The sequence below is a fragment of the Euprymna scolopes genome, chromosome 15 (assembly GCF_053919585.1).
Source record: "Euprymna scolopes isolate OS-2025 chromosome 15, ASM5391958v1, whole genome shotgun sequence".
Lineage (NCBI taxonomy): Eukaryota > Metazoa > Mollusca > Cephalopoda > Sepiida > Sepiolidae > Euprymna > Euprymna scolopes.
Genome location: NC_136496.1, coordinates 77,171,763 through 77,243,851, shown reverse-complemented (window position 1 = coordinate 77,243,851; position 72,089 = coordinate 77,171,763). Strand labels below are relative to the sequence as shown.

The 72,089-nt window shown below is 34.4% G+C and overlaps 2 protein-coding genes across 4 annotated transcripts; one reads left to right on the top strand and one right to left on the bottom strand.

The window, feature by feature from the left end:
* Positions 1 to 22,320: 22,320 nt before the first annotated feature.
* Positions 22,321 to 47,573, bottom strand: LOC145293919 (single-strand DNA endonuclease ASTE1-like). 2 transcript variants are annotated; one of them, XM_080140741.1, is made up of 2 exons: positions 47,492 to 47,573; positions 22,321 to 24,516 (listed from the first exon to the last, which is right to left on the bottom strand). In XM_080140741.1, the coding sequence occupies exon 2, from the start codon at positions 24,484 to 24,486 to the stop codon at positions 22,342 to 22,344; it is 2,145 nt and encodes a 714-aa protein (XP_079996867.1). In that variant the 5' UTR covers positions 24,487 to 24,516; positions 47,492 to 47,573; the 3' UTR covers positions 22,321 to 22,341. The 2 variants fall into 2 exon arrangements, with proteins under 2 accessions (XP_079996867.1, XP_079996866.1); XM_080140740.1 differs by lacking the exon at positions 47,492 to 47,573 and adding an exon at positions 33,441 to 33,548.
* LOC145293918 (zygotic DNA replication licensing factor mcm6-like) lies at positions 45,270 to 64,994 on the top strand. 2 transcript variants are annotated; one of them, XM_080140739.1, is made up of 3 exons: positions 45,270 to 45,400; positions 56,183 to 58,135; positions 63,247 to 64,994. In XM_080140739.1, exons 2-3 carry the CDS (start codon positions 56,231 to 56,233, stop codon positions 63,841 to 63,843), a joined length of 2,502 nt encoding a protein of 833 aa, XP_079996865.1. In that variant the 5' UTR covers positions 45,270 to 45,400; positions 56,183 to 56,230; the 3' UTR covers positions 63,844 to 64,994. The 2 variants fall into 2 exon arrangements, with proteins under 2 accessions (XP_079996865.1, XP_079996864.1); XM_080140738.1 differs by having other exon boundaries at positions 45,310 to 45,404.
* Positions 64,995 to 72,089: the final 7,095 nt, after the last annotated feature.

The following is a 72,089-nucleotide window of genomic DNA, read 5'->3' as shown; positions in this document are numbered from 1 at the left end:
GCGTGCTTCTTTTGCAACGAATGAAGTAAATTCCTGGAAACTGGGATAGTCCTTGACTTCGTCTAGCCGTTCTATTACATATCAGTTCCACTTTGAAGCTTCCTTAACATCCTTTGGTTTTCTTTGCAGTCGTTTAGTGTCTGTAAACCTTTGATGTGGAGCATGGCATTGCCACAGCTTTGTAAGAAGTTAATGCATCTAAAACCAAGCTTCTCTCTTTACATCATCAACATTCTAATCCACATTTGTCATCAATTGAAATGAATGGCTCTCGTCTTCAGGAGGCCTCAAGTTTTGACAAGCTTCTGGGCTTGACCATTACTCCTGATCTTAAATGGAACACGTATATCAAATCTGTTGCCAAGGCCACTGGAAAAATGGTGGGATCTTTCTATCGATCCAGTAGATATCTCACTGCTGATGCTATTCTCTACCTATATAAGAGCCAGGTACGTCCAAGGATGGAATACTGTTGCCACATCTGGGCAGGAGCTGCTAGAAAGGACTTGTCCTGCCTTGATAGAGTTCAAAATAGACTTCGTAGCCTCGTAGGAGATGTCCTTTTCTCCTCCTTGCAACCTCTATCTCACAGAAGAGATGTTGCGAGTTTGTCTCTGATGTATCGTTATTTTCATGGAAAGTGTTCAACTGAGCTTCAATCTATGGTCCCCCCTCGCCAAACTTTCACAAGAAACACTCGTCTAGTTGTAAACACTATCAATAATTTCCCCCACTCTTTATCTGTGCCTAAACCTAAACGTAGATTCCATGAACAAAGCTTCTTTCTTAGAACTGCACGCCTGTGGAATTGTCTTCCGTTTTCCTGCTTTCCGGCTGACTACAATATGGTTGTGTTCAAGTCTAAAGTAAATAAGTTCTTGATGAGCCGTTCCATATAAGTTATTAAATTTACCAAATTTTCATTACTAATGATTACTATATTGACCAATTTCTACTGTACACTCTTTAACCCTTATCCTTGAGTGGCCTCTGGGCCTTGATAATGTGGTGATGCCTTTGTAAAAAAAAAAAAAAAAAAAAAAAAAAAAGTCACCGTACTCCCTAAGTTTTATAATGAAAGGATGACCATATCAAGCGTTCAACTTGTCCCATGCTTGTTGATAGGAGAGAGAGAGAGATGTCTCAGATGTGGGGCTTCCGTAAAATTTATATTTAAAAAAACTTCCGTTTGCGAAGAGCAGAATTCCTTGATTTTGAGGGCTAATTAAGCTATTTTTTTGTATAAACAAGGTGTTTTGTTTTCATTTAATTCAATATCTTTGGACTTTACTTTACTTAGGTACGGGCAAGAATAAACGAATTAGTATAGGGGGGCCTAGTTTTGTAGTTAGGTGCGAATAAGGATGGGGGGGGGGCTAGATTTGAAAGCTGATTTATCATAATTTTTTTGTAGGTTTCCAACTACTTTTTGATTGTATTTGAAAGATTAAAGACTAAACTTAATTTCCCAAAGGAAAAAAATATTTGTACAAGTGAATAAAAAAAAAAAAGTTATGAAAAATGTTTTCACGGCGAGCTAACCAATTCAGTTAAATTTTGAAATTAAATAAATTCATTGTAAAAATCCTTTTAGAGATAAATATTAGTTTTCTGGGTCTATTTCAAAGATAATTAGTAAAGTAAAATCCTAAGATATTGAATTAAATAAAACAAAAAAAAAACCCACCTTGTTCGCACAAAAAACAAATAACTGAATTAGCCCAAAAAACGAGTGATTTTGCCGTTCGCAAAAGCACAACAATCTGTAGTTTTGTAAAGACGGATTATACCGAGGCCCAAAATCTGAGACAGTTGAAAAGCTGTCTGAGAATGACGTTATGTAATTAAAAGGAGGGAGAGGAGCTGGGGTTCTCCCCCCTCCCCAAAACGTGCATCCATACATTTCTATCGTAAACATTTGTATAAATTTTAATATTTTTTAATTCAATTATTTTTCAATGTTCCTATTTTTAAATAAAATATTTTTTTGGTCAATGTCAAGTTTCTTTCCAACTCCCCCAAAAACTTTAAAATGACGACTTTTGAAGGTTTTCGGGGGGGGGGGGGCTGAAAACGAATATTACATTTAAATTTGGGGCAGATAAGCAGTTTTCATGATATAAAGAAATTATTTTTTTAAAAAGTAAGGGATCACTTTCCTATATAAATTTAACGTAAAATGAGCACCCACTTTCTGGACACCTAGTAATTTCTTCATATGAAAACAAATTTAACTGTGATATTCGTTTTCAGCACCCCCGAAAACCAAAAAAAAAAAGTCGTCATTTTAAAGTTTGGGGAATTTTTCCTGCACGAGACTGACCCCCCCCCTCCCTCTCCCCTCCCCCAATTACGTTTTTTTTTTTTTTTTATCCCAATTTCTGTTAATATGATAGTTAAATCTGTAATCTATGATAATCATCAGAAAAAAAAGATTTTTAAAAATTGGAGAAAAGATTAAAAATATGTAAAAAATCATTTTTAGAGGGAAATGCAAATGCACTCTCGTACAGGTCTGCGAATGAAATAAAATAAAAAGCAATGCATTAAAACATTCCGATTTTTTATAACCTTTTTGGTATAAAATTTCATATTTTTTGTTAACTTTTGTTTATTTTTATTTATTTTTTCTACTTTCTATTTTTACCCTCTCAAAAATAAAGAAAGACATTTTTACCCTCTCAAAATAAAGAAAGACATTAAAAAACAAAGAGAAAAAATCTCTATGATTTACTTGCCTGTGACAGAAAAAAAATATTTTTGGGGTTTTTAGGGCCGCCAGAAAGTTTTTTGGGGGGTGGGGGCACCGTAAAATGAATACTTTCTGCCCTTTCGGGGGTGGGGTAGAAATATTTTAAAAAAATTCTTTTTTGGCTTTCATCTTTCAATAAAGAATTTGGTGCTTGTGCAGTTTCATGCTGACATATAAAAAAAAAACAAAGGTAAAGGAAAATAAGCAAATCAAATTGTGTGTACGCATGTGTAATTAAACGAAGCAAAACCGCAAACTTTTGATCAAATTGTGTGTGTACGCATGTCACTGGCGTAGCTAGGGGGGGGGCGTGGGGGGCGGTCGGCACACCTGAGGGGGCGGCATTTTGAGAGGGTAAAGATAGAAAGTAGAAAAAATAAATAAAAATAAACAAAAGCTAACAAAAAATATGAAATTTTATACCAAAAAGGTTGTAAAAAATCGGAATTTTGGGGGGTATCGGAATCAGAAAAAATGTGTCCCTATTTTCTGAGCGTCGGCGGAGGCGGAATGGGGGCAGCATTTTGAGATGGTAAAAGGGGAAAATCGAAAAAAATGCTAACAAATTCATACTTAAAGGGGAACTTTCATATAAATTTTTATCGAATAGGTGCGAAAAGAAAGTTGAATATTTGGGTGTATATACACCGACATCAAAGAGGAAATAACATTAGATGCGAAAGTTTGAATTCATTAATTTTATTACTGTCCAGGCTAAGACTTTGAAAGTACCAAACGTTTGTTTTTGTAGCATACTTTTTATAACTCCTTGTAAACTTTACAATTGCTAGCTGGGGGATGGACAAAATCACCCCGGGCAACCCCCACCATCTGCTTAAAACAAAAGGAAAACAGATAAAATCTCAAATGAATAAAAAATATTAAAAATCAGTTTTCATATTTTGATTTTAATTTAATTGAATTTAGGAAAATTAGATACCGTAGAACTAATTTTCGCAAGGTATGAAAATTAAGCAACTACAGAATAAATGTTAACTTAATAATAATGGACGAATTTTCCACTGGAGAATTTCCATGGACGAATTTTCCTGGCATCCAAATGCCGGGGGGAGGGGGCAAATTTTTCTACCGCCCCGGGCAGCAAAAGGTCTAGCTACGCCACTGACGCATGTGTAATCAAGCGAAGCGAAACCGCAAACTTTTGGTCAATAATTAACAATGTCTTCAATATCATATCTATTCGTTTTCATTCATTTTTCAAGTTATTACCTGAATTTACCATTTTCTTAAATATAGTTATTCATTTCCATTCATTCGGCAAGTAATTAATTAAGCAAAGCGAAACTGCGAACAAGAAGAACATGAATACCAGTGCCACGGATTCTTGCGAGAATTGTATGAATTTGTACTTTGAGACAATTGGGGCGTTCATAAAAAATGAAGAAAGAAGCAAAGCTTTTCTTAGATGCCATGGTGTCTTACTGAGTAATGTCAATTGTCCCATGTGTTTAAGACCATGCTCCTATAGAGATGACTTGGCCACTCGGCGTCGCACGTTGCACAAACTATTATATAATGCCAAAAAAAAAAAAAAAAAAAGAAGAAAATACTGCTCCTTCAGTGTCAGTGACGCCAGGGGACATTCCTGCAAAAGTCACATATTTCATGCTGGAAAATAATTTTGTTTGTAAATCATTACCTTAGCCGTTCATGGGACCATAACACTTCATGGAAAATCTGCATATTTCCAAACAGTCCAGTGTAGATTGGCAGTCTTTTCGTTCTGAGGTGTGTGAAAGCTGGCTGAATACCGAAGACTCAATAGGAGGCGATGGCATTGCTGTCAAAATTGACGAAACACTTATTGTTCATCATAAATACAATAGAGGAAGAATCCTCAGTCAGATTTGGATGTTTGGAGGGATTGAACGAATTTCGGAACGTAGTTTCGTTATCACTCTGACAGGCCCTGATGAACAAAGAAACGAGGTCACATTACTGCCACTAATGAAAAAATGTATTTTACCAGGGCCCATCATGTATAGTGACGGTTAGAAAGCTTATAGTAATCTGAAGGAACATTATATGCACTTCATCGTCAACCATACAGAAAATTTTGTGGACCCGGAAAACCCAATGATACATACCAGAACATAGAGCGTTTGTGGCTCAATATCAAACAATGGGTGAAGAGGCCAGCCATTCGTGCAAACTTTATGCGACAATACTTGGCCAGGCACCTTTTCATGAAAAGTGAGGGTGACCGGAGTAAACTGCTGCATAAATTTTTTGTTCGGGTGGCAAAATTATACCAACATAAGTCAAAGAATGAAGAGCCATAAGTAACCCTTTCCGGTATGTTGATAACGAATCTGACATTTAAAATATGCGCAAACAAATAATTTTCCAGCTCTTAAGACGTCATTTGTACATATTTTGAATGGCAGATTCATTGTCAGCACACCCGAAAAATTGCCTCAAAAACAAAAAAAAAAAAAACTTTCAGCAAAAAAAGAAACATCCCAGCATGAAACTGCATAAGCACGAAATTTTTATTGAAAAATGAAAACCAAAAAAAATTTTTTTAAATATTTCTACCCCACCCCCTCCCAAAGGGCAGAAAGGTGTTCATTTTGCAATGACCCCTTTCCTCTCAAAAAAAAAAAAAAAAAAACAACTTTCCGGCGCCCCCGCCCCCCCATTGCCGGACCTGTACGACATTACCCCGCCCCATCAAAAAATGCCTTTTTATACCTTTTTATAAAAATCTTTTTTTCCGACGAAACATATTAGCAGAAAAAATATTGAAAAAAAATGTAATTTTTTTTGGAAAGGGAGGGGGGGGGGTAGCACTCTTGTAAAGAAAAGATTTCCAAAAAAACTTTAAAATGACGACTTTTATAGGTTGTTGGGGGTACTGAAAACGAATATCACAATTAAATTTGTTTTCATATGAAGAAATTACTAGGTGGCCAGAAAGTGGGTGCTCATTTTACGTAAAATTTATATAGGAAAGTGATCCCTTACTTTGTAAAAAAGTAATTTCTTTATGTCATGAAAACTACTTAGCTGCCCCAATTTTAAATGAGATATTCGTTTTCAACACCCCAATTAGAAGAAAAATGTAAAATTATCAAATTATATTAATACATTTTGGCAAATTATGTAAATATATTTTGTAAAAAATCATTATTTAGTAAATTGATCTGAAATTTATTGGATTTTATAAAAGGAAAAAACATAGATTGAAAAATTTTAAATCAATAAATTATCAATACATTTTGTCATTATAAAAAAGGATGATTGAATTCATTTTAATTGGCAAAAGAAAAACAACTATAAAATCCAGAATCAGCCAATCATCAACAAATTTTGTTATTATAGAAACTTTATTTATGTACATTCGACGTAATTTATGTATACTATTTAATTTTAATGAAATAAAACATTTTTTCTCGTTATGATTATTAATATAAAACAATAATCGTTTTTATGACACTGTATTAATCATTCGCTGATATGGATTTTTTTAGCAATGCTGTTTTTTTTCTTTTGCAAACAAAATTAATCTAATAATCATATTTTTATGACAACAAAATTTATTGATAATTTAATAATTTTAGATTTTTCTCAGAATTTAAAATTTTTCTTCTAATGCTTTATATGCAATTAATTTTATTTCTTCTGTGAAAATATTATAAGGCACATTTGAGTGAATGTAAACAAAATATATATATTTTTTTTTTTTTTTAAATTCTAGTATCTTCTTTTTTAAAGTTGAATATTATTAGTTTTTGATAAAATAATCTTCCTGGTAAACATTTTGTTGAATATTTTTCTGTTGAAGCAGAAATCTTTTTTCAAGAAAATGCCTAACTTTTTAAAATTATATTTATCAACAACATTAATAACAACAAAAATTAAAAAAAAAATGATATTTATTAATTAATAAAACATGCTAAGAATAACATGAAAAGTATTTTAGCCTTTGGGTCAAGATCAAAGTGTAGTATCTGTTCTCAGATGCTACACTTCAATTTCTTGTTCTCTGTCAGTGGAGGAGAAATTCTTCACGACTGAGACAATTTTTATTTTTGTTCCTTTTCTCCACATTAAAAAACGACCCTGGTGTCTAACTCTGTCCTGTGGAGAGGCATTGTAAATAGTAACATGAAATGTATCATCACATAATGTAATATTTGTTTTATTATTACATAATACAAGAAGTTTTTTTTATATTTTTTTGTTTGTTTGCTTTTTAATAACACAAGATGTGTTAGAAGATATAGTACTTTTTGTTTTAATAAATTTATTGTTTTGTTTTTCGTGTCTTGCTCAGTGACTCTGTTCCATTCAGTTGTGTTACATAATCAACCGTATCCACTTCCGATAGTTTGATTTTTGCGTGAATACATGGCGGACATTTTAAATGACAAATATTTTTCATAAAATAAAAAGTTTTCACTTCATTTAAAAATAGTAAAAAATATTGCTGTCAGAAAGTTTCCACTAGTGCCCCCCCTGCCCCTCCACCGCCCCCCCTAATGTAAACACAGAATTTCTGTGAAATGTTAAGCAGTATTCTACTCGGTAAATGTTGGCGTGTTACTTATGGAAAAATGGTTAATTAAACTGCAGAAGCACCTGTTAAACTACACAAGTTCTAAACTTGAATACCCCCCCCCCCAAAAAAAAGAACGAAAAACTCAAAAACACAAAATATGCTTTTGTAAATTGTTCATGGAAACTTAATTTTTTTTTTTAGATCAATTAAAAGGGGTTAATTCCATGCAAACCGTAAATTTGCGACGGATTTGATCATCAGATTTGTGGCCAGCAACATCGAATATCCCTAAAAAACAAATTAGTGGTCGGTGTTTTGTTGTAGCGAAAGGTACTATTTACCTTTTAATTTATGTTAATAAATATTACTCTAAATACTGCTTTTAATTTGTGGTTTTTTATTTACGTTCTTTCCTTTCGCTCAAGATTTCTTGGAATTTCCCCCTTCCCCCTTCAATAAACCTTTTTTTTCTTTTTTTTTTTTTTTTTTTTTGCGCCAACGCCGGTGGGATTCCAGTTACATGTGGCATATTTAGCCTTTTTTTGGTGATTTTCGTTATTGGAAAACAAGATAACCGGCTATTAAAAATGATAGGGATTACGTTGGATACTGAATATCTTCAAATATGGATAACTGCGTGTTTGCGCAAAAATCAGATGTGATATTCGTCCTCGGCGTACCCGAAAACCTAAAAAAGTCGACAAATTAAAGGTTAATGCCGAGGGGTTGGTAAACTAAAAATTTACCAAAAAATGAAATACTAAAATAATAAACATATTTTCATTTTTCACGTTAGGTTTTTATTTTTGATTATTTGCATTTGTATTTTTTTTCCGGTTTGTTTTATTTTTATTAGTCTGCGTCTGTTACGACGCTCAGCTGACACGGATGATTGCCGGTCTTGGCCAATCCATGCTTAACAGGAATTCACGAGAATTCGGGTTAAATTATGCAAGAGGAATGCTTTCGTAAAAAATATTTTGGTACTGGTCGCGGTAAGAGTTCCCTGCCGAACACCCTCAAAAAACAATAACTCCTCCCCGCGCAGCCGCAAAGGACATGTTTTAGTTGCCATAGTAACAACACTTTTTATCGACATTGTTTTACTGTTTATGAATATTGAAATAAAAGACATTACTACACATTTATTAATAATATCTCACTTTTAATCACTTTTATCGACTTTTTAAAACTTTTTTTTTACTCTTTTTAAATGACAACGTTAATGTTTATGAATATTGAAATAAAACATTTATTATTCTATCACCATTTTGTGGTACTAGTGCACTTATTGATCCGTGCTGAAATAACGTTATTATTTAAAAAGCCATTCTTAACATGGGGAGGGTGCAAATTCCCCTAAAAAAGTAGAATCTCATTTTACGGAATTAGCTAAGAGTATTAATTTACAATAACACCTATGGCACCATTGGCACTTCTGCATGTCAGTAACATGAAGCGAATGCGTGTAATTTAGTTTCAAGAACCGCCGAGTCGCCGACAGATGTCGTTTGTCAGCCAAAGAACCGGGGTCGATAACTATTGTTGTAATGAAAAATAAGTTTCATTCAACACACAAAACTAAAAACACATAGAAACACATAAAACATGTCCTTTGCGGCTGCGCGGGGAGAAGTTATTGTTTTTTTAGGGTGTTCGGCAGGGAACTCTTACCGCGACCAGTACCAATATTTTTTTCGTATTTGTGCATTTAACGAACCAGACGTAACTCAGCATTTGCTCGGCTTTGTCCAGCGCATGACGTCAACAGCCGGATAAAACCGAGCATTGCCGATAAAATAAAAACAACGCTACAAAATAACTGTAAAATGAAATTGTAAAATGTAGAAACATCCAAAAATAAATTTAAAAAAAAAAAAGCAAAAACCCACCGTTCATTTGTTTTTTTTATTATTATTAGTAGTAGTATTATTGTTTGAAATTGTTTTCTGTTTGCAAAATAAATATATAAAACATTTTTTGTAAATAAATAATAGGGATTTTTTTTAATGAAACTTTTGTTTTTTTTTCAACTATTTACATAAAATAACCAACAAAAATGATATTTGTAGGATTTTTTTTTTTTAACAAATAATAGTAATTGTTTTTTTTTATGAAACGTTTTTTCTTTCAACTATTTACGTAAAAAAAAAGAAATCGTAAGAAAAAGGAAAAGAATAAGAAAACTTTTTTTTTTTAATCCCTATGAGATTTTTTTTTTTTTTTTGCTAGGAACATATTTTCTCAGGAGGATGTATTTTCCTCAGACTTTTGGAGGGCATCAGACGACAAAGTGGACGGAGGTTCACCGTTAAATGGTGATACCCCTCCTCTCCTCCCATGGAAAGTGTTCAACTGAGCTTCAATCTATGGTCCCCCCTCGCCAAACTTTCACAAGAAACACTCGTCTAGCTGTAAACACTATCAATAATTTCCCCCACTCTTTATCTGTGCCTAAACCTAAACGTAGATTCCATGAACAAAGCTTCTTTCTTAGAACTGCACGCCTGTGGAATTGTCTTCCGTTTTCCTGCTTTCCGGCTGACTACAATATGGTTGTGTTCAAGTCTAAAGTAAATAAGTTCTTAATGAGCCGTTCCATATAAGTTATTAAATTTACCAAATTTTCATTACTAATGATTACTATATTGACCAATTTCTACTGTACACTTTTTAACCCTTATCCTTGAGTGGCCTCTGGGCCTTGATAATGTGGTGATGCCTTTGTAAAAAAAAAAAAAAAAAAAAAACTTTGTTGTAAGCCCTCCAACACTAGTCTGATATGACCGTGGTCCCCGGCAGAATCTATTTTCTTATTAGTGGAAGGAGGGTTTCAGCATTCCTATTTGGTACGTTAACCAAAAAAAACGTCCTTTTCAGTGGGGTCGGCATATCCACCAAGGCTCCAGACCGGTGTTAGACATCTGCCAACATTGTGTCTCCGGTGGTTGAAGAAAATAAACTCACCGATTTCGACCGTATGGCCTGGGGTCTGGGCCTTCTATCTGCTGGGGATTCCTGAGAAAGTAATCCCGGCATATATCTTGCAGGAAATTCTTCCAGTCCACAATTGTGTGGTGTGACCGCAACCCACATTTGCGTTGGAGATTCCTAGTCGCCGCCATCTCGAATGCCCATATCGAAATTCTCGTCTGCTGCTCAACACGCACGCATGCGCGTTGTGTTGAAACTAAGCACGCAGCATTTTGATTGGATGATGATCATGTTTTGTCAGACAGCAGCAAAACCCTAGCTGTTGACATCATGCTCCAGACAAAGCCGAGCAAATGGTCTGGTTCATTAAATACACAAGTATCATTTTTTTTAATTGATATTATATCAAATTATATAAAAAATATATCTGAAATGAGACAGAAGAACATGGAGATTATTACTATCACTATTCCAAAGGAATTCATTAAATATTTGGCGAGGAAATTAAAAATTTGTTTTTTCAAGCGGTACCTACAGCTTCATTCATTACTCAATAGTAGTCTGCAAGTAACATTTTGTTTGTCGACCAGTTAATTGCTCGACTAATAAAAATTATATTACGCTGAAAGTTTCACATTTTTTCAAGCAAGGAAAATATTAAAATCTTACATATAAAACCTGTGAAAGACGGTGAAAACCTATGTAAAAACGGTGAAACCTGTAATTTAAAAGAAAAAAGTACTTTTTTTTGCTATTATAATTTTTTGTGTAAAAATATTAATTAAACAATGCTTAATTCAATGATATCGGTAGTTCGAGAAATTCATTTTTCTTCGAGTTATATTGAATTCATTAATACAGACTTTAGGGGCTTTTATCGTAATGTTCCTGTAAAAATTAAATAATTTTTTTAATTGTTATATTTTAGGATGCTTTATTTTCCTAAAAAAAACAATAATAAATTCCTTCAATTTTTTTTTTTTTACTGAAAACCATAACTTTAATAAAGGTATTTTTTGTTTAAACAAAATAATACATTTCCATTAAGATTTAAATAAAAATAATGGGTTCATTATATTCCGTGATCATTATTTGATAAATACTGAAAATTTCATTAAAATTGGTTAATTTCCTGATTTTTTGGTGACTTTTTAAAGGGAGGGGTCAAAATGTTTATTAATTTTGAGCATTGGCATTCATTTTGCCCGTACCAACTAATTATCTTTGAAATAGACCCAGAAAACTAATATTTATCTTTCAAAGAATTTTTACAATGAATTTATTTAACTTCAAAATTTAGCTGAATTGATTAGCTCGATGTGAAAACATTTTTCATAACTTTTTGTTTTTTCACATGTACAAATATTTTTTTTCCTTTGGGAAATTAAGTTTAGTCTTTAATCTTTCAAATGGAAAACTCGTCTCCGGAAAACTCGACCCTGGAAAACTCGTCCCCTTTTGCTAAGTAGGAAAACTGGTCTCTTATTGAATAAATATCGATTGATAACACATTTTATGACCGTTCTTGAAGAAGATATAGTCTTTAAAAGAGAATACACATCCCATGATATTTTAAAAAAAAAATTTTTATTTGTTTACTGCTGTTTTAAAAAAATTAAATTAATTTTTCGTTTTCTTGCTTGAAAGTTTTTGGTGTTTCAGCTTATTTTAAAGAGTTTATTTAGTTAAAAAAAAAAAAAAAAGAAATGTTGAATTTTACTTATGAACAAAAAATGTCCGACATAAGAAAGAGGATCACGTCTTAGGAGTCTCGATAATTGCTCAAAAATAGAAAATTAAAGAAAATACTGAAGTAGATATAGTTTTAAAACGAGCCCCCCCCCCTCCAAAAGAAAATAAATTTGTATATTTGTGGGAACATGATGAGAATTAGCAGCGAACCGGATGTTAACGCATCCACCATGAGAGACAAAATGAAAAATCGTCTTTAGCACATGGCTCCACGCATCGCTTCCGCTTGGGAAGAAAAAAATAAGATAACCACAAAATAATTATCGACCAATGGCAAAGCTCCGCGCCTAAAATAAACACCTCAAATATCACAGTCACTGGGAGCCGGTTTGCCACTATAACATGAGGGGACCAAAGAGGAGGGAACAGGAGAGATTCGCCCTGCTGCGCCAGTGAACGCACGGACGGATTCTCCCACCCGACCTAAAGAGATGAAGAAGAAAAAGAAATAAGGCACCAGTGAACTGAAGCCGACTACGCTCTCATGTTATGGGCCAAAACGCCTTCAATTCTAAACAATGCCTAAACACACAAACGAAAGAAAAAGAGGAGAAAAACATAGGAGGCGAAGACGCCGTGCTGCTAGCTGTTGATGAAAGAAGTCGCCGCTTCCAAGTTAAAAGCCAGGACACATATCACCGACAGTAGCACGACCGGCCACCCACTTACCACACCCATCGTCCGAAAAGATAAGTACGCTTACGAACATTCATTCCTTGTCAATTCATACATACCTACAAACATTTTACGAACATTCATTCCTTGTCAATTCATACATACCTACAAACATTTTACGAACATTCATTCCTTGTCAATTCATACATACCTACAAACATTTTACGAACATTCATTCCTTGTCAATTCCTACATACCTACAAACATTTTACGAACATTCATCTCCTTTGTTAAATCACATTCCATCCTACGAACACTTTGCCTCTTCTAATTAAAACTGTCATTAATAAATAAAACCGGTTCTCAACCTTCAATATTCGTCTGTCTTTAATTGCATGGAGTCAGATTCTACATACTTCCAACGTTGTCAATTAAATGTATTCTTTGTTGTGACCTCTATGGCCTCATTTCCTTCACCCCTTCTCCATCTATAAACCAACCAAAAAAAAAAAACTCTGGGCCATATATTTTTAGGTAATAATGCACATCCCATAATATTTTAAAAAATATTTTACTTGTTTACTGTTTAAAAAAAATTAAATTGATTTTTCTAAGCTTTGTAAGTTTTTGTTGTTTAAACTTATTTTAAAGAGTTTATTTGGTTAAAAAGAAATAGCAAGTAATGTCGCATTCGACATTACTTAGTAAATAATTTTGAACAAAAAATGTCCGAAAATTAAAGAAAGATATAGTTTTAAAACAAGCCCCCCCACCCAACCCCCACCCACCCACCTCCGCCTCCAAAAGAAAATAAATTTGTATATTTTTAAGTAATGTCCAAGATCACTGCTCGGCAAAAAAAAAAAATCAAGCTACCAGAAGTGGATACGGTTTATTATGTAATGAAACTGAGCGGAAAACACGAAAAACGAAACCATATATTTATTAAAAAAATACTTTAGTTTTTAACATTTCTTGTGTTATTATGAAAAAAAACAAAAAGAAAACACTTTTTGTATTATCAAATAATAAAACAAATATGTTATGGTGATCTGAAAGAAAGAGAGAGAGAGAGAGAGAGAGCCTGTTTCCTCCGTTTGACTATAGGTGGCGTTACTGTCTGTTCACCCAGTTATGGAAGCACAAAATGTATATAATGGCACCCTTGAAATAAAAATAAATGTTTTTGTTATATTTTAATTTTAAACATTTTTTTTTCAAACATATTTAAGTTGATTTTGTTTTAAACATAATATTGATTTTATGTCCAACTTCAAGGTAAGTGAAATAAAAACTTGAATTTAACTTGAAGTAAAAATAGCGCGGTACGATAAGTACATAGGTTCCGTTAACTATTCTGCACTTTCATCTAAGAATTCAATAAATAAAAGATAAGATAGAATTTAACTTGAAAATCTGATTTAATGGTGCTTATGCACTTATTGTACCGCGCTATTTTTTAATAGTAGTTTCAAGTAAGATTAAGGTTTTACAATATCCTTTTTCAAATAAATATATATAAATACTTGCGGAAAAGATAAAATAAGTGCAGAAAAATTAAGAAAAAAAGTGGGGGTGGGGGGTCCATAAAAAAAGCTAAAAGAAAAAACGTTGATTTTTTTGTTATTTATAATAGCGTAAAAAATACTCGCGGAAAAACGGTTGTACCCATAAATATGTTTAAAAGAAAAATATAGCAAAAACATTTAGTTTATGCTTGCAAAAAAACAAAAACAAAAAAGAACGTAAAAACAAAAAAAAAAACGTAAATGTCTGAAAATAAACAAGCAACAAAACGTAAATGTTTGGAAAAATAAAACTTAAATATGTTTGCAAAAAAAAAAAAAAAAAAAAACATGTTTAAAATTAAAATATAACAAAAACATTTATTTTTATTTCAAGGGTGCCATTATATACATTTTGTGCTTCCGTAACTGGGTGGACAGTGACAGACAGTAACGCCACCTATAGTGAAACGGAAGAAACTCTCTTTCTTCCAGATTACCTATTTTATTTTAAAAAATTGGTACTTCACGGGAAACGTGGACCCTGCATAAACAGTGTTTTTATTTAATGGTTGCTCCTCCAAAGCGCTAGGTGTGTAAGAAATTTCGTGAAAAATAGTGAATAATTCCACCCCGTCTTTCTAAGCTTATAACTCCTCGAAAAATGTAATTCAAGCCCTAATTTTTTTTTTTCAATTAAAGGAGCAAGGACTAAAGTTTCATTAAAAAAAAAAACAAAAACAAAAAAAAAACAACGTGTTTTTTTTTTTTAAAAGGTTCGGACTTTACAGGTAATTTTCTAAAAAACACGACTTTTTTTTGTTTTAAATTTGAATATATTATTTATTGATCTTTTCTCTTCAATTTGTGATATATAACACTTTGGTGAGTAAATTAGTTATTTACTTTTTAATAGACACTTGAAAATGGGGGGGGGGGCGTGAATTAAAAAAAAAACAACGTTTGTCTAAAATATTATATTCAGTTTATTGGAAAGAACATAAAATTTCACATTGACCCTGAAAATATCGTAAAAGTAGAATCAATAGAAAAATTTTGATAGATTTTTAAAATTGAAAAATTGAAAAATATTGAGTTCGTAAAATTTATTACTATTTAAAAAAAAAAAAAAATATTTCTATTACTTTTAAAACAACTTTAATAGTTTATCTTGGAAGTATAATCCATAAAGAAAATAAGCAACCCACTTTTAAAAGAGAAATTACGAGTTTTTTATATTTTATTCGCAGTTTCGTGTTAGGGGTGTCAAAAATTCCTACAAAAATTCTGATACACCTAAAGCGCATGCACTAAAGATTTTCTTTGGTTAATTTGATCATGAAAACTTTTTGAAGGTACTATTTGAAGCCAAAAAGGGGGGGGGGACACAAAAGCATTATTTGAATAAGTATGTAATGTCATGGAATAACCTAACATCCCTTCATAGATGAAATGAACGAATTTAGGAAAACTCGTCCCCGGAAAACTCGTCCCCGGAAAACTCGACCCCGGAAAACTCGTCCTCTTTTGCTAGGTAGGAAAACTGGTCCCTTATTGAATAAATATCGATTGAAAACACATTTTATGACCGTTCTTGAAGAAGATATTGTCTTTAAAAGAGAATACACACCCGATAATATTTTTTAAAAATATTTTTACTTGTTTACTCTTGTTTAAAAAAAATTAAATTAATTTTTCTAAGTTTTCGTTTTCTACCTAGCTTTGAAAGTTTTTGGTCTTTCAACTTATTTTAAATAGTTTGATTTAGTTTAAAAAAAAAAAAAAGTAATGTCGAGTAATACTTATGAACAAAACATTTTCCTAATGAACCGCCCCCTTAAGTAAACATTTCAGCAAATCTCCTCACTAACGTAATGTACTTGCAATAACCCTTATCCCTGAGTGGCTTCCGGGCCTTGATAAGTGGTGATCACTGTGTAAAAAAGAAAAAAAAAAAAAAAAAAAAAAAAAACATGTCCCACAGAAGAGGATCACGTTTATGAGGATAATTGCTCAAAAATAGAAAATTAAAGAAAATATTAAGGTAGATATAGTTTTAAAACGAGCCCCACCCCGAAAAGAAAATAAATTTGTATATTTTTAGGTAATAATGTACATCCCATAATATTTAAAAAAATATTTTGACATGTATATTGTTTAAAAAAATTAAATTGAGTTTTCGTTTTCTACCTAGCTTTATAAGTTTTTGGTGTTTAAACTTATTTTAAAGAGTTTATTTAGTAAGAAATAACAAGAAATGTCGCTTTTAATACGATCCCATAGGAAAGATATAAAAAACAACAACATTTAAACAAAAAAATATAAATAGCAATACAATTTATTGAAATAATAATAATAATAATAATAATAATAATAATATAAATTTAAAAAATATATATATAATAAATAAAATTAAATATAAATATTATATATATATATATATATATATATATATATATATATATATATATATATATGTGTGTGTGTGTGTGTGTTATAATGGAATAATTCCAGAGGAAATCCGGGTATTATATTATATTTTTATTTTATTTTATATATATATATATATATATATATATATATATATATATATATACTTATTGATGTACAAATTGTCACTTGTTTTCATCTTTCTTCCTCACTTCTTTTCATCTTTCTTCCTCAATGCGAGGAATGGAATGGAAATGGTGTTGAGGAAGAAAGATGAAAACAAGTGACAATTTGCACATCAATAAGTATATATATATATATATATATATATATATAGCTTTAGTTAAGAATTGCACTCCTTGGTTTACAAAGTCACTTTATATTTAAACTCCTTCTAGATAGTTTTGCAATGATTAATATGAAACTGAACTAATATTCCTTGTTATGCAAAATGCTCCATGACTCTTAAATGAAAGCTGAAATTATCTTCCTTCTATTTATTCGCATCTACGGAAAACTTGCCCATATATCTATTTACTTAATTATACATACGGAATATGCTATGACTCAACATTTACCACCAGTTATACCCGTACTGTATTGCACTTGCATCTTAATCCTCCTGTCATCTAAAATATACAGAGATTCGGCACAACAATTCTTAGTATCAGTTCTTAATACCTACTCATACTGTAACGTTATTCTACACCTAAGCTAACATATAAATAAAATAAAAAATTTTTTAAAAAATCTAAAGGAAAACCACATTAATCTCCTTTCTAACAAGCCTGCTTACAAACATAGTTGCTTCCACTGCATGAGCTTTACTTACTCCCTTTTCCCAGTAACAATGAAATAGCAATGTCCCTAAATCACTTTGAGGAGTGTAACTATTCAGTAGATATATAACCTCTACAAACGAACCCAGTAACATTAACTAACCACGCGGGGTCACAGAAATACCTGGATTAGGACCCAGGCGTTGAGCAAACTCTCTCGGTGCTGATAGACCCAGTAGATCTTCCCAGATCATCTGTCTATGAGAAGAAAAACTCTGAAACTAAACCTAAGGGGAGGGAGGCCTCTCCAGTCTTGGATGACAACCTTCCTAGAGCTGGTGAGTCAAACAAATTACCGGTTTGCAAACCTAAACTGCTTAAGGAGTAGATAAGCTCTGTCTATCACCCGGCTTCCATACTCCTTCTTTGTCTATTAGTCAGGCGCAGAGACAGTATCACAGTGATTCGACAGAAACACTCAGTGGTAGATCTTGTTTCTTGTCTAGGGCAATGAACGCTGTTTTCCCCACTCCCAACACATCCCATCCCTCATAACTGGGCACTTGGGAGTGCTTGAGTGCCACATATGCTTGTGCAATTAGATTGGGTTGACCTTCCTCTGATGGGTTGAGGGTACCGGAGTGACAGTTCCTGGCTGCTGTTTCCAACTAGTAGTACAGGAGCCCTAACTCTTTGGTAGCGCTTAGAGCGGCTGCTCCATCAATGGTTGTATAATATCGGGATGTTTGTAGTGCCATGTTGCGCATGGAAAGGGACCTGCACTCATCCCCGGTGGGCTTTCCTGAGGCCACAATCCTAGTTGATGAAAGATCAGCTGATGGTCTACTTGTGTTGCATGTCTGATATTCTACATAACCTCTTGTTCAGCTCCCCCTTACCAAAACTAAAACTCTTTAAAAAAAAAAAAAATGACAGTTCAATCAAAAGTTGAGCTTAAATCAGGCTCAGAGTCAAACAAATCTAACTTGCCTCCTACCTTGAGACTTGCATTCATCCGTGGGCTTAGAACTAATTTAGCTGATGTTGATGTAACAAATACCCGGATATCTTAGCACTAAGTGAGACTAACCTACACTCCTCCATCCCTCTAACTACTTTAATATGCCTGGATATCTCCCACTCTGCCGTAAGGACTCGGGCAGACATATGCACAGACTTGGAGTCTACATTCATAATACCCTTCCCTTGACTAGAGAAACAAACCTAGAATCGGACGATCAAGCCTTTATGTGCTTTAGACTAAACATGCAACACAACATTAGGTACTTTTATTTTCTCTACCCCTCTCCCTTGACCCAGGATTGCACCATAATAAACAAAGTCACTGACAGCATAGACACAGTACTCTCCCTCGACACTAGTCCACAAGTACATGTGTTTAGAGACTTTAATGTTGGATTCTCTACTCACACAGACGCAGCGGTCAGCACAACACATAGCTTCTCTATATCTCACTCCCTATCACAAATGGTTATGTTTCCAACCCGTTTCCCAGACTAGCAAGGACAACATGCATCACTTCTAGATCTGTGTCTGACCACAGTTCCCGATGATTGTATAACGAATGCCAACAGCCCACTTGGGAATGCTGATCATGCAGTAATAACGGTCAAAATCACCCTAAACTCTAGAGCCAAAACTGAAGAGTCATTGCTCAAAACAATGAGATATTATAAAAAGGCTGACTGAGAAGCCATCAGGGATCTTATCAGAGATGCCCCATGGGGAAATATCTTTTCTCTTCCTGCTGAACAGTGCGCAAATGAGACCACTGAATGGTTCAAAATGGCAATTGAAGCACATGTTCCCATGTGGAAATTTTATAGCAAGCTCCACTCTCCCCAATGGTTTACTTCTTCTTGCGCAACTGCCATTGCCCAAAGGCAGCATGCATATCGCAGATTTAACTGACATAAGTCCAGTTCAAACAGACAGAAGTATATAGAAGCTAGCAGTAACTGTTAGAAAGAGATAGCGACAGCTAAGAGTGAATTTACTGAAACCATCAAAAAATCGAAGAACAAAATTTAGGAACCTGTGACTTCTGGAAAATCTACAACAGTGTAGTAAATAATGGGCAATCAACAATTCCACCACTAACCAAAAATCACAAGGTTGTTTGCTCAGCAACCAAGAAAGCTAATATGCTTGCCAATCGGTTTGCCTTAAACTCCACACTGGACCCTTCAAACCACCTCCTCCCTGACTTTCCTTTGCGGACAAACGCCACGCTAGACGATCTGAAAATCACTCCTGCTCATGTGCATGCTATCATAAGAAATCTTGACACTTCAAAAGCATGTGGGCACGATCTCATCCTGGCTGTGCTATTAAAAAAGTGCTCTACCGAAGTAGCTCCAGTTCTCTCCAAACTCTACAACAAATACCTTAATGAATCTTGCTTTCCGGACTACTGGAAAACTGCTTCTGTGGTACCAGTTTTCAAGAATTCTGGCGAAAGAAATGACCCAATAAATTATCACCCCATTAGCCTCCTCCCACTTTTTGCTAAAATATTTGAGTCCATAATTAACCAAGCTCTAATCCATCGCCTTACAGACGCTAAATTTCTGACTGACCAACAATATGGATTTAGGCAAGCCCGTTCCACAGCAACATCCTAACAGTAATCTCTGAACAATTCACTGGACAAAGTGGGGAGAGCAGTAGCTCTAGATATATCTAAGGCTTTTGACAGGGTATGGCATGAGGGTCTCCTCAGGAAAATTAGATCATACGGTATCACTGGAAGAATACTTAACATAATTAAATTCTTCTTAAGAGAAAAATCCAGGTTGTCCTCGATGGTCATACATCTAAACAATATGATATAAATGCGGGAGTGCCTCAGGGGTCTATCCTTGGACCTCTATTATTCCTTATATTCATAAATGACCTCCCTGACAAAATTGCCTCTGAGATGGGTATATATGCTGATGACTCCACACTCTATAACAGGCACAACAGGAAAACAAATGAACACATATCTAAGGAAATGGTAGAAACACTAGAGGATGACCTCCAATCTGTAGTGGAATGGGGACAAAAATGGATGGTCACATTCAATGCTGCCAAGACTAAACTTGTTTCCTTCAATAATTACAAGAAACCTTCTCTACCACCAATAGCAATGGCCAATGACTCTTTATCTGAAAGTACATCTTTCAAACTCCTTGGCCTAACATTCACAGGAAACATGAGTTGGAACAATTACATTGAGAGTATTGCCAAGACCGCTGCAAAGAAGGTGGGCTCTCTCTACCGTGCTAGAAAGCTACTAACACCCAAAAGTATCCTGTAACTCTATAAGGCCACCATTCGCCCATGTATGGAGTATTGTTGTCATATTTGGGCTGGTGCATCTGCTACTAGAGTCGCAAATCTGATAGGTCTTGAACTGTCATCTAAGCTTCAGCACCTATCCCATCGACGAAATGTTGCATCCCTTTGCCTGTTCTACAAGTATTTTAATGGTGAATGCTTTGACGAACTGCAAGCACTTGTACCCCCATAACGTAAACACCTTCGACAGACCCAACAGGCAGCTAAATTCCACCCCCACACAGTAGAGATCCCTAGATGTAAAAGATCTTTCTACTCCAGTAGTTTCTTCCCCAGAACCGCTAGACTTTGGAATTTCATTCCAGGTCCTTGCTTCCCCAACTGTACTGACATGCAGAAGTTCAAGTGTAACGTGAACCGACATCTTGCTGCCCAACTCCCTACATAGTACCCCAGTAGCTGTTGCCCCTGATAGTAGCCCCCTATACCAAAATGGCAAAGTGCCTTGTTTGGGGTGAAAATGTAATAAAAAAAAAAATAAAAAATAAAAAAAAACTCATGAAAGAATGGATGGCTAAAGTGAATATAACTACTTTGGAATGACCTGCAAAAATCCCAGATCTAAATTTAATAGAAAATGTTTGAGAAATACTTGTGCAACTTGTCTATGATGGACCTGAAATAACGAAAGAGGCTCAACTATGTGAACGAATACTAGATGTCAAAAAACAATTAATAGAGACACGTATAGATGTTATGGTGCATATGTTTGATCATTATGAAGAAAGATTGATAAAAGTTATTGAGAAGAAAGGTTATATTACAGACTATTAACAGTTTTTCAATGATGTCCGAAAAATAACGTCATGTATGTTTTGTAAAAAATGATGAAAATTAAATATTTTTCCTTACTTAATCGATTTTCTTCCATTTTTATTACAGGTATTGTCTTTATATGTTTATGCTATTCTATTGAAGGAATTTCGCCACTAAAGTGTTCGAAAAATATTGTTGGGTCCCCGTAATGTGTATGAGGAGGATGTCATTACAACGAGTGTGCCAGAAATGGTTTGCTCAATTCACAAAAAGGAAATTTTTCAGTGATAGATACTCCTCACTCTGACCAGCCAAAAATAATTGACAGTAATTAAGTGAAAGCTGTAGTTGAACAAGATTTACGTTTTATAAGCAGACAAATGGCAAACATTTTAAAGATTTTCAAATTGAGTGTGAAAAATGAATTGTATTAATATCCACTTAAAAAAATTTTTTTTGGCCAACTCAATATTATGAGGATCTAAATAAGAATGAAAGATGATCAATATAAAGGCAGGAGATGCCTATTGGTGTTACTTAACCTAGAAAAGACCAAGGCTATAGGTAGGAGGAAAACGTTCAGCGGGAAGAGTTCCACAAAACTGCAGTGCTGCGAAAGAAGTTGTTGGAATAGGAAGATGTATTATGAGGTACCTGAAGAGCTAATTGATAAAGAACATCATAAGTGAAAGCAAAGAAAGCACAGAAATAAATAAGACAATTCTGAAGAACACATTCCATAATGGTACTTCTAGAAGAGACTGAGACTAGCAAAATCATATTTGTGAAAAAGATGACACAGAGAAGAAAGAGTTACACCAACTAAATTACACCTATGCTTGTGGATTTTGTCAAGAAACCTCAAACAAATCGAATATTAGAAAAAAATAAACAAAAACAAACACAAGATCATGATTTAAGTTTTATTTATCAAGATTCAAGTATTCCAAGACTTTTAAACTTATTTTCAACATCACACATGACTTCAATATCATCTTCATCATTAAAATCCGCTTGTTCAACAATATCACCTGCATTTCCATGTGGCGTTTGACCACGTGTCTTTCGGCCGCGATTTTTTTTCCGTTTCTTACTCTGTTCTTTCACCCGATAACAAGGCTCAAGCAATGAATGGAACGCTTCATCCATTGTAACGAACAATTTCCTGAGGACGGAGTCTGTACCAAAGGCATCAGCGATGTGCCCTTGGGGGTTTGTCCGCTGATGGCTATCATGGAAAATGTTATTTAAAAACGTTCCACAATAGATCAAGTGAGGGCTTGTGGCCACAAACGGTTTTAAAAGTAGAGAGTTCAAATAAATGGCATAGCGAAGGCAACTTTGAAATTGGCTAAAACTATGAACGATCGCAATATCAATTTTTTTCCTGTAATCTGTTGAAGGAAGGCCACACATTTTAATCAAGTTTTTCCCAACCAAATCCAAATCTTTCTTTTCACAATCCAACATCAATTTAACAAGACTCGATGGATCCATCACAGTTTCCTGCATAGAAGCCTTTTGCTGGGGGCTATGCTGGCGAAATACTTTAGCCCATAAATACAGGATGCATGCAACGAGACAAGACACCATCAACTTTAGTATTTCAGGAGTAGAATTTTTCACCCAGTAGACAATAGTCGCAGCTATGAGTTTTAATTCAGTAGGAAATGTTTCCAAAAACTGCGTTGAAACACCCAATGCTGATAGTAAAACTTGTTTGCGGACGTCCAAAGATGCTGTAGAGATATCATTGAGAGCTGGTAGAGGTCCAAAATTGTCTAGTTCAAAAATTGGTTTCACAACACGTTTCTGAAAATTCATTCCATTTCGATCATATTCTTCAACAGACTGTTTTAATGCTGGTAATTTGTCCATGTCGTGTAAGACAATGATGCCATAGATCACCTGTCGGATATGGCGAGAACATGCGTGACTTGATTCCCACTCAAGATTTTCGACCTGGTTAAGAAGAATGTGTCGTCGAAGACGCAAGGTGTTGAGACAAAACACGGGAACATCGCCTTTCTTCAATGACGCCAAGAACCAATGAGGAAGTGGATTCCTCTTTGAAAGTTTCTTGGCTCCATTTTCCGAGAACTCTAGCTGATCTTTTTCAAAGAAGTCCTTTATACTAAATGAGGATTCTGAGTCGGTATAACTACTTATGGAATCATTCATGATCTTGCTTGCTCTTTGACGTTCTTGCTTTTTCATGAATCGAGTAATGCTGCCAATCGCTTCAGAAACATTGCTCTGGTTTTTCAGCCAGTATAATAAAGACAAAAACAAAGCATTATGCTTCCGAGCAACAATTTGGGTACCAAAATCACTAGGTGCTCGGCTGAGATTGTCCAAGAAATTTTCGAAAAGACTTTGGCTTTTAACATAGTCATTGCCACAGATAGTGCTCAACAAAGGTAACATATCTGTGCGGAGCCCTGGAAACACTTTCACAAAATTTCTGAAATGGTACATCTGACAATCAAGAAAAGTCACAGACTTTCCAGTACTTTCATCTGATACGGTCTTTGCAGTGAAATCCACGTTATCCAAAAGCACAAAGCCGCCTTCAAGACTGAAGATGAAGAAGTCACTGTCGTTACTCAAAACAGGACATCTCCATTCGTTAGCTAATGTGGCAATTTGATTATCGGCTTCAAAGTCACTAACCACAAATGGAATTCCAATTTCAACCAAAACAAATTTAAATGTTTCCGAAGCAAATGCTGGCGTGACTCGCCCAGATTTTCCTTGAGAAATTGTTCGAGCATTGTGGATTCTCTGACACGCTCGATGAAGGCAAGTTTTTAATTTTTTCTGGTCTGTTTCATAACCACCATCAAAAACAAGATAAGGAGAGATGCCGCATTTTCGCAACACCTCAAAAAAGAGTTTTATTTTTGCAACAAAAAGATGGTAGTCGCCGCCACATTTAAAAGGGACATAATAATTGAAATAGATGAAATGGTACAAGTTTGACGCATCGATCACAAGTTTTGTGTTGTGCAGGCGATGTTTTTCAACAAATGCTGGTTGTGATTTCATGAATGTCACAAGGCCATGGACACCCATCGTTCAAGAGGCAAGCCAAAGAAATTTATACTGAAAAAAAGAGAAAAGAAATAGAAATTAGTTCATAATTCATTAAAAGATTTTTGAGAGTTTAAAATTTGGATAAAAACAGTTTATTTCAAACAGGGTTCTAGTCAGCTAACATACTTCCTAACTTCTGGTGTGTCTGCTACCGGAAGTGGTGACAAGGCAAATCAGTTCTTTCACTTTTATTATTCTTCAGTATTTCTATTGTGAAGCGATTTATTGAAATAAAATATAAGAAAATGGCATTATTGAAAAGTATATTATAGAAATTAACAAAATTATACAGATAAAAATAAGTCTTTATTTGCACTTTTGATAACAAAATTAAAAAAAAAAAAGTTTTTATTTTATTTTAAATTTATAAAAAATATATATTTATAAAACTTTAAAAATAAAAGTTTTTCATTTGAATTTATATAATAAATGTATGTTTATCTATATATATAAAAATCAAACGTCTGGTTTATTCAAAGTCGATAAACTAGAAATTTACACGCCCTTTTTTCCGTGAAATTTTATAAGAGAGACACTTTATCATCTAACTGTGTTTTTAAATATTAAAAAGTAAAAAATATTAACATATTAAAAAATAAATTTTTATTCGTTGAGAATACTTTCCGATTTTAGCCGAGCCGATTACCATATATATATATATATATATATATACATATATATATATGTCGCTTATTCTTTACTTTACCCCCCCCCCACTTACACACACACACACCTTTTTTAAAGCAGTTTTACATTTGCTCGCTGCTCGGCTGACACCGATAATTGCCGGTCTCGCCCGATCCATGCCTGACAGGAATTCACAAGAATTCAGGTCAAATTATGCAAGAATACCAAACTATTACCATATTAAACAAACTTTGGTACTTATGCAGAGAGTGATCTAGATGTAACTCAGCGCACGCCCGTCTTTCCCTGGAACATGTCAACAGCCGGAGTAAGCCGAGCGATAGCGTCGCCGAGGAAATTAAACCGGTGTCGCCGATGAAGAACAACTTTCAAAACAAAGAAATAAAGCATAAGTAAAAAATTGTTTGCCCCCCCCCCCCGATAAAACTTATTTTAACAAACTTGAAAGTACACTTTTTTTTTTTGTTACTCATGCAGAGAGTGATCCGTGCTGAAATAATGTTATTATTTAAAAAGCCATTCTTAACATGGGTGGGGAGGGTGTTTTGTACCTATTCTGTACTTTAACCTTACAATTGAATAAAAAAACATATCATAAAACTTTAATTAAACGTGGAAATACAATTTAAAAAACAGCGTGGATCACTCTCTGCATTAGCACCTTTTTTTTTTTTCGGAGTTGTTTTTATATAAGAAAATATGATTGCTTTTTCTTTATCAAAACCGTGATACTCATTAGCGTTGTGCATTAAACTAACAACTTATTTAAAAAAAAAAGAAAAAAAAAGTTTATTTTCACTTTTGGCCCACCTCCACAATTTTTAACATAAGTAGGTAGCGGTTGTTTATTTCTGAAAGCTGTTCTTAACATGAGGAGGACGGGGTTATTTATTCCAAAAGCCGTTTTTTACATGGAGAGTGTTTCAAAACAAAGAAATAAAGCATAAGTAAATCCCCGCCCCCCAATCAAACTTATTTTAACAAACTCGAAAGTACACTTTTTTTTTTTCGGAGTTGTTTTTATATAAGAAAATAATTGCTTTTTCTTTATTAAAACCGTGGTACAACTTATTTTAAACAAAAAAAGTTAATTTTTACTTTTGATCCACCTCCACAATTTTTAACATGGGTAGGTAGCGGTTTATTCTGAAAGCCGTTCTTAACATGGGGAAGACGGGGGTATTTATTCCAAAAGCCGTTTTTTACATGGAGGGGTTAGGGGTGTTCATTCTGAAAGCCATTCTTAACATGGAAAGACTGAGGGTGTTTATTCCTTATGCTGTTCTAACCATGGGGAGATTGTCGGTTTTTATTCCAAAAGCCGTTCTTATTATTGGGAGGTTGGGGGTGTTTATTCACGGTCAGATATATTCGGTGGGTTCTTACACTGTTTTGTATAGTTTTTAGTTTTTTTATTTATTTTCCCAAACTTAACATATTCAACAGAGTCCACGATCATTTGTCTGTTTCAAATACATCGATAAACACTGTGTGCTTTTCCGAGCTGATTAAACCTTTTACATTAAATAAAAACACTAACAAATTATCCAGTTATGTAGAAACGTAACTTACCTTACCTTTGCTTTCATTTATTTGTTTTTGGACAACTTTTCGAATCTGTGTATAGTACCCCCCACCCCCTCACTAAAATATTATTTGAAACGTAACAATTTTGATTACAAAAACCACAAAAAAAAAACAAAAAAAACGCTCGATAAACCATTCCAACATTTTAGCAACGTTCAGCTTAATCCATTGACTGCTGGTCGAGCCCAAGCCATGATTGATGGAAACTCCTAAGGATCCAGGTCAGATTCTGCAAGAGTACCGTTTTTTTTTTTTTCATTTTCGTATTTTTTTAAACACTTTTGGAATGGATTGCTGCACTAAGAATATAAGAAACATGCGTTTTCTCTTTTTTTTTTTTTTTTTTTTTTTATTTTTCCATTGCACCAAATTGAGCCACAGCAATGCGTGGCAGGGTATAGCTAGTGAAAGTATAAAATTAAAATTATTGAAATCAAAATAACAAATGAGAGAAAAAAGTGAAGGAACTGATTTGTCGTATCACCGCTTCTGGTAGCGCTATGCCAAAAATTAGAAAGTATGTTAGCTGACTATAACCCAAACAGTTTATTAAACCAATTTCAGAATTTTTGAGATGAGGTTTAATAATTTAAATCATTCAGACTATCATTCTCATCTTGGATATTATTTGCATGTCATTTTGATCGATGTGACTATCTTCAGGTGCATCTTATCGAACTTGAAACCTTTATGTTGAAATATTCAGTTTTTAGTGACAGTCTTATGGAGGTTGAAGGTTTAATCCTCAATACGGGTGATACTTGTATGATTATGAATTACTCGAAATTTCTACCTGGCCATGATGGATAGAAAGAGAACAATCTATCCATGCGGATAAAATAAAACGTTTAGTCTTAAATTCTTCACAAATTTCTGAATTTCTATTGTAATTGATCTCATGTGCAGAAGAAATGTTATTTAGTAGAACCCTGGGATACGGTGGCCCTAGGATACTTTTCTTTTTCAGGTTATGATGTAGAATACAATGTTTTTCCGGACCCTGGTTATAGTATTTGCCCCACCTTACAGTGTTATTTATAATATCATTTGATTATATACATGTGTATCATATACTGTATTGTATTTTGTTACTAATTTTTAATGTTATATCCCAGGGTTCTACTGTAAAATAAATTTGTTAGAAAATCATTCTATTTCAAAACCATATCATTTTTTGCAATTGGATCAATATTGAGTTACTTTGTGCATCTGCTAGGTTTAGGGTAAAGCTATAAATGCCTTTTGACAAAACGTACTGTGTAATACGTTTTTTTTTTTCGGGAGGAGTCAGCTTATTTTTTTGGTTGTTTGTTTCATTTTACTATTTAAACTTACTGAATTTTTAAATAAAATCCAAGTTTATTATATAGAAGATATGTTAGTTGTCATCAAGCAAATAACTAGTAATTTAATGTAAATTATGAGAAATGATAATTTGCATTATTTGGACTAATTTTCTTATTTTTCATGTTATTCTTACACTGTTTTAGCAATGTGACCTTCTTCGGGTCCATTTTGTCGAACTTGGAACTTTTATGTTGACTTCATGATCATTTTTAGAGAAAATCATCTGGGGGTTGAAGGTTCAATCCCTAGTAAGGGCGATACTAAAAATGTAATTAAAAATTACTTCAACCTTCTACCAGGTCGTGTCTGATGGAACGAGAGCAATCTGCCTGCATGGATTTAAAAAGAGTTTGGTTTTAAATTCTGTACAAATATTTTAAAAAGAGTTCGGTTTTAAATTCTGTACAAATATTTTAAAACGAGTTCGGTTCTAAATTCTGTACAAATATTTTAAAAAGAGTTCGGTTCTAAATTCTGTACAAATATTTTAAAAAGAGTTCGGTTTTAAATTCTGTACAAATATTTTAAAAAGAGTTCGGTTTTAAATTCTGTACAAATATTTTAAAAAGAGTTCGGTTTTAAATTCTGTACAAATATTTTAAAAAGAGTTCGGTTTTAAATTCCGTACAAATATTTTAAAAAGATTTCGGTTCTAAATTCTGTACAAATATTTTAAAAAGAGTTCGGTTCTAAATTCTGTACAAATATTTTAAACAGAGTTCGGTTTTAAATTCCGTACAAATATTTTAAAAAGAGTTCGGTTCTAAATTCTGTACAAATATTTTAAAAAGAGTTTGGTTTTAAATTCCGTACAAATATTTTAAAAAGAGTTCGGTTTTAAATTCTGTACAAATATTTTTTAAAAAGTTTGGTTTTAAATTCTGTACAAATATTTTAAAAAGAGTTTGGTTTTAAATTCTGTACAAATATTTTAAAAAGAGTTCGGTTTTAAATTCTGTACAAATATTTAAAAAAGAGTTCGGTTTTAAATTCTGTACAAATATTTTAAAAAGAGTTCGGTTTTAAATTCTTTACAAATACATGAAGTTTTATTACAATTGATCTCAAGTGCCAAAAAAATGTTATAAAATAAATTTGTTAGAAAATCATTCTATTGCGAAAGCATATAATTTTCTACAATTTGGTCAGGACGCCTGGAAACAATGCCGAGATAATCAGAGAGCACATACAGCACCTGGTATTCCCGAATAGTCACCCACTTTAACTTTGGTAATTTTGGCGTGTCAACATGATTATGCTGTATTCTGCAGAAGCACCCTGTTTTCAACAAATCCGTGCATCTAACATAGAAAATGATAATTTGAATTGAAGCCTGACAGACCTATAGGTGGAGAGTCTCTTATAAAGGTCTGTGGATCATTTTAAAAACTCTGCAAAATATTTTTTGATGAAATAAATAACGATGGGATGATTCCAATATTTTTCCCGGATTCTGATACAATTATCGATTCCGATTCTTTATAAATCTTTAAATATTTAACTATAGAGTTGTTATTTTTTTTCTCTGATTACTGTAAAAACACGTGTAAATTGTACAGATATTTTCTTAAACGTAAAAATGCTCTTGTGGGGGATGATCTATCGATTGTAATTTTACTGGCAATTTAAAATCAATAAATATTTATGAATTTATTATTAATACCAGCAGTGGAAGATTGTGTTTTAAACAAAATCAAATAAAAAAGACAAAAGAATTGTTTGGGCACAAATTTTTCAGATTCTCTCAAATGTTCCGACTTTTCCGATTTCGATTAATCGCCCAAACACTAGATATAAGCCTTCCCCCCATGGAATCTATAATATAAATCTGACCTGTCTGTTTAAGTGCATGTATGTATGTATGTATGTATGTCTAAAACTTTCGACAGAGGGGACAGATTTTCACGAGATTGGTATTGTTTTTACCAGTTGTACCCCAATGTTAAAACTTTGTAAAAATAAAATAAACAAAATAGCACCTGAATTTTATTATGTACTTACGTGTTTGTGTTAAAAAAAAAAAAAAAATGACAGTACACAAATTCATTAAATATTTTTTTAACAAGATCTTACAATTGGTTGATAGATTTAATTAAAATTTTAGCCATAATAAGTTATAAATAATACCCACTAAAGTTTCTTGATAAGTTAATTGTGTAAACTTACTTCCAATTAGATCCAAAAATTCGAAACCTTGGCGTGCAGAGCTAAACCCCTTCTTTATTTCCTTCCAAAACATGACGACTTTTACGCTCGAGGAAGGTTGAAGGTTACACTGACTGAAACACTGTACAGGTAACACTCAATATGAGAATAATTGTCCGATTAATCCAAATAATACAGACATTCATACTTCATCTCAAAAATTTAGAACTGTAAGAAAAACACATTTTAACAGCAAAATGATTTGCTCACCATTTGGTTATATGTATTTATGCTGTTTAGCAAACACTTTTAAAAAAAAAAAAGAACATAAAGAAAAATTTTAATGATGTACGTGCCCATTATGGAATGAAGTTATCATTCGTAAAAAAAAAAAAAAAAAAAAAAAAAAAAATCGCTGGATTTGATCAAGCAGCACCATCATAAAGATTTTTTATTTTTCTTTAACAAACAGATTTAAAAAAAAAAAAATGAAGATAAACTGCATTATATTATAGTCAACAGCCAAGAGACATGATTCAAACTAATTTCTTTTTTTTTTTTTTTTTTTTTTTAAACTCACGTTCACCTCAAACAAGGCACAGAGCATAACGGCTACTATTTGGGACCATGCTTAGCGAAGATAAATAAGATGCTGTTTACATTACATTCAAATGTCAGTACAGTTTGTGAAACAGGTAGCAGGAAGGAAATTCCAGTCTAGCAGTTCAAGGGAAGAAACTATTAGCTTTCTTGCATTTAGGGATCTCAACAGTGAAGGGGCATGATTTTGTTGCTAAGCGGGTTTGTCATGAGTGCAATCAGCACATTTGATTAAAATACTTGTAAAACAGGCACAGAAGTGCAACATTGTGGCGATGGGACAGGGATTGGAGCTTAGTTGACAAAACGGAACCAATCAAAATAAAAAATTATACAAAATACTTTATTATTTTTAAGTTATTATCAAGACTTCAAATAAATGTGTTGATTCACTGCCATTTTTCTTGTTCTAACGTAACACATGACTATATATATTTTTCAAATCAAATAAACCTTTTAGAAAACTTTTCCGTCTAGGTAGAAGAGTAACTTATCTTGTTTTTCATAACATTCATTTGTTATAGATTTTAATTTTTGATTACTTTTTTGCGAATCTCTGTGGATTTTAAAACATACCGAAGATTTTTATAAAAATTATACAGTTCATTTTTTGAACAGCCAATGCTGAAAAAAGTTGTTTTTCGATTAGATAGTGAAAAGTATTTACCTACTTCCAAAAAGTAAACTTCGTTTATGATAAACATTTATTTCTGTATTTAATAAACAAAATTAAAAACAGAGAAAATTCTTAAATTTCATTTTTTATTATGAAGTTTGTATATACATGTTAGATTGGCAACTAAGTTCTTACCGTTTTTAAAATCTACATTTTTTAAAAGTAAAATAAGAACTAACAACTATTTGATCAATAATGTCTTCATTCATGTTCACAACTTTTCCCCAACTTTCGACAAGGTTTTCAATACCTTTTCGGTTGAAGCAGAATATATATTTAAAAAAATGGCAAGACCTTAGTTGCCACCAAATGCCACGAATGTCTTAATAAAAAACAGTGATGGTTTTCGGGGGTGCTGAAAACGAATATTTGTTTTATGATATGAAGAAATTACTAGGTGACCAGAAAGTGGGTGCTCATTTAACGTTAAATTGAGTTTGTATTACTGTACACAGATTCGAAAAAGTTGTCAAAAAACAAATTTATAACAAATAAATGTTATCAAAGACAAGATAAATTACTTTTCTACCTAACTGGATGTTTTTAGTGCTTTTATTCAAAGTAACATGTTTATTCAACTCAAAAAAACAGTATTTACCGATGTACTGATAATTTTTTAAATGGCGGCCGACTCTCTCTTTGATACGGTAAGTTTGGGAAAAGGAGTTAAAAATAAAAAATATGCAAAATACTGTTAAAAACCCACCAAACATATGTCAGCCTATGTCACGGTAACATATATTGATCGAGTTTTTAACCGTATTTTGTCTAGTTTTTTTTATTTATAACTCTTTTCTCAAACTTACCGTGTCAAAGAGAGAGTTGGCCGCCATTTTAAATTTTCCAATACATCGATAAACATTGTATGTTTTTCGAGCTGAATAAACATGTTACATTAAATAAAAAAACTAAAAACATCCAGTTAGGTAGAAAAGTAACTTATCTTGTCTTGATAAATATTATCAAAGGCAAGATAAGTTACTTTTCTACCAAACTGAATACATTTTTTTGTTTTTATTCAATGTAACATGTTTATTCAGCTCGAAAAACATGCAGTGTTTACCGATGTATTGGAAAATTCAAAATGTTGCCCGACACTCTCTTTAACATGGTAAGTTTGGGAAAAGGTGTTATAAATAATAAATTAGATAAAATACTATTTAAAAAACACCGAATATATGTCAACTTATGTCACGGTAACATATAATGAGCGAATTTCTAACAGTATTTTGTCTAGTTTATTATTTATAACATCTTTTCCTGAACTTACCGTGTTAAAGAGAGTGTCGGGCGGCATTTGGAATTTTCCAATACATCGATAAACACTGTATGCTTTTCGAGCTGAATAAACATGTTACATTGAATAAAAACACGAAAAATATATCCAGTTAGGTAGAAAAGTAACTTATCTTGCCTTTGATAACATTTATTTGTTATATATTTGTTTTTTGACAACTTTTTCGAATCTATGTGTACAGTAATACACCCCAACTATTTAACAGTTATTATTTGCTATATATTTTTATTTTTGACCACTTTTTCGTACGTCTGTGGATTGTTATACAAACCCAAAAATCGATCTGTCTACTCCACTCTAATACTACTACTACTACTACTACGCATTTTTAAATGTTGTCAGATCCTCAAAGTTATTTTATTAAATTTTTGGTTATCTTTACGATTATTGTTTTAACATACTTGCGGTTTCTTATTCGTTTTTAATTGATATTTTACGGTATCTTTTTTTTTTCTTTTAATCTCTCCTTCATGTTTAGAAGGGTTTTTCGAAAAAAAAAAAAAAAAAAAAAGTTTTAATATGGGAAGAAGCAACCGGAACTGAAGTAAAAACAATAATCGTAATAGAAACAAACATTTGAAATTAATGCATAACTATTTTATATATAAATTGAGCGAAAATAAGTATACTTACAAGAAAACATTAAGATTATTCAAAGAAAATGAAACCTATATAACCGGATATAACTGCGTAAGGTCTCTCTTATTTATTTATTTTTTTTTTCTTAGAATTATATAAAACTTATATATTACGAACAAAGTTTTATCAATAAAAAAAATCTTAAAAGATTATAGATTTCTTATTAGGCTTATTTTAATGAATCAAAATATTTAAAAACCAAAAAAAAAGGGGGGGGCTGACCGGATATAGATCCGTCAGACTAGCGAAACGGTGTAGAACAGAGTTGCCAATTTAGTGGGATTCCCGCTAGATCTGGAGAGAGATTTTGGAATCTAGCGGCTAAATTTTGGATCTAGCGGCTAGCGTTTTTTTTTCTCTAAAATCTGCTGATTTCGTTTTGAAAAAATGCAAACCGAAAAAAAAAAAAAAAAAAGAACGCAAACATTAATTAGTTTATAACATATACACAGCTAACAGGTCAAGACAAGGCTAAAAAAAAGTTCAGTGTTTTAATATTCAACTGTAAATTTTCTAAGGCGTCATATAGACGTTGCCAAGTAGGTGTGAAGTGAACACTTCAAAATAGATAAGGGTTCAGGGAATTTCGGAGAACTCGTACCCGGAAAAATCCCCCCCCCCCTTTTTTACTAAGTAGGAAAACTGGTCCCTTATTGAATAAATATCGATTTAAAACACATTTATTACCGTTCTTGCAGGAGATATTGTTTTTAAAAGAGACTAGGAAACCCCATAATATTTTTAAAAATTATTTTTAACTTGTTATGGACTGTTTTATGTGTGAGGATGCCCACGGATAAAATATAACATAAAACCAGTCGTTCATTGTGTTTACTCAGCAACCATCTTTATTTAATACTCTTCTTACACCGGCGACCTCCAAGGGGCGTTACTCCAAACGGTGTAACACCTGTTGCTGTTCATGCAACATCTTCCCTTTTCTCAAAGAAAGGAGAAAACAAACAACAAAAACAAAAAAAAACGTCTGAACGGAATTAAAATAAAATGTATATAAAAAAAGTGACCTAGGCATTCATTGGTCAGACTACCCTCCTGCCTAACAGGGATTATTCTGCCCTTTCCTATTTTATTTCGCATAGTCCCTGAATCTCACAGGATCTCTCACTACTCTTCCCAACCGTGTTGTCTGTAGGCTTGCTTTTGTTTGTTCGAGGCTTGATATCATTGGGGGTGGTGTCGGGTTAACTCCCTCTCCCAATTCACCTTCATACCCAGGTTGGCCTGTGTCATCTCTCTCTTCTATGCCGTTACCTTCATTCCTTACTATTTCGCTCTGCACTCCGCATGGCTGGTGAATCAACGATGTAAGTGGGGGTTCTTCTGCAGTTTTTTTCAAGTCGACCCTATTCCGTCGATTTACATTGTATGACCGCTCGTCCAGTCTCTCCCATACAATTGCCTTCTTCCACTCTTTCTGACCCTTTATGTGGGGTTTCATCCGTACCACATCTCCAGGGTGTAACGGTTGAAGTGGTTTCATTTTGTGGTTAAAAAACTGTTCTTGTCTCCTGCTGTCTCGTTTGACACACTTTTTGAGGTTTTTGGCCAATTCTGGTCTGAGTAACTCCTCTCTAGTTGGGAGAAGCGTTTTTGTTCTCCTTGACATCAGCTTCTGAGCTGGTGATAAGAGACCCTTAGATGGTGTATTCCTATGATCCAACATTGCTAGGTATGGATCAGCCTTATCCTCCATCACTTTCCGGAAAAGGTTCTTTGCCATTTTTACTGCAGATTCCACTTTCCCATTCGCCTTGCTATTGTATTGACAGGTGTACGTATAAAACACCACTTTTTAGCAAAGGTGGAAAATTGTCTTAGCTTCTGTATTTTGAAGATGATCAATTTCTCAGAATTTGCTCATGTAATCCACAGCACAAAGATAGTCTCTATCTGTAAACTTAAACAGGTCCACTCCCACTTTTGCTCAGAGTCTGTCAGGAACTTCATGAGCCATTAATGGTTCGGCTGTATTGGCTACTTCGTATTTTCTGCATGTGGGGCATTTTGAAACATAGTCTCTGATCTCGTTTATAATGCTGTCAGAGTTCTGGCTGCTGGATTCATCCACTTGGGAAATTTTGGCTAGCATTTTGAACTAGTCCTGGTTGACTGTGAGGAGTGCCATCTTCTGAATTGCATTTGCTCCCAGTAAAGAATGGAAATGCTCTTTTACAATGACAAACTTAACTGCATATATTTGTCCATTTTTGGGGTTTATCATTTTGACTCGACACTCTCCCAATGGCTTCACTTCTGTTCCATTCCACATGACCAGTGTCTTATTTGAAGGCTCCAGTGTTTTCCCCATTACATGCTTCTCATTCAGTATGTTTACTGATGCTCCACTGTCAAGCTGAAAAATAATTGGCTTTCCTTTCACCATCATTTCTGCTTTTATCACCTCATGATTCACAGCGTTAACTTTTTCTTTTATTGTTACACTGTCTACCTGCCCATAGTCTGAAGAACTACTACTGTCATCTTGATCCTCGTATTGTTGCGTTTTGACAGTCTGCACCTTCTTTTTCCTTGCTAGTCTGCATTTCGCAGAAAAATGATTTTTTCCATTACAGTTGTAGCATGTCTTGCCAAATACAGGACATACTTCCTTGTTCGGTCCATGTTGCAGTGTACACGCTCTGCATTCTCTCACAGTTTTTTCCCCTGGCTTTTTCTTGTGTCTGAACTCCACTCGGTTCACTCTCTCAGGCCTTAGGGTACTGGCTTGTAACGTAGCATTTTCAGACAATTTACAAATGTCTATACATCTTTGTAAATCCAGCTGTCTTATTTTAAGTAACTCAGCTTGTGTCTGAGGGTTACGTATTCCCAGCACTACTTGATCTCTGAGTACTGAGGAAACGCAATTGTCACAAAAATTGCACGTTTTTACTAACGTCCGAAGTGCCGTAATAAAAGATTCCACGATCTCCGTTTCTCCTTGCTTTCTCGTGTGAAAAACATAACACTCGTAAGTTTCATTTGTTTCCCCTATAGCATATTTATCAAATGCCTGAATAATTTCCGTAGGTGTTCTTTCATCTTCGGGCTTTGAAAAGTGAAACCCGTAGTACATTTTCAAAGCATCATCCCCTAACGTATGAAGCAAAGGTGCAGTTTGATATTGTATCGATTGGGTTGTCAGATACGTAATAATAGCATAATTATGCCATTTCAACTTAAATAGTTTTCAATTCTCTGTCAAATTCTGCTCCATACAAAGGGGTGGTGGTGGTCTTATGCTAGCTACCGGTCTGTTTATTGCACTCATGTCTCCTTCCGACATTTTTTTTCCTCTTCACCACCTCGTGGCGTCGTAATTTTCACAACGAAAAATTAAACGTTACTTATCTGCTCTTTTTTCTTTTTCTGCTAACTTTCCACCGTTTTGTTTTTTCTTCTCTTTATTGTACATCCCACCGCCATCACCATGTTTCATGTGTGAGGATGCCCACGGATAAAGTATAACATAAAACCAGTCGTTGTGTTTATTCGGCAACCATCTTTATTTAATACTCTATTTACACCGGTCACCTCCAAGGGGTGTTACTCCAAACGGTGTAACACCTGTTGCTGTTCATGCAACATGGACCAGGATATAATAATACCCTAACTTGCCACAAGAAAATAATGAAACGAATGGAATTGAAGGAAACAAAAACTCAATTGATGGATAAGATAAACGTCGTTTATTTACTGTTGAAAGAATGAATGTTTTAGATACAACATGCGTTCATGCCCACGCGGGTGTAACCATCGTTTGTAGAGGACTGGTATTATAGAAAGGAAATGTGTTTTCATCTCACGTTCGGATCACTATCGTTTGTTCGCACATCGGAAAAGAAGTGAGTAATATAGTAGAAATGAGAATGATAGTCCAGTGTGTAGACAAAGACAAAGATAGTGGGTTAAGCTGTACGCCATGTTAGCAGTCAGCTACACGAAGGTATTTTCAGGGACAAATTGTATATGTAGATAGAGAAAGAGTGTAAAGGTGTACACACGGTCTGTCAACTCCCCGTCCCACACAGTAGCAAGTGGTGTGAGGTACGCGGTCGGTCCGTAGACCGACCAGCTCGAAAGCTGTTCCTAAAAAAGAAAAGGTTGCAAACAGCTTGTCTCTTCCTTTTATAGGTGTTTCCGGTGTGTCTTTTGCGCATGTGTGGATTTCCTTTGAAAGGGGAAGTGACGTTGTCCATGCATGCTTACGTGTGCGCGTGTATGAGTACATGCGTGTATATACACGTGAATGTGAGTGTATGTACGTGAACGTGAATATATGTACGTGTGTGGACGTAGACGCATATGTTTGTGTGCGCGTATGTATATGACAAGTAATATAGCTTGAAATGTGAACGCGTGTTTTTGTGTGAGACTAGAAAAGGCTCGCACAAACTCTTGCTTAAAAAAAAATAAACTTGATCATGGAGTTAAGATACGAAAAACGATACCAAATATTTATTTAAAAAAAATACTCTAGTTTTAACACTTTTTTGTGTCATTATGAAACAAAAATAAAGAAAGAAAACACGTATTATCAAAGAAAGCAATTATTTTATTTAGAAGAATTAATTCAGTTTAAATAATTCTTGTGTTATTACAAAACAACAAAAAAGAAAACACGGTCTTATGTAATTTTGGTACCGCGCTGAAATAATAATGTTATTATTTTGAAAGCCATTCTTAACATGGGGAGGGGGTATCGTTTAAAAGTCATTTTGGGGGCACGTGTGCAGTACTTAAAAATATACAAATTTATTTTCTTTTGGAGGTGGGGAGGCTTGTTTTAAAACTATATCTACCTCAGTATTTTCTTTAATTTTCGGACATTTTTTTTTGTTAAAAATTATTTACTAAGTAATGTCGAGTGTGACATTACTTGTTATTTCTTTTTAACTAAATAAACTTTTTAAAATAAGTTTAAACACCAAAAACTTACAAAGCTAGGTAGAAAAGGAAAACTTAGAAAAATCAATTTAATTTGTTGGTACTAGTGCAGAGAGTGATCCGCCGTAAATAATAACGTTATTATTTAAAAAGTCATTCTTAACATGGGGAGGGTAGGGGAGGGTGTTTTATACCTATTCTATACTTCACCGTTACAATTAAATTAAAAAACATATCACTTTTAGATCTTCTATTTGAGCATTTTTTTTTTTTTTGTCATTTCTGGAATTTTTACTAATTTCTACATGACATATAATTAGGTAATAATGCTTTTACTTAAAATGTATTTTTGAGTTTTAGATATTCAAGTATAATGTACACACATTGTTGATTTTTTTTTTTTGTTATTTTTATAATGCAAAGTATTTTGCCGACAATTTCTTCAGCGATAATGTGATTTTAAATTAGCAATTTAATTTTTTATAAAAATTGTGATTTCATAATTTGTTTCTTACACAAGCAAATTCGTAAATGTATGGTACTTATGCAGAATACTGATTGCCCTGTAATAATAACGTTATTATTTATTATTTAGAAACCTATTCTTAACGTTGGAGGATAAGCTTTTTTGTTAACTATTCTGAACTTTTACCTAACAATTTAATAAACAAAAGATACCATAAAATTTGAATTTAACTTTAAATTCATGTTTAAAAAAGCACGCTCCATACTCTCCATAACGACTAAATTTATATATAAGTTACAAAGTTAAAATCTAGTGTTTCTTTTTGTTGTTAATCTAGCGGGTTTTCAAAACCTCGGTTACAAAAAGTTAAAAATCTAGTGGTTTTCTGGAGATTTTATGTCCCCAATCTAGCAAGTTTTGAAAATCTCAGTTGACAACACTGGTGTAAAACAAAAAATAGTCACCAACTTATCGCGACTAAATCATCGACATCAACCAAACTCATTGCTACTGAGGATGTTGCCTCTACCACTATAAATCTTTTGATTTGGTGAGAATAAAAAATATTTAATTTTATTCAGTTGTTTGTAATTTTTTTGCTTGTCTATTGCACTGGTGTCAGAAACGTACAGCAAGTTAAATATGAAGAGTTACACAAGCTTCACACGGGTCGAACTTTTCACCCTCATCAGAGAGCAGAAAACACTCCTGTTCAATTTGAAGACAGGGGCTACACAGTCATCCAAACATGTGGTTTGAGAAGTCCAAACCAACATAGACGACATGTTGGCGACTTTAAAGCTGATTACTTCAACGACACCCCATACAAATCAAAAGGAAAATGATTACAGTTTGGTTATCCGTCAGCAAGCCATCCGGGATGTCATGAAACAGCAGAAATTATTCTGCCCAAGAAACGATGTAAACCAGTTCGTCACAGCGCTGAACAAAGCCTATATCATCCACGTTGTGCCAGAACTGGATAGATATCCCAGCCTGGAAGGCAAGTTCGTCAAGTCTGTGAAAGATTTACTTGATCAAGGTATCTTTCAGCAGATGGTTGATTCGAAAACAGACTCATCCACTTTCGAAGCACTGAAAGAATATTTGCAAGCAGCTGATGGACAACCAGAATTCTACTTGCTTCAGGCCATACAAAACATACAGCCACTATCACACCACTGACATCATTAGTCCATGATCCTATATATGACCCCCAATATACTCTAATCCAGAATCACTTCATGATGGAACCTTAGCCCAATACCCAGATGCTAGAGGAAAAACTAACCTGGCTGAAGCATAGCATGGGACTATCACTACCAAATCACCCAAACTGGGACAAATTAGAGGCCACAGCAAACCTTCTCATTAAATACGCCGACGTAATTGGCACAGAGAATAATAAGGGAACATTCATCCGACCCATTCAAATACCAACCGATGGCCAGTCTCACAGTCAGAAACAATACCTGATCACTCAAGCCCTGGAAGCAGACGTTGATGTTAAAATTAAACGCATGGTGAATGAGGGAATCAGCGACAAATGTAGAGACCCGAGAGGCTTTAACAGCCCGGTGTTTGCCATCCACAAGAAGAACGGATCGATCTGCATAGACGCTAATTTCAAAAGAATACTCAACAAAATTTTAGTCGATCTTGATCCCTACCCGATACCAAGAATTGACCATATATTTTATATGATCAGCAAAGGCAATACATATTTTGCTTCCCTGGATCTACATAGCGGCTACTGGCAAATCGAGATCGACAAACAGGACTGACACAAAACGGCATTTACATGTAAGGATCAATGCTACCAATACACTCGGCTGGCTTTCGGCCTTACCTCTGCCGGGCAGATTTTTTCTCATTGTGTAGCAGAAGCATTAGCCATGGTTACGTCACATGATAACATTTCAGCTTACATCGATGACAACTTGGTTCATGCAAGGGCATTTAATGAGTACATACGTGTTCTGGAACAGCTCTGTACCACCCTCTGAAACTTTGGACTCAGATTAAATGCTGACAAATGCTCCTTCCTCACATCTGAAGCAAAGTTTTTCAGAGATATCGTAAGCAGTGAAGGTTTCAAGCCTGATCTTGAATACGTTCGAGCAATCAGAGAAATGCAACCCCCAACATGAAAAAAGGAGTTACAAAGCCTCATTGGCCGACTAGTACATTTACAGGAACAAATCAAGTCAAACACATTCTCCAAATTAATGGTTCCCATACACGATCTCAACAAGATCAATGAGCCATTCATCTGGACAGAGAAAGCCGACAGAGCCTTCAGAAAGATTAAAGAATGACTATCCTCGCCACCTGTCATCTCATTCCCAGACTTCTCCAAGCTTTTCACTCTCACCACCAAGGCTAGCGACATTGCGTGTGGAGCGATTTTGATGCAAGAAGCCAACAACGGAAAGAAAAACATTATAGTGGTCACTTCCCAAACATTCAACTCTACAGAACAGAACTGGTCCATGACAGAAAGAGAAGCATACATGTACCCACCTATATGATATTGTATCATTTGCAAGGCATTTGTGTCAGCTGATTGGCAAGACTGTAATATGACGGGACCAATGTTACACTGACTACCAAGTCATACTCAAAGATCAGACTCTTTAAGGTACCTAACCTTAATTTTCTTAGCATCTCTTACTTGCTATTTTAGTGTATATTCTTGGTTTCTTAGTGTGTTGGACACCTAATGATAGACAGGAAGTTAATATGCAGGGGCAATCTCTTTGCTTGCTACTGTAGTGATAGGCTAACGCCTTTCATCAAAGTATGTCAGTCAGATTGATGTGACAGGCATTGTTCACAGGCTGCAGCTGACAGGCATCCTCCAAAACGGTTCCATCTTTCTTCAACAGGAGTCTTGAAGCTAGCAAACTGATGTCGACCAATACGTTCTCTTGAGTTGGAAGCCATGTTTAGTTTCAGAAGAGTTTCTGATGCTTAGTTGTTCTATACAAGTCCTGGAGATGACAAGTTCTCAGTAGACAGCTGTTCTGTATAGGTTCGAACTTTATAATTTTGCAGCCAAAGAGCAAAAGATCCTTATCGTGTTGACACGAAGAAAACATGCAAGGTTGCTAAAAAGGTTAAATTTTTATGGAGCAATTCTGGTTTCTGATTGGTTGATAGCAGAACCTGAATTAATTTGATTCGTCAGTTTCTAGCAGCAGTGTTTATAAATAGAATCTCCTAACTGTGAGGAACCGTATCCCCCATTAGATGCTGCACTTTGAGACCATTGCCCTTGTGGCAATTGGTTACTGGTCCACGTAGGGGCAGCCCTATATGACATTCCCCATTCCCCTCCCCCTTCGCTCCACATAAAACCCCAGCCAGCCTGAATGATCGGCCCATCATCGGCCCATTACAGTGTTTGTCGGCTGATCGTCGGTTATGTAATGGGCCGATGATGGGCCGACCATTCAGGCTGGCTGGGACTGACCTTGTGTCGTATTTTGCTTACATGGAGAAGCAAATAAATACCTACATATACATTAGTAGTCAAAAATATCGCAACACATTCATTTCTTCTTCATTTACTCACCACTCTCCTTACATCAATATATATGTTGCTCTCTCATATTGTTCAGCTGTTAATTATTTATTTTTATAATCTTTTTGAAATCACATATTGCAATCATTCAAGCGAGGAGAGTATCACTTGTTTGATCATCCCACCTTTCAGTGCATTTGTCCTGCATTTTATTACACCCACTGTTATATGAAAACAACCAGACTCTGGCAGATAACACAAAAGTTTTTAATTTTTCTGGAGATCACATTTCCTCATTTCCATAACAAGGCATTATCTCCCCCCCCCCCACCTCCCATCATACCCAGGCCCAGCATACATGCTCCATCTCCAAGCTACATTGGATCTTTGCAATTCAAACCAAACTCTGTTAATTATGCTTGGATATGTATCAATGATTTGACATCTATATTGATGTAAATGTAGTTGCCTTTTTAACAATCTCTTACTAGGATAACACAACACTGATAATGGTCTACATGATCTGTGGCCCCCACATTCAACTCCATACCAATGTTGGTTTGGTAGTATCTCTGGCCATGAAATACAACTGACTGGAATGGCCAACATATTTAACTGCAACCTATTTTGACACAACAACGAAAATGGGTGAACGAATAAGGTTAAGCAGCGACATCCCGAGACCGTTTACTGGAGAAGGCAAGGTGGTTGCGTGGCTTAACAAGTTGAAGTTGGTGGCAAAGCTGCAGAAGATTAAAGACATAGCCTCATTGATTCCAATGTATTTGGAAGGGAATGCTCTAGCGGTCTATCTAGAAATGGGAGAGACAGATCAGACCATTGCTGAGAGTATTGAGAACCGATTAAAGACTGCATTTTCAGAGAGCACGTTTGAGGCTTATAAGAAGCTCAGAAAAGTTACCTGGACCAGAGAATCAGTGGATGCATATGCAGCAGAGATAAGGCGAGTAGCAGGATTGGCTGGATATATGGGACGTAGCCTTGACTGCAGATCCACCACTGTCAACCAAATCCCTGTCCCATCAATGACATTTTACATTCCTATGCCTGTTTTGCAAGTATTTTAATGGATTGTGTTTGAAGCTCTTGTGTTAGGAAATGGATCGAGAAATAGAGGGAGGTGTGTAAATTATATTGTAGACACGTTTTACCGGAAGTGAGGATCAACTGATCAGATTTGCGTGTGAGTCACGTAATCAGGTGAGCTGGAATCAGTGAATTTGGGGTTTGGATAGAAGACAACGGACGGCTTAATAGTCGTCCCCTCCCTTTCACTGGGGGGGTGGATGCTGACGTGTGTGGAAATCAGACCTAGAAGTAAAGCATACAAGCCAGAGATTCACTTTCCATCCTTCTGCGATCAACATCTGGAAAATGAATAAAAACTATAAAACCAATTCATCATCTTGGAGTGAATGAATCTTCGTTCAAAACAGGGTCCAGTTTCCCCTCCAAGAACAGGATGAATTCCAGGTGGAAGATCAATGACTCATGAAGAAGGTATGTTCAAAAATATATTTACCACACACACACACACACATACAAAAGCATATGAACAATTAAATATGAATATACAACAAATAGACAGCAGAACACTAGACGATCACACGTACGCTTATTAGATAGACAATACAACACTTGTACCTCCTCCGACTAACCCAACAAGCAGCAAAATCCCACCCTACACTGTAAAGATCCTAGATGCCAGAAAGCCTTCTACTCTAACAGTTTCTTCCCTCGAATTGAACTGCTGATCTTTATAATTAATTAATTTATAACAAACAAACGTAATCCAAGGCAAGATAAGTTACTTTTCTCCATAACTGAATAAATTTTTAATGTAAAATGTTTATTCGGTTTGAAAAACAAGTAATATTGAGCACTACCGGAGAATAAGAAAAAATGGCCGTGATGTCTCTTTACATCACTGAAGTCTCGATAATTACTTCAAAATAAGAAATAAAACAAAATGGTGGTAGAAACCCATCCAATAAATGTCACGGTAACATTAATTTTGTTTTATTTTTTATTTTGAAGTCTTTGTCAAGACTTCAAAGACATCACAGCTATTTTTTCTTGTTCTTCAGTAGCACACAACATTACTTGTTTTTCAAACAGAATAAAAACCTTTTACATTAAATAAAAACACTAAACACTTATCGAGTAAGGTAGAAAAGTAACTTTTTCGTACCTTTGTAGATTGTAATACAAACTCAAACATACACTTACACGATTTCACAATCCATTAATCCGTCATAATTATTTTTGAATGTAACTTAAACAAGGGAAATAACTCATAGTTAAATTGGAGATAATCTCAAGTTGGCTGTTGCAGTAAGACGAACTGTAATTACCTCCCCTGTTTATAATTTGTGTAAAATGTGAAATTCTTCGAAAACTATTTTTATTAATAATTCATTTCCTACATAATCATTTTTCTTAATTTTTTGGATATGTTACTAATTTCAGTGCTTATGCACTTATGTTACCGCGCTATTTTTAAAAATAGTATTTTTAACTTAAATTCCAGTTTTATATCTTTTTTTTTATTGAATTGTTAGGTGAAAGTACAGAATAGTTGCAAAACACCCCCCTCCCATGTTAAGAATGACCTTTTAATTATTATCATTTCAGAACGGTAACATAATTGCCATAAGTGTCATAATTTCTACATGGCAATTAAGTGGAACATTGGTTTTAATTAAAATTTAATTTTTCGATTTTAGTTATTATTCCAAACAAGTGCTACGTTTACATTTTTATTTTTAAATGGGTTTTCATAAATCATTTTCACTTATTTTATTTTTTATTTCAATAAATATTAAATCAATAGTAAATTTTAAAAGTTATGGAATATATTTTTATCACATTTACAGTCTACCCCTTTTGAGATTTGAAAATAATTCTTATCACATACGTAAAGTGAAACAAAGGAATAAGGCGGACTTTTTTGAAAAAGGGAAATATTTAAACATTCACCGGAAACCGCGGGAGAAATTTGGCGCGAAATCTTCCATTCCGTCACGTGTTAAGGTAGGTATGTGAAAGTTTCTTTATTTTATTTTGTAAATTTATTCACTTTAATTTAATTTAATTATTTTTTTTATTATTGTGAGTAAAAAAGTCTAGATTAAAGTGACATCTGTACTACTTTTTTTTTGTATAAATCAGAACTTTTTCCTCTTAAATAGCTTTTTTAAATACTTTGAATTGAAACTTGAAAAGTATGTCGACTTTGTTTTTTTGTTTTTCTTTTATTTTCAGGCCGATTTGAGATTTATTTATTATTTTAATTTATTTTAAGAAAAAAAGAGATTACATGTTATGTTTTTAATTTTTTTTTTTTTTAAGAATAAAGTTAACTTAGATTCAACCGAAAAAGTTTTCCTCCAAATGTTTTTTTTCTTCTCTTTATTGTGTAAGACACTTGAAAACTTAAAACTTTCGGTGCTTATGCACTTATGTTACCGTGCTATTTTAAAAAATAGTCTTTAAATATTATATCTTTTTTTTTTTTTTTTTTTATTAAATAATTACAAAACGTGCTCCCCCTTAAGAATGACTTTCTAAATAAAGTTATTTCAGCACGGTAACAAGTGTAAGTACCACTTTTTCTTAAGTTAAAAGTTTCGATGGAGAAAGTTTTTTTTGTTTTTTTTTATACGAACTGTCCAACTTAGTATAAACATTCCCACCCACCCCATGTTAAGAACGGCTTTCGGAATACTTTCCAACCTCCCCATGTTAAGAACGGCTTTCGAGGTTGGGGTGTTTATTCCGAAAGCATAGGGAGGTTGAGGTGTTTATAATACGCTGGGGCAGTGGGGCACGTCGTAAAAATTTACCAAAAAAATATTGACGTAATCGAAAATATGCTGGTTTTCGTTTAATACCCCCACCACCCACCCCCCAAAAAACGATCGGTAAATATGAAGAATTACTCCACCCTCGAAAATTCCTTTAAAATTATCACTCATATGTTTTCGGGGTCGCTGAAAACGAAAATAACGTTTAAAATTACGGCAAACGAGTAGTTTCCAAGATATGAAGAAATGGTAGTTCTAAAAAAAAAGTGGGATATCACTTCGGGTTTGTATTACTGTACACATAGATTCCAAAAAGTTGTCAAAAAACAAATATATAACAAATAAATGTTATCAAAGGCAAGATAAGTTACGTTTCTACGAAATTGGATATATTTTTCGTGTTTTTATTCAATGTAACATGTTTATTCAGCTCGAAAAACATAGTGTTTACTGATGTATTGGAAAATTCAAAATGGCACCCGACACTCTCTTTAACATGGTAAATTTAGGAAAAGGTGTTATAAATAATAAACTAGACAAAATACTGTTAGAAATTCGCTCAATATATGTTACCGTGACATAAGTTGATATATATTCGGTGTTTTTTTTTTTTTTAATAGTATGTTTTCTAGTTTATTATTTATAACACCTTTTCCCAAACTTACCGCGTTAAAGAGAGAGTCGGGCGCCATTTTGAATTTTCCAATACATCAGTAAACACTGTTTTTCGAGCTGAATAAACATGTTACATTGAATAAAAACACGAAAAATATATCCAGTTAGGTAGAAAAGTAACTTATCTTGCCTTTGATAACATTTATTTGTTATATATTTGTTTTTTGACAACTTTTTCGAATCTATGTGTACAGTAATACAAGAGTAATAAAAAATGCAAGAGAGCTACATACTCAGTCCGTTAAATCTAAAGTAGCTGAGCAACGGTTTGGTTTCCACCCATTTTGGTAGGCACCGCCAAAAATGGCCGCAAAATCAAGTTGTTGTTGTTTTTTAAAACGAAATTACATTTATTAAAATCCATTATTTCTGAGTAACTTTTTTTTTCCAGAAAGATAAAACCCTGAATTTTATCATATAGAAAACAGAATAATGTAAAACTTTTTCTACTATTTTTAATTCAATTTTAAATGTTAAATTTTCCCAAAAAGTTAACAATTGACATTTTTTGTCTTGCACAAAAAACGTACTTAAATATTTAAAAAAAAGGGTTTTTGAAATAATTAATTAATTTATTTATTGTCTAACTAAGATTTAGGATGATTTTCTAAGAGAATATGCAAAAATATTATAATATAAGTACCTGAATTTCAAATAATTCCACTTATTCATATAGGTAACCAAATATTTCGCGTTTACGTAGAGTTCAGATCGAATCTGTTTACGTTTTCTTTTGATGATGAGAAAACTATGGAAGACCAAACAGGCCAAAAAAAACTTATTTTTCAGTGACGAAAATTTCAATGTATTATTAAGCTGAGGCTGGCCAGTACCAGATGGGTGACCATTTGTATGCGTTTGGTTTTTAATGTGTATGTGTGTGGGGGGCAGGCTCCCCAAAATGGGGGGGGGGGGCAATTTAAAGCTGAATAAAAAAAAATTATTTCAGCGCGTTTGGTCCACCGTAGTCGAAAGGCGGCAAACGTTTTCAAACGGGATCGAAAAAAATGATGCTATTTTTAACACAAAGGGCACAATATTTATCGAATTTTTTTTTTTGGTATCGATTATTCAAAGCATGCCCTGTTTAATAATGGTCATGCATTATTCGGCTCGCTAAAAAAAAATTGTTAATTTATTTATCAAAAATTTTAAAATAGCTTTTTTCGTATAAATATTAAAAAAATTTTTTTTTTGTTTTGCTTAACTTAAATTAATTATTTTACTTAACATATTCACCGAATTTCACACTTCAAAACTCAAAAGCGGGATAATTAAACACAATCGAAGTTCTGATATTCAGACGTCAAAATAAGGTATGCAAACAATTTTTTTTTTTTTTTTTTTTTGAATCTATAATTCTGTCCCTTACAACAACACAATATGTTGATTTCAGTTTCAGATGATTATTTTAAGCATATTTGTTCCCACTTCAAAACAAGGGGGGGTTTTGTAAGCAAAAAAAAATATATATATAAATATCGTTTATGAAAAATAAGTACACTGTTATAAAGTTCATTCTTCTCCTAATAATCGCTGAAAATTTCGTATTGATCGGATAATTACCTGATTTTTGGTAGATTTTTAAAAAGACGGTCCGTCAAAAAGTACTGACCTGCCCCCCCAGTTTTGGCGGTGCCTACATTTTGGCAAATAGCAAATAGGATCCTGAACAGAAGCGTGCATTCTATTCCAACCATCAGCAATGGACCTGAGGTCATCTTGTCAGCATCAGACAGGTCAAACTATTCGCCAAGAACTTTGCAGCTAATTCTACCCTATGCGACGAAGGCCATCAACTCCCTCCCCATATTTCCTCCTATAACAGACAACACGCTATGCAACATACAAATATATGTGCGTGAGGTCGCCAAGCTAATCAAGAACCTTGATTTCAGTAAAGCAACTGGTCCTGACGGCATTCCAATTATAGTGTTGAAAAAGCTTCAACCAGAACTTGCCCCCATACTCACAAAACTGTTTAAGCGTTGTCTTAAGGAGAAGTGCTTTTCAACACCCTGGAAAACCTTATCAGTACGCCCTGTATTTAAGAATTCAGGTGATAAGTCATTTTCCTCTCAATATAGACCAATAAGTCTCCTGTGTGTCATGAGTAAGCTGCTGGAATTCATATTAAATAGAAAAGTAGTCAACCACCTCAGCAGAAATGATCTTTTTAGTGACATGCAATATGGTTTCCGTTCTGCTAGATCTACAGCAGACGTAATATCTCATAGGATTAGTGAATCTCTCGACAAAGGCTTCCTTTCTAGGGAAATTGCTCGACATATCAAAGGCCTTTGGTAAGGTATGACATAAAGGCCTACTTCACAAGATTTACAGCTACATTACTGGAAATGTTTTCTCAATTATTAAATCATTTCTCTCTGATAGGTTCATAAAAGTAGTGGTTGATGGGCAGAAATCAGAGGCCCACAGTATTAATGCTGGAGTCCCTCAGGGGTCCATCCTGGGCCCAAATCTCTTCCTGATCTACATCAATGATCTCCGAAAACACATACTTAACCAAATCATTCGTTGACATCTATGGCAACACATCAAAGGCTGTAAAACATGGAACCTCCCCAAGATGAGAGCCATCCATTTCAATTGATGCCAGATGGGGATCAGAGCGTTGATGATGTAAAGATAGGAGCTTGGTTTTAGATGCATTAAAAGTAACCAGCCACCTCTTCCCCCACTGTACCATGCGCTTAAGATCAGAGGAGAGAGAATTAGAGAGAACTTTGTTATTTACAGCCTTTATTGGTCTATATTGAGAGGAAAATGACTTATCACCTGAATTCTTAAATACAGGGCATACTGATAAGGTTTTCCAGGGTGTTGAAAAGCACTTCTCCTTAAGACAACGCTTAAACAGTTTTGTGAGCAAGTTCTGATTGAAGCTTTTTCAACATTATAATTGGAATGCCGTCAGGACCAGTTGCTTTACTGAAATCAAGGTTCTTGATTAGCTTGGCGACCTCACGCACATATATTTGTATGTTGCATAGCGTGTTGTCTGTTATAGGAGGAAATATGGGGAGGGAGTTGATGGCCTTCGTCGCATAGGGTAGAATTAGCTGCAAAGTTCTTGGCGAATAGTTTGACCTGTCTGATGCTGACAAGATGACCTCAGGTCCATTGCTGATGGTTGGAATAGAATGCACGCTTCTGTTCAGGATCCTATTTGCCAAAATGGGTGGAAACCAAACCGTTGCTCAGCTACTTTAGATTTAACGGACTGAGTATATAGCTCTCTTGCATTTTTTATTACTCTTTTACAGTGGTTGCTGGCAGTCCTGAAAACAGCTTTAGTCTCAGTACATCTATTACGTTGGTAGCTATGGAAAAAGTGATTTCTGTGCACGATAGCAACAGCAAATTCTGGGGAGAACCATGGCTGGCTGTTAGGTTTTTGTTGGAATTTTTTAGATGATATGAATTGGTCTATGCCTACAATAGGCACCGCCAAAACTGGGGGGGCAGGTCAGTACTTTTTGACGGACCGTCTTTTTAAAAATCTACCAAAAATCAGGTAATTATCCGATCAATACGAAATTTTCAGCGATTATTAAGAGAAGAATGAACTTTATAACAGTGACTTATTTTTCATAAACGATATTTATATATATATTTTTTTTGCTTACAACCCCCCCCCCCTTGTTTTGAAGTGGGAACAAATATGCTTAAAATAATCATCTGAAACTGAAATCAACATATTGTGTTGTTGTAAGGGACAGAATTATAGATTAAAAAAAAAAAAAATTGTTGGCATACCTTATTTTGACGTCTGAATATCAGAACTTCGATTGTGTTTAATTATCCCGCTTTTGAGTTTTGAAGTGTGAAATTCGGTGAATATGTTAAGTAAAATAATTAATTTAAGTTAAGCAAAACAAAAAAAAAAAAATTTTTAATATTTATACGAAAAAAGCTATTTTAAAATTTTTGATAAATAAATTAACAATTTTTTTTTAGCGAGCCGAATAATGCATGGCCATTATTAAACAGGGCATGCTTTGAATAATCGATACCAAAAAAAAAAATTCGATAAATATTGTGCCCTTTGTGTTAAAAATAGCATCATTTTTTTCGATCCCGTTTGAAAACGTTTGCCACCTTTCGACTACGGTGGACCGAACGCGCTGAAATAATTTTTTTTTATTCTGCTTTAAATTGCCCCCCCCCCCCCATTTTTGGGGAGCCTGGCCCCCACACACATACACATTAAAAACCAAACGCATACAAATGGTCACCCATCTGGTACTGGCCAGCCTCAGCTTAATAATACATTGAAATTTTCGTCACTGAAAAATAAGTTTTTTTGGCCTGTTTGGTCTTCCATAGTTTGCTGTTTATCAAACGAAAACGTAAACAGAGTCGATCTGAACTCTACGTCAACGCGAAATATCTGGTTACCTATATGAATAAGTGTAATTATTTGAAATTCAGGTACTTATATTATAATATTTTTGCATATTCTCTTAGAAAATCATCCTAAATCTTAGTTAGACAATAAATAAATTAATTAATTATTTCAAAAACCCTTTTTTTTTAAATATTTAAGTACGTTTTTTGTGCAAGACAAAAAATGTCAATTGTTAACTTTTTGGGAAAATTTAACATTTAAAATTGAATTAAAAATAGTAGAAAAAGTTTTACATTATTCTGTTTTCTATATGATAAAATTCAGGGTTTTATCTTTCTGGAAAAAAAAAAGTTACTCAGAAATAATGGATTTTAATAAATGTAATTTCGTTTTAAAAAACAACAACTTGATTTTGCGGCCATTTTTGGCGGTGCCTAGCGGTCAGGTCTGACCCTATAGAGGACACATCCTTTTTAAACATAGAATTCAGAGGTAGATCAGATATAAATGTACGGAAGCTATCCCAGTCAGCCATGCAATTTATTTTCACATGTATCCTCTTTCAATTATTTTCAATTTTTTGGAAAAAAATTGAAATTTATTACTTTGTCCTTCTTTCAAAATTAAAATTTAAAAACGTTTATATTGTTTGTTAAAAATTAAAATTGAGAAAAGTTTGTGAACAAGATTTCTTTCAAAATTATTTAAAAAAAAAAAATTTCTATTTCTGTTGTGTAAAATTAAAACTATGGCCACCACTTTTAACAAATAAATAAAAAAATTATATTGCTCAATATTCATAAAACTACTTATTTGCGGAAAATTTAAATGCAATATTCGTCTTCAGCATATCTGAAAACCTACATAATTCGTAATTTTCAAGGAAAATGTTAAGATGGGAACCTAGTAAAAAATTTATCATGTAAAATTATAAAAAGTTCGGTACTTAATGTATTTGTTATGCTGAAATAACGTTATTTTGAAAGCCATTCTTTATATATGGAGGGAAGATGTTTTATAACTATTCTGTGCTTCCATCTAACAATTTAATTATAATAATAATAAAGATATCTTGAAACTTGAATTTAACCGGAAAAAAAAAAACTATTTTAAAATAGCATGGTAAAATACATAAGTACCAAAGTTCTTTTTATATTGTTTAAAATTAAACATAAAATACAAAAAATGTTTATATTGATGAAAATTGAATAAAAAAAGGTTTATTTTGTTTAAAATTATAAAAAATTCTATTTATATTGTTTAAAACTATTTTTAAAGGGGTTGATTGTACACTATCAGAATAAAATTTTGTAGTCACTAAATGAAGTTTTCTGATATTTTTTATTACAATGTTAGCTTCCAAATTATGCAGTTGAAATTACCTGAATTATTAAACTAAATAACTGTAATCGTGTAAGCAGGTGAAAAACTGCATTTTTTTTGTTGTTTTTTTAATATTGAAACGGAAAATTACCTCCCTTTTGAACTCTCCTGTGTCTTACAGAAGCAAATACGATCGTTTTCTTGAAATTCTATTATTTTCTTTAATAAATAATTTTCTACCTTATCGATTTTTGTAATTTTTTTTGGTATAATCATTTTAAAAATATGAGGAAAACATAGATACCATTATTTTCATGTAAAAGTTCAGTATTACGATTTCTGAAATTTCGTTCTGATAGTGGTAGTAGGAAGGCAGACTCAAACCCGTACCGCGAAGGAGGAAAAGAATGTGACAAAAACGTGACGTCTTTGCTGTTAGGACCACCGGCAAACCGGAAGTGACGTAGGTTTAAATTAAGGCTAGACAATTAAAGAGAGGATGACTTTCGAAAATATCGGCAAAAAAAAACAACCTCCCCTCCCTGTAGAAAATTGCCCAGTCGAGGGTGAAGAAATTAATGTTTTTAGCCAATTTTTCGGTATTTGTCATCTGAAGGGTTAAGCTTCAAAACGATGCTGATCTTGTGAAAATCAATCGCCTCGGTCGAAAATTTTAGGCAGACATGCAAACATACATACATTTATATACTGGTAACTAAAAATTTTTGACCCAAACTGATTAAAAAGCTTGCCCTATCTCTAAATACCCTTTATGTAAAATTCCAAATGTTTAGACCAGAAATTGTCTGAGTAATTTGGTAGACCACAGAGGTCAAATTTTTTTAATTTTGACCCCTATTGTGACCCCTTAACATTTATTGTTTTAGGCTCAAATCAAGTTAAGTTATATCCATGTCCAAGGAACCTATACCCAAAATTGTCGTAGGAGTTTGGTAGAGTTCTCAAAGGTCAAATCATTGAACTTTGACCCCTTAACAGCCAAATTTCTGGCCGATATAGATATCAATAAACACTGTATGATTTATGAACCAATTACATGTTTTAAAGTGAGTAAAACCACTAAACGCTTTATACAGGGTTGGCCAAAAGTCACTGACCCATTGTAATTTTAAATAACTCTTATTTCTAAGTATTTTTTAACTAATATATTTTAATTTTTTTAAATTTTGAAAAATAATTATGTAAAAATTCAGTATCGTCCAACGTACAAAAATTGTACAATTTTACTATTAAAATCAAGGCTCAATAACAACAACATGGGTAAACAAAATACGACAGAAAGCTGAAAGCTTAACGGGCCTACAGCCAGAGTTAAATGCGTGATTCTTATCCGTTATGGCGTTATGGTTGACATCGCTAAATTTGAATGCTTTACACTTCCGCTCCCGTCATGGTGTAGCGGTAAGATGTCGGCTTTTCTTTCACTTTCTTTTCCGCCTTCGCGTCACGGGTTCAAGCCTGCCTGCCTTTTTTTTTTTTTTTTTTTTTTTTTTTTTTTTTTTTTTCTTAACACACACCTCTAAACACCGGGCACTCTCACTAGTACCTATTTACTATGCCTCCCCACGGGACAGAGTTAGACACCAGGGTCGTTTTTTAACGTGGAGAAAAGGTACAAAAATAAAAATTGTCTCAGTCGTGACGGATTTCTCCTCCACCGAAAGAGAACAAGAAATAGAAGTGCAGCATCTGAAGAACAGATACTACACTTTGATCTTGACCAAACTCCCACTAGTAAATAGAAACATGAAAGTGACTGTTGTCAATTACTAAGTTTCTTGGCTTCTTTTATATATGGAACTAGCAGGCTGCCCAGCATTGCCCAGTCATAAAATATGCTTAAATATGATATTTTGATTAATGCAGATTTCGTATTTATTATATCATATTGAGCTCCATATATAGTAATGATTTGAAAAGTTAAAAATAAAAAAATGACTCGTGTGCCATCACCGATAATCGAAACCAAAATGTTTAGCTTACGATTTATTTTTTCCTTTGACGCTAATGCTTGAGCTGTGAACAAGTGTATATATATGTTTAGATAAATATATATATAGAACGAGGTTTGTGTTTGCTATAACCTTTTTACGCAAATATTATGCAAGGATGAATCATGTAGAATATCTGCATGAATATAATTACACGTAATAGTAAAACTAAAGATGATCATCCCATAAGAAAACTGAAAAAAACTAATAGGGAGTTAAAGTGAATTTTTAAAAGAATATGCAAATTATCTATCTTTTGTAGATGAATGCAATTCCACGGCCCATATATAAGAAAGTCATATTTTCTATTTAAATAGATAAAAAAAAAATGTTTTTTTAACATGAATTATCAAGACACTAAAAAAAAAAAATTATAGGAGTATAGATTGTTTTGAAAATTTGAATTTTGCCTGGAGAAGGCCTTGAAAGAAAAAAAAAAGCTTGAAAGAACCCTGATATATTAAAAGCAAGGATTATTTTTTGCTGCACTGTTAGAGCTTTTTTTTTTTTTTTGTTATTTGGTTAGATTTGGAGATGGAGTATTATGCCCCCCCCCCCCCCTCATTGGAATATCTATTTTAATTTTAGATTTTTTGCTCTTGGTCACTTGCATCCCTGGAATTAATTTTTTATGGGTGCAATGTAAGATTGTTTACGTAGCTGACGTCAAATTAACTCCTTAGGCATCTAAATTTTACTATTGAGTTTAAACTTTGTGTAATGACTAAAAGTGGATTAGAATAAATAAATAAATTGAAAGGAAAAGCTATTTTATAACTAGGACACTGGGTATATGTGATCTATTTTAGGGATCAAGAGTCTATACATTCAAGATAAAATTGACCCCTTATGGTAAGGAGCAAAGCGGTTCACACAAAAAGTTACATTACACTTTTGGCAATAAGTTAGTGGCTTACTATTGCAAGACTCCTTTATGTAGGATTATGCATTATTGACCATCTAGAATTTTAGCAAATGTTACAAGGGTTCCAACAACTCTCAGATAGGGTATTCAGTTCTCTCCCACTGCAAGAACTGTGACACCAGGGTCAGAAAGTGGAATTGAAAAGTCAGCGTCTACGAGTAGGGGCATTCTGATTTTCAAAAAATGCCTGGGCATTCCAGTCTACATTCCTGGTAAGGGTGCATTGGATGAATAGCAATAAACTAACCTCTTCAGCCGATGAATATAGATATATATATAATGTATCCTTCAGCATAATTATGCAGTAATCCATACCATTATATATTATAGATTAAAAAAATTTTGTTGTCCTATTTATAGGACAGAGGGACCTAATAGGTTAAAAAAAAAAAAAAAGATGTATTCAGTCATGCTGTTTTCTAAATTACAAGCCTTGTGATGATTTTAAGATTAATGTTTAATGTTAATGGGTTAATATCCAATCATCATCTTCGCTGCTTTGATAATTTAAAAAATTTAAGTATGTTTGATAATGTACATATAAGCATGAAATGCCTTAGTTTGTTGCAATTTTTCTCATGAAATTAACCAAATTAAAACAAAATAACGACCGTCCCCCACTTCCAAAAAACAACAAAAAAAACAAACAGATTTTATAAAACCAGTCTATAATCTTTATTTTTTTTTCTTTTTCCTTTTCAGTTGTGAATTTGAATTTTCTACCCTGCTTTAACAACTTCTTTATAAAAGATGGATGCTGCTGAGCAAGCACTTCGAAGCAATCAAGTTAAGGACCAAGTTGGCGAAAGATGCCAGAAACTTTTCCAAGACTTTCTGGAAGAGTTCATGGTAGATGGGGACCTGAAATACCTTCCCGAAGTGCAAGAGTTGATCCGTCCCGAACGCAACACCCTGAGTGTTAGCTTTGAAGATGTGGAGAACTATAACCAGCAGTTGGCGACCACCATTTTAGAAGATTACTATCGAGTCTACCCGTTCCTATGTCTGGCTCTGCGCAACTTTTCTCAGGACCGTGGCCATGTGCCGCCTTCAAAGGAATTCTATGTTAGCTTTACTGACGTGCCAACAAGTTTAAAGGTCAGAGATTTAACGGCGGCCAAAATCGGCACACTTTTGAGAATCTCTGGACAGGTTGTGCGTACTCACCCAGTCCACCCGGAACTTGTTTCTGGAACGTTCATGTGCTTGGATTGTCGGACCATGGTCAAAGATGTCGAGCAGCAGTTTAAGTATACGCAGCCAAGCATCTGTCGTAATCCTGTGTGCAGCAATCGATCTAAATTTGTGCTGGACGTGAATAAGTCGCGATTTGTTGACTTCCAAAAAGCCCGTGTACAGGAAACTCAAGCGGAACTGCCCCGTGGAAGTATCCCACGGAGTCTGGAAGTTATCATGAGGGCGGAAGCTGTAGAAATGGCCCAGGCGGGTGACAAGTGTGACTTTATTGGAACCTTGATCGTTGTTCCTGATGTGTCACAGATCAACACCCCGGGAGCTCGTTCTGAGACATCTACCCGGATGAAAGGGAATGAAGGTTACGAAATGGAAGGTATTAGCGGACTTAAAGCTCTGGGTGTAAGAGATTTAACCTACAAGTTGGCTTTCCTTGCTTGCACTGTGACGCCTAGCAACCCACGAGTGAGCGGTAGTGGGCGAGAAAACAAAGAGGAGGAGATCACTGCCCAGGTCCTGAAAAAACAAATGACGGACGAGGAATGGCACCGTGTTTACGAAATGAGCCAGGATAAAAATCTCTATCAAAACATATGCTCTAGCCTCTTCCCGACCATTCACGGATGCGATGAAATAAAGAGAGGAATCTTGCTCATGTTGTTTGGCGGCGTGCCCAAGGTCACTGTCGAAGGCACCAATTTAAGGGGCGACATCAATGTCTGTATTGTTGGTGACCCCAGTACGGCTAAAAGCCAGTTGCTAAAGCAAGTGGAAGAGTTTAGTCCAAGAGCCGTCTACACAAGTGGAAAAGCAAGCAGTGCTGCTGGTTTGACAGCAGCCGTTGTCAGAGATGAGGAATCGCATGAGTTTGTAATAGAAGCTGGTGCGCTCATGTTGGCTGATAACGGCGTCTGTTGCATCGATGAATTTGACAAAATGGATCCCAAGGATCAGGTAGCCATTCATGAGGCCATGGAACAGCAAACGATTTCAATTACCAAAGCGGGTGTTCGGGCAACTTTGAACGCTCGTACATCTATTTTGGCTGCTGCTAATCCGATTGGAGGACGTTACGATCGCACAAAGCCATTGAAACAGAACATCACCCTTACAGCTCCAATTATGTCTCGTTTTGACTTATTCTTCATCCTCGTCGACGAATGCAACGAAGCTATTGACTACGCTATTGCCACACGCATTGTCGATCTCCATTGTCGCAATGATGAGTCCGTCTGTCGAGTGTACAGTGTAGAAGATATCAGTCGCTATTTAATGTTTGCACGTCAGTTTAAGCCAAAAATCAGCAAGGAATCCATGGAGTATATGGTTGAAGAATATAAACACCTACGGCAACGAGATGGAACTGGAAGCAATAGGTCTTCTTGGAGAATCACTGTCAGACAGTTAGAATCTCTCATCCGACTATCAGAGGCAATGGCACGACTTTACTGTCAAGATATGGTATGTATGATTTTACTGATTTATCATCTCTCTCTCTCTATATATATATATATATATATATATATATATATATATATATAGAGAGAGAGAGAGAGGGGGGGTTACGATCGCTTAGAACTGTTTATATATCCCCTAGATTATAATATCTAGAATTTGGGGACGCGGGTCGCCTCTAGATTTATTTACGTCGACTTTTATGAGATTCGCGCTATTTCGCTCTGTTCCCTGTTTGTCTTGCATTTTAGTATAAATACAGTGAAACTAAATTACAACGTTGTGTTCTCGGCTTTCGCGCTGCTTTCCCCCCCCCCCCCCTTCCCACCATCATCCGGGGGAAGTGAAAACTAAAAATAACGATCCCGCGATGACCTCATTTAGCGTCTTCCTGTCAATCAAACCTCTTTTACTAGCTTTATAAGCCTTAACTTAACACGCTAATCAATTACTCTCACTTGTGGTCGAGACGGTTAAGTAGTTGTCTTTTGTTTCCACCTCCGCGTCAAGGCTTCAGGGTTCAATCTCTCTTCCCGACCAAAACTATTTTTTTTTCTTTTACACCTTTAAACACCCCGGCAACGTTTTTTTTTATTACTTCGCTTATTCTTTTTACCGACCCAATTTCAGCAACCCTCTCTTAGCTGAGTTAAAGAGCGTTATTATCTAAACGTTGTAAGTTCGAATCGTGATGTAAGATATCTTTTTTCGATTTTATTTATTTTTAATTTTTTTTTTTTTTTTTAACAAGTTTTAACATTGCTTCACATTCACCGATTTTATTTATTTATTTTATCCCCCCCCCCTTGATTTCTGAGAACTTTGACTAAAGTAAAATGAAACAAAATTAAATTAACATTACAAGAAGGAAAGTTTTGTGTTGCGTGTGAATGTGTGTGTGTGCTTATTTACAAGGGATGTTCCAGAAGTAATGCCTCCTATTTTTTTATTCTATACAAATGGGTCAGAGAGGATTAAAATTTCATCATGATAATGACTTCCTGACACAAAATGCGCCTAACATTGATGTTTTTTGTTTTTCTACTTCCTTTTGCAAAATTATGTTCTGCAAAACCAAAAACAACCCATGTTTTCCCCCTTTTTCCTTCTCTCCATTTCCCTTTTCTCTTTCTATTCCCCCCCCCCCCCCCACTTCCGGACTGGTTTCCTAACTTAAAATGTACCAAACATTAATACTGTAACCCATTTCCCTCTCCCATTGCAAAACTCATTCATGTTCTGCAGGGCAGGGAACAAAAACGATAAAATCCACTATAAAACAACCAAACCAACCAACAAACTAGCAATTGAAGATACAAAGAGCTTGAAGAATAAAAATAACTGGATGCAACATGAATACTATTTCCAAAATAACTGGATTCAGCATTAAATAAGGGTTGATATGCCGTAAAACAAAACAACCAAACCATTATGACTGAACTTAGACATTCATCTCTCTGTTGCAGATATTGATGGTGTGAGACTGACTATAAGAAAGCAACCCCTATCATGGATGTGTGTCGAAAACATGCATTGTTGAATTCATCCATGCAGAAAAGATTAACATTCACCAACTCTTATCCTAGAGTGGCCTCTGGGCCTTGATAAGTGGTGACTCCTTTGTAAAAAAAAAAAAAAAAAAATGCTCCGGACTTTTATGAACGAGGCATTATTAAAATAGGCTGGACAGGGTACATTGAGAATGATGTTGATTATGTAAAGAAATAAATTCTGAAGCACAAAACGTCACTCGTTTTAATGGTGCTACCCCTGTCTTCCTAGCTCTTTCAGCGTTTGAGTTTTTTAGTTTAAAAAAGAAAATAGGAAGTCTTACTTTTAGAATGATCTCCATATGTGTCTCTACATGTATATATAGTATAGTTTTCATGTTGTCCGAATGCCGGATCTCCGCCTCCCAAAACAGATTTTCTACTCTCAGCTTGTTGAGGGAAAGCGTGCCCAGGGTGGCCAAAAGATGAGGTATAAGGACAACATCAAAGTAAATCTAAAGCGGTTTCACATGGACCTTGAGACATGGGAGGACGTGGCTGGGAGCAGGTTGGCATGGAGGAGCGCTGTCCACAAAGGTGCTGCGCTTTATAGTAGTGACCTAAATCAAGCTGCTGAGGATAAACGCAAGCACAGAAAGGACAGATTATCAACCAGACACACCCAACCCCACCCCACCACCACTACCTTTATCTGCAGAAATTGCACAAAACAAATTGGGTCTAGGATTGGGCTCTATGCTCACCTGAGGACCCACAGAAGCCACAACGGAGGACAGTTATACTCGGACACGAGTGACCGCCAATGATGATGATATAGTATAATTATTTTTTTATAAATTTAGCTATGTTTATATATTTGTATTCGCTACAAACTAAATAAACAATCATTATGGATTTTAAGACACAGACGCTCTGCATAGGGCATCCAAATATTTAGTATATGCAAAGGTTATCAAAGCCCTTTCTTGAAGTTCAGATACCTTTTGATTCTTGTGAAATTTTTACAAATACGAAGCATCAATTAAAAAAGTCACCAAATTTCATTGAGGGGAGTTTTTTTTTTTTTTTTTTTTTTTAGGACACATGGTTGCAACCTCTCTCATTTGAAAATTTAAATATTTCAGATCTAATTTAAATTTAATTCATGGTCACTAGTAGGGTTAGGACAATAGAATATTCTTCTCATTATTTTGACTCTAGAGTATATATTCGACACAGTTAATCAACCAAGAAGCACATCTATCTATATAAAAACATAAGATATCACTGGATATATACTCCAGAATCAAAACAATGAAAAGAATATTCTCTTGTCCTAGCCCTACTCATTAGGCATCAATAAAGTACATATACATTTATACGTTTAAGTATCTTAATTTTTAAAGTCTTGATTGTCATATGGTAGCAAATATTGTTTTGGTTTTGATTCTTGCTGATAGCATCCAAGATATTGTTTTTTAACGGTCAGAAAATGTGCTTAAATATGATATTTTATTTAATGCAGATTTCATATTTATTATACTAAGCAGTTCAAGCCAGCTTTTTCGGCCCCTATGTGCTGTTCATAACTTTATGTGCATATGCATATATATATATATATATATATATATATTAAAAAGTTTGATTCCTGTCCAAGTAACCTACACTTAAAATTTCAAGTGTTTAGACCCAAAATTGGTGAAGGAGTTTGGTAGAGTCTGCAATGGTCAATGCTTTAAACTTTAACCTCTTGGCAGCCAAATTGGCGCCCAAAAATTGATTAAAAAGCTTGCTGCATGCCTAAATACCCTTTATGTAAAATTTCAAATGTTTAGATCCAAAATTAGCTGAATAGTTTGCTAGAGACCACAAAGGTCAACTCTTTTGAACTTTGACCAATTGGCAGTGAAGTTTTTGGCCAAAAAACAATTAAGTTTGTTCTATATCTGAATACACTTTATGTAAAATTTCAAATATTCAGACCAAGAAATTAGCTGAGTAATTTGGTAGAGACCAGAGATCAAATCTTTTTTTTAATTTTGACCTCTTAACATTTATTGTTTGGAGCTCAAATCAAATTAAAGTTTGATCCATGTCCAAGTAACCTACATCTAAAATTTCACGTGTTTAGACCCAAAATTGACGGAGTTTGGTAGAGTTTTCAAAGGTTAAATTGTTGAACTTTGACCTCCTTGACAGCCTAATTTCTGGCCGAAAACTGCGTAAAGATTTTCTCAAATCTTAATAGCCTTATGTAAATCTCTAGTCTCAAAATTGGCAGGGAAATATATATATACACTCTCTCTCTCTCTCTCTCTCTCTCTCGATTTAAAGTTTTTATAAAAATGACTTGTGCGCCACCACCAAGAATTAAAACCAAAACATTTGGCTTATGATTTATTTATTTATTTTTTTTGATGTTAATGACTGACCTATGAAGACATGTTTGCTGCAAGGCTAAAAATTGAAACATGAACAATAGCTACTATGTTACGCATGCATATTCGTAGTGCTGTCGTTTGACCTTCACCTGCAAATTTCATTTTTTTTAATTTTCACACTTTTGTACAGATTTTACCTGTAGAAAACCCAAATATAAAGTTTACCATGAATTCGAATACCCTATATATTAAGTTTTATGTCTCTAGATTAAAAACTAACAGGAGTTTATAAGCCAAAATTTTTAAACAAATATATATATATATATATATATATGAGGTTTGTGTTTACTATAACCTTTTTAATCAAATATAAATCATGTAGAATGGCTGCATGAATACTATTACACAAAATAGTTAACTAAAAATATTATCTCAAAATCAAAATAAATACTATAAAATTATTTTTTTTTTAAATTAATAAAATTGTTTTTTTAAATATTGAAAATAAAATCGAAATACATTGTTCTGAAATTACATTGTATTATTGTGGATACGAGAGTTATGTCCCTTTACCACGAAACTGTCTTGTATCCACAATATCGGAAATTTAAGATTTTAAAGTACAATTAACAGTGTAGACCAATCTAAATAACATTTAATTGCATATGTAGGTCAGAGTATGTAAATATGATTGTCAATAGGCAAAGTTTTGTGCATATAAAAACATTTTTTTAAACAAAATGGATGAAAGTGCCTTGAAATCACACCTGGCACTAAATACAAAAGCTGTAAATAGTTGACCAGTCTTCATGTAAATAATCGTGTCCCTCTTTTTTTCTTGTAATTAAATTTTAAAGGGACACAAGTCAGAAGGAGTAATGGCGGCCATCATAAATAATAAAAAAAAAAAAACTTTCCTTGCACAGATAACTCTTCCTCCCTTTTGTTTATTTTTCTACCTTTTCATCTTGCCTCCCCCTCTCTTTCGTCTCTTTTTGGGTTATTGCCTGCACTTACCGTAGTCATTTTTGTTTAAAAACATTTATGGAAAAAACAAAAAAAATAATTCTTTGCTTTATATGAAACTTGAATGTTGCACTGTCAATTTGAAAGAATGAAAAAAAATTTTTTCCAAAATATCGGATTTAGTCGAAATATAAAGATTTAATTTTGTTTTTTGTTTTGTGTTGTTCACCATCTTTGCTGAATGCTCGACTGATTTAACTCTTCCATTTGACTTTTACAGGTTCAGCCAAAACATGTAAAAGAAGCATTCCGTCTCTTGAACAAATCCATCATCCGTGTAGATCAACCAGACATTCATTTGGAAGAAGGTGACGAAAACGACGAGGAAGAAGAAATGGAAGTGGATTCCGAGCCCGCTGCCGCCACTCCGGCCCAGACTAACGGCCACGTCAACGGCACTGCTGAAGATGTTGCTGAGCCGCCCGCCGACACTCAAGACAAATCCCCAAAACATTCCGCCCCGAAGAAGAGTCTTAAACTGTCTTATGAGGATTACAAACACATGGCGAACATTCTCGTGATTAATATGCGGCGGATGGAGGACGAGATGGAGGAAAAGGGTACGACCGGATGCAGGCGTAGCGAGCTTGTCGCTTGGTACCTGCGGGAAATTGAAAATGAGATTGAGAGTGAAGCTGAGTTGATCGAACGCAAGACAATTGTGATGAAAGTGATTGACCGACTTATACATCATGACAACATCCTAATTGAATTGAAACACACACAGTTAATGGCGAAGGCTAAATCGTCCGAGCCGCTGACAACAGATGATGACCCTTACTTGGTTGTACACCCAAATTACGTCATTGATTCGTAAATTTTATGGAACTATTATTTTTATCTCTATTTTATTTTTTTTTTATTTTTCTTATTGGTGAGCGAGATAATTCAAAATTGTGCACGTTTCTGAGATTTCAACATCGTATGCGTTACAAGTATTATTCGGATGACATTCTCATCATAGATGTTATTCTTGCAATGTTTTGCCCGATGTAGCCATAGATTTTCTTTCAGATACATTTTATCAAACTCCGGAATCAGCGCAGTTTCAGATAAAAACTATTATTTAATCCACTTGGGGGTGGGGGGTAGCTTGCTTTCGTGCAGACAACCATTACCTGGTAGAAATCTTTAGTAATTTAGTAAATACTATCACCTGTACTAAGGATTGAACCTTCAGAAGACTCGCTTAGAATGGATTATTACCGAACACTTATATCCTAGCACCAGGTGTTCTTGTGTGGATTAAATAAGTGTTTTATTTGAAATTGCATGCAGATTCTCAAGTTTGACTGTACACACCTGCAGAGGATTTAATCTTCATCAGTTAAAATGTGAGACTAGCATCCAAGATGAGAATAGTAGTCCGAATCATCTAGACACTCCATAATATCAATCCACATCTAAAAAAAACTTCTAAAATTATTACTCTACAAGTGCTTATGAAAAAATCTGTCTTTTCTAGTTGCAGATGACTTGATATATATTTTTTCAATCTCCTCTGAACCAAAAGTGACAATGAAGTTTTAATGGTTGCTTTTGTGCATACAGCAGTATTTTCATTCCAATTAGTTCTCGTTATTAGACGTGTCCGTCTCATGACGGTCGCTAAAACAAATTTCCCTGATGTTTATGAATATTACAGAACCTTTTTAAAAATTGCACACTTTGAAACATTTCTTCAGAATCATTACATTTCTTTCATTTTTGATTGCCACAACATACGCAGATATATACATAAACACATGCACATACATATATAAATTTAAAGAAAAAGTCAGTTTCTGAGATCAAGTACTAAATTTGCTTGTTTTATGATAAAATGTAACTATTTTTATGGAGCGTTTTATTTTATGTATGCCCAATAATTTCTAATGTTACTTTTCTTGTTATTTTAATGGAAACATTTTGAAATTAAATAATAAAAAAAGGAAAAAAATTCTTGCTAACGTTCAGTTACAATTAAAATGCGTCTTGTTCTGTGTTGTCTAAATTTGTAAAGTCAGCAACTTTTGAGGCAAAAAATTTGTAAAGTTATTAATGTTTCAGGTAAAAAATTAAACAGTCTTAAACAGATATGAGTTTTTCAAAAAAAAAAAAAAAAAATTAAATAAAAGCTTATTTCGGCCAAACTGTTAGAGCTATACCTCCTCATTTTTTTCATCACTATTTTGCTTGATTTTATGACAGTTTTTCTGAAAACTAAACATATTATATATGCTATATCATGAGGAATGTTTCAAAAGTAATGCCTCCTATTTTTTTTAATGCCCAAATTTACCTAAGTTCCATTACTAACAATTACTATATTGTCCAATTGACTACTGTACGCTCTTATACTCGGGTTATGGGCCTTGATAAGTGGTGGTGGCTATGTAAAAAAAAAAAAAAAAAAAAAAAAAAATGGATTCGAGATAATTGGAATTTGCATTGTTATAACTGAACTTTTTGCGTTCATGACTTACAAGTTTCATTTCTCTTGCGCAGTGTGAAACTCTTAAAGCAAACCCCTGTCATGAACATGCATCAGAAGCAAGGATGTGCCATGAGTTCCTGGTAAAAGTGTATTGAGAGTGGTGTTGACTATGTAGGAAAATTAGTTCTGGAATGCAAAAGGTCGCTCATTTTAATAGTACCACTCCTGTCTTTGTAGCTCTTCAATATGTTGAGTATATATAAAAAAAAAAAAAAAATAGAACGCTATACTTTTGGAACGGCCCTCACAGATACACACACACACACATATTTATATTTACGTTTATTTATACATAAAATAGTTATCCACCGACATGTGTTTTGCTGTATCTACAGCTAATCAGTGTGGCTAAATATACCAGGGTTTTAATACACAGCCATAGTCTATGATTGGATATGCATGCCACAACACTACAAAGCTCTGTTGAAATTACATGTTATTTTATCGCTTTAAAGTCTTTTTTCTTAATGATAATTGTATTCGGTATGAGTTATCTCCCCCTGATTATTCAGTTCTAAGGAAAACAGCACTTCCTAAACCTATGTAATCCCATTTTACTGACAAGTAACCTTTAAGATGCTACTGTATTTATGTGTATAGAGGCAAGATACAATGCACATTAATTTGAAAAAATAAACAAAGCAGTGTTGTCATATATATTGTAGCACAAATGAAAATTAATCGTTACAGAAACAATAGTAAGGTGGGCACAAAAGTCGCATGTTTTAATGACCATATACTTGTCTAAAGCAATGACTGCCTCCACATTGGCAGTCTTTAGAGAGTCACCTGTATTGTAACTGTACTTTTTGGTCTTTGCTTCAAGTAACAGTCAAATAATTTGCATTCGGGTGAGGACTGCTAGCAGTGAGGAACATTGTTGAGCAGGCATACCTGAGTCATCTTTGTCTTGTGTGCAGGAGCGGAGTCCTGTTGATAAATGTAGAGGTGTCCACCAAAAATTTTGTCTACCTCGGGCTTTACAATGCTCAGCACTTCCTGGTATTAGTGATGGGTCGATTCCAATACTTTTCCCTGATTCTAATTCTTTTAAAAAATTTCTTAATATTTAGTTGTGGACTTTTTTTGTTTACAGATTAACGTAAAGACCCATATATTATTATGCGTGTATCGCAAATGTAAAGCACGCACTTTCGGAGTGATCTATAGATTTTAATTTTACTGACAGTTTAAAATTGGTAAATATTTATCCTTTTATTTTTATTACCGGCAGTAGAAAAAAGTTTTAAAATAAACAATTAAAGGGACTGTTTTTGGCGTTGGGAAATAAGCACTAATTTTTTTTTTTTTATACGAATGCTGACATAACTGTTCATATTTTCCCGATCCCAGATTCTGATTAATCGCCCCAATACAACCTGGTATTTTGTTTACTTTTTGTCAAAAGTTGGATTTTGGTGCAATGAAATGGCATAGAACTGTGCAGTGTGAAAAGCAACACAAGAATTTCTTACGGGTTAAGAAGTGGTGCAGGGAGATGGAGACATGTGCTACCCTGCTTGCTAATGGTTGCTTACCGCAACGTTGTTCGTCATGGATTTCTTTTCCATCATCTTTTCTTCTGCCCATGGCATCGTCTCCCACTGGGAGTGCACTGGGTCACAGTTATGAAAACAAAAGAAAACAAAGACTGACACTTTCTTTAGATATCAGTTGCTCTGTAGGTGCATGTGTGACACTATTGTCGGAAACTGCTCTCTAATGTCCATATCTTAGTTTTTCTGTCGAGGCTGAGATTATCAGTTTATGTCAGTCGATCTCGCAAAGCTCTCTTGACCTGGTAAAAGCCACGATTTGCCTTTGTGTCCCGTTGATGACTGTCCTCGACGAACAACTCTTTTTCACTTTCGCAAACTTTTTTACTGCTATAAAATTCTCCCTAAGGTGCCCACATATCTGCTCCCTCCCCCCCCCATTATCTGCCACACCTTGATTACAACCCCACCTCAGTTCTTCTTTTGTGTTAGTTGGAGACAACTTCCTATGCTTTAGTTTTTCCACCAACCCCATTTTGCCACTTCTCTGTTTCTCCTCATAAACCTATTTGTTCTTTCTTATTTTTCTTTTTCCTAAAACTTGTGTGCCACCACATGCTACCCTATCGAAATGTTGCCAACCCTAGACAAGTGCTATGGCTCTTGTCATCCATCGTCTCATCTTATGGCCGTATCTTCATTTTCTCGTAAATCAAAAGAGAAGATGAGAAGACAGGAAACAGCGTTGGGGTTGGCAATGTTAACGAGCAGGCTAACGTGTCGTTTTACATGTGTGTCGGTTGTTTCCCTTCAATGTAGTATGTTTGCAGGAGAGTTCAGTAATATGTTCATTATGCATAGGAATCGGGCTAAGATCAGAGTATATAGTATCTGTTCTGATGCTACACTTAGTTCTTAGTGTAGTGGAAACTCTTCTATACTAAAGCAATTTCTATTTCTGCCTCCTTTTGAAGAGCTGCCCCCCCCTCCCACACACACACACACACACACACAATGTAAACAACCTTGTCACATTTTGCTCTCCTGAGTAAACAAACAAATAGCAAAAGAAAATGTTTATAATTGCGGTGGATTAAAAACATTTAATTTACATATACGATAAATATTAAGACTAGCAACAAGCGATTTTGCGCTTGTTCTTGTTAAAAGTAATCTGAACCTCTAAGCCTCTTTAACTTCACGTTGCGATGAAACCACTAGGAAAAGTATGAACAACCAATTCTACTTTTGAATTATGCTTTTTATATTGCCCATCACGTCCCTACGCAAATCTATTTGTACTAGATCGTACATTAAACCCATTGGAAAAAGTCTGATTAGACAAATCTACCTATATTCTTCCCAGCTGTGGACAAAAATAGTGACACCTCTGTTCAGCATTTAGTCCATTTGTCCTAAGGGTGATAGCAGAAATGAAGACATTCACTTTATGATCCTTTCTTCAGAGATATATTCACTTATTATCATAAGTATTATTATTATTAATAGTAGTGTTATTAGTAGTATTATTGTTATTAGTAGTAGTAGTACACTGTTAAACAACAGTTTAAATAGCTGTTATGAATGATAGTTTACCTTCACTTCCTGAATCTGTTGTTGTGATAGGTTCCTTTGGTAAACACGCGGTCAGTCCTCGATCATGGGACTAAATGTGAAAAGGTCATTATGTAACAGGACGTGACTTATCTATGCCGGTACACAGCACAACATGTGAAGTTGGTTCAATGTTTGCTGGGAGTTATGTCAGTCTTCAACAGAGGTCGAGTGTTCTCTCATTCACTTCTCAAATCAAGGGTTGATATGCCGTCCGTTCTCTAGCGCTGGTCGTTCGCTGAAAAGTTAATAACTCAAAGATGTCGTCACACAGATGACAAGAGACAAAAAATCAGCTTCACAAAAAACTTCTTTTTTTTTTTTTTTATGCTAATTAAGTCCCAAAAAACAGCATAATATTTAGATTCTTTTTACAATATTTTGAAAACTTTCTTTCTGCAGTCTTTTACTCGAAATCTCTATTTTTCCCTCAGATGAATGGGGGGAGGCGAACTTAGCTTGGCGACTTTAACTGGTTCTCCTCTGTAACTTCCAACACAACTCGCTCTTCAACTCAACTGGCAAAATTTGCTTGCTCAACAGCTTTTATTGAAAGGAGTTGCGTTTGGGAGGTGGGGGGATGGATCATGGGTCTTCAGCCAATCATCTCGCTTCATCTCTCAACGGGGCCTTCTCTGGTTGGTTCGTTAGCCAACATATCCCTGCATATTAATTAGGGATCTTTCTCAAAAGAATCGTGATTCATATCTTTTCACATGACTTAGGGGTCAATTCCTTGACCTCCAAACCACATCCGGTCCCAGAGGAAGACAAAACGCAACTTATATTATTTTAATTGGAATTCATTATTGAGATGAGTATTATTTATTAATTTTATTTATTGTGGACTATTATCCTCATCTTTTCTTAATTGTTTCACGATGTTTCGGCCAACTATTCCTCTGGACTTCGTCAGGTGGTAACTGCGACGGGATAGACACTCTGAATCTCCTGACTGCATTCACTGCAATTACTGTCTTCCGTAGTTGTCTCACCACGTTTTGGCCAAATAAGCCTCTGGCCGGCTTTGGGTAGGATTGAAACCGCTATCTTCAAAGTCTCTATCAACTGCACCATGCGAAATAGTTGGCCGAAACAAAGAAAAGATGAAGATAAAACTCTGCAATAAATAACATCAAAACAACTTGTTTTGACTTTGCATTTTCCTAAACCTGTGATCAGCAAGTTATGCGTCATTAAATTTTAACGCTTTTTCATATTTGATATATTAAATCTCGTCGGATCATCTGTTGCTGTCCGGAGAGTTTTATAACAGAAGCTTCAATTCGGTGCCAATTTCACCCTTTAATGATGCCGTTTTTGCTCTTTAATGTCCCCCCCCCCCCAAAGAGGTTTGGTCAAACTGTTATCATTTGTAACGTTTGTAGGAAAAATTGAAATAAATTTTGGAGCATTTTAAACTGTTGACTAGAAAGTTATATTTCTGAAAAGCCTTGTATTTAATCAGTTTCATGTCTGTTAAACATCACGGGAAGACGGTGTTGAAGAAGAAGAAAAGGTTCACAGAAGCAAAAAGCAACTGCGTGCAGGCCAGCTAAAAACAACTTGTTTATTTATATATCGGCGGTTGATAATACGAAGAAAAATTTAAAAAATCAGACAATGTAGAAAAAAAGATGGAAAGGGTGTCAAAAGGAAGTCGAGTCAACAGGCTGCAGGCCAGCTAAAAGCAAGATCTTCATTTACTTATTTGCGTTAAAGAAGGAGGTGTATTCATGGAAAATGAACAGTTTCTTAGTGCATCTTAAAAAATCATTGATCTGTGTATTATTTGCAACTAGCGGGGGTACCCGGCGTTGCCCGAGTGTTTGTTTCCGGGACGGGGGGGGGGGGGGGGAGTTTTAAAAAATGTTATGGTAGGTAAGTAGGAAGGATCAAACCCGGAGTCATGAGTAAAAGTAGGAAAATAAAGTGTGAAAAAAACAAAAAAAACATCTGCAACGTTAACAGTTCGGCCACCAAGAAAAGTCCATTCCAGTTGTTTAGGAAAAAAAACAAAAAAAAAACGACTACGGTAGGTCGGCGCGAACGTGAAAATATAATGTGAATTGTCCAGCACGCTAACCACTACGCCACAGAGCACTGCAGCTTAGTTTAGTGATTTTAAATAACTTGACATGAAAGAACTACGAAGCCAAATCGGTGTTCTCTTCTCAACTGTTCCTTGTGAACGATCCCCAAACGGTGTTAAGTGGTGGCAGGGGGAGGAGGAATTTATTAGAGAGAAAATATTTTATCACTTCCATTGATCTTAACCGATTTTGGCCGTGACTTCGCAGCAGAAAAAGTATATAAATCTAAGATTATCGAGGAATTTGAGAAATAATAAGCCTATAACACACCTCAGATATTGTTCTGCCGTTTGTGCATATTATATTTGCATGAAATATCTTGATTTTTAATCCTATTAAGGTCAAAATCCGACGGGAAAAAATGAGTTCATTTTATTTATATAGAGATAACCGTTTTGAAAGTCTGTCGTTTATGTTTGTAATAATGGAAAGACTTTTTTGTTTTTTTTTATTGATGCAAGTTAATGGAAAACATACTGTATTTTAATGAAGTTATTCTTAAACTATTTGAAAATGCAAACTAAGAATCTGTGACAATGACCATTAGTCTTCACTGAAATTTGAGTGGCAATAAGCCTCTTCAAGGTTCTAGTTTTATTTGCACTCATTCAGTGGATGGTGGGTTAGTGCTTTCATTTCTTAGCCCTTCCACTCCCTCTCAAGTGGTTTGAAATTGTCATATGTTACCTTTAATTCAGAAGCAAGTTCTTGAACATTTGTGCATGGATTGGCTTCAACTAAGGCTCTTAATTGATCATTGTCAGCATCCAATGGCCGACCATTACACTCATCATCTTTAAAACTCCTCGCTGCCACAAAATTTCTTAAACCACCATCGTGTTGTGCAATCAGTGATTCATGAGCCAAATGTTTCATTGATACTGCAAGCTGTTTCAGCCTAGCTTTAATTGAAATAAGAAAATTGTGCGGATTTGCCTTTTTTTTTTTTTTCATCTTATATTCAATCTTCTGAAAAGATGACAATTGTTTTTAAACGATTAGAAAAAATTTTAAAATGATATATAAAGTAAAGGTATTATTACGAAAACTTATTTGAAAATACATCATTTGAAATCAAAGTTAAAAATTCTGCAAGAACTTTCTTCTCAACTTAATATTATGTATTATGTAATAATAATAATACCACCACCACCGCTACCTGTAGAGGATTTTGGAGATCTAGGAGGACTATCGTATCAACCTCAGCGTCCTCTAGCAGGCCAACCCCGACAGTGTCGAATTCATCATCATTAGGAACCAGCTGAGGTAGTCGGGCCACATTAGGATGTTGGATTTTCAGCTGCTATGAGCGCAGTCGAGTAGGCCAAAGAATCTATACAATGCTCTTATAAAAGTAAACTTGAAGTGTGGCATCTGGGAGACC

Coding starts and splice junctions, on each gene's coding strand:
- LOC145293919 (XM_080140741.1), bottom strand. CDS start 24,486: ATGGGTGTCCATGGCCTTGTGACATTCATGAAATCACAACCAGCATTT.
- LOC145293918 (XM_080140739.1), top strand. CDS start 56,231: ATGGATGCTGCTGAGCAAGCACTTCGAAGCAATCAAGTTAAGGACCAA. Junction 58,136..63,246: donor GACTTTACTGTCAAGATATG/GTATGTATGATT, acceptor TGACTTTTACAG/GTTCAGCCAAAACATGTAAA.